At 46.8% G+C, this 72,089-nt stretch overlaps 1 long non-coding RNA gene across 3 annotated transcripts; it reads left to right on the top strand.

Annotated features, from left to right (window-relative positions):
* Nucleotides 1–31,451: 31,451 nt before the first annotated feature.
* On the top strand, nt 31,452–62,138 carry LOC146891416 (uncharacterized). Of its 3 annotated transcripts, XR_015735094.1 has the most exons (6): nt 31,452–31,659; nt 37,204–37,352; nt 37,932–38,121; nt 48,434–48,467; nt 60,588–60,638; nt 60,913–62,138. It is a non-coding gene; the product is annotated as an uncharacterized LOC146891416 (long non-coding RNA). The 3 variants fall into 3 exon arrangements; XR_014997280.2 differs by lacking the exon at nt 37,204–37,352; XR_014997277.2 differs by lacking the exons at nt 37,204–37,352; nt 60,588–60,638; nt 60,913–62,138 and adding an exon at nt 57,581–58,601.
* The last annotated feature ends 9,951 nt before the right edge of the window (nt 62,139–72,089 follow it).

The following is a 72,089-nucleotide window of genomic DNA, read 5'->3' as shown; positions in this document are numbered from 1 at the left end:
GGTTAGAGGTCTCCTTGGGCAAGTGTTCTTTCATGCCAATTGCTGAGACAGATGTATACTGCATTTATTTTTTATTTGGGGATTTTCTGTTCGAGGTTCCATGTGCCAGTAAAGTGGTTACGAGAAAGGCTCACTTTTCTTCCCTTCCTTCCTTCCTTCCTTCCTTCCTTCCTTCCTTCCTTCCTTCCTTCCTTCCTTCCTTCCTTCCTTCCTTCTTCCCTCCCTCCCTCCCTCTTCCTGGTCATTGTCCTCCTCCTTGCCTCTCTCTTTCAAATAACAGGCCATCAGCAATTTTCTCCCCAGTTAGAATTTAACTTCTCTCCTTTAGTGCTAGCCTCGGCCAGTGTTGCCCCTCCCCGAACACTATAAAACAATCAAGGTGTTTTCCCGTTGAAGACAGCTGACCACAAAGGGCTTTTCTTTCTCAGGGATTTCTGATCACTCCTGCTGAGGGTTACTGGGGCACCAGGTGTCTATGCAAAACGAAGATGGGCAAGCCAGAGAGGTTCATGGAAAGTGGAGGCATGAAGCTGGGCGTTAGCTCAGTTTACCGAGTATGTGGGAATCCCTGGGTTCAATCCCCAGCGATGAGTAAACTGGATGTGGTAGCAAGTGCCTGGATCAAAAGTTCCAGGTCATATGGGATCTGTAGCCCAGGCTTGCCCCAATTTTGAGGCAATCCTCCTGCCCCTGCCTCTAAGTGTTAGGATTTCAGGTGTGAGTCACCACATACTCAGCTCCTTACGGTACCTTTATGGGCACTGACAGATACACAAAAATTTCAAGTTACCTTGGAGTGTTCCTACCTGAGGGTTTGCAAGGCAGGAAATGGGGGTGTTTCAGAGGAGAACATAATTTACAGCATACCCCAGATCACTTTTAGTCCTCTGAAGTGACTGTCCTGCATCATTGACGTGAGTTACCGAAGACCCACGCACACAGCTGCAGAGGATCTTCAGTCAGCCCTCTGAATTTCCCCGACAACCCCCCATCAATCTACAGCTGACTGCGTTCTGTGAGGGTTGCTGTTTTTCTTTCATTGGCTTTTCCTTTTTGTTGAGATAGAGGCTTGTCGGGCGCCCCTGTCTGGCCTTGAACTTGTGGCTGTCCTCCTGCTTTCCGCTCCCAGTGCTGAGAGGGTAGGAGCAGAGAGAAGTGCCTCAGCTGGGAACGTGGCTCGCGACGTGAAGTCTCACCTACCTGTGAATGCCCACAAAAGCGCCGTGAGCAACCGGCTGTGGTGGCTCACAGCCGTAATGCTTGCGCCAAGTGGCTGGGGGTGGAGGGCAGCCTAAGCCGTGTAGTGAGTTTGGGGTCAGCCCGGGCTAGAGTGAGACTCGGTATCGAGAAAACAAAGGCAGGGTTTATGAGGCGGCTAAGTGAGTGAAAGCATTCGGTGCTAAGTCTGACAATCTCTGAGCGCAATGCTAGGGACCCAGGTGTTGGAAGAGAACTAATTTTTGAAAGTTGTCCTCTGACCCCCACACATATGCTGAGACACGTATGCCTTCCCCTTCCACAAAACAAATGACTAAAATATAAACAAACAAAAAACGAGAGAATAAGACAGGCATTGGAGGTATTGACGTGGGAGTTGGAAATGAACTTCGGTGAGAAATAGAGTTTGTGAGTCCAGAACATTTGAATTCTGGGGATCGACAGTGTGATGGATTGATAGAATCAACTTGAAAAAAATCTAGAATATCAAAGAAACAAGCCTGAGGGTGTGCCTGTGAGGTTTGGTTTTTTTATTTTTTTATTTTATTTATTTTATTTTATCTTATTTTTAAGTAGCTTAATTGCGGTAGGAAGATCCATCCTAGCTGGGTGGCATCACTCCCTGGGCTGGGGTCCTGGACTGCATCTAAGGAGAAAGCTAGCTGTCCATGGCCTCGTGAACGGCCGTCTCAGGTGCCTGTTGTCATGGCTTCTTAGCCATAGAGACTGTGCTGTCCATCCATGAGATAAACTCCTTTTCCCTTATGTTGCTTTTGGCCATCAACGTATCTTAGCATAGCGACAGGAATAGCAACTGAGATAGGTAACCATGTTGGTGAGAACGGCTCAACTAGCCATTTGGTGGCCATTTGGGGACATGTAAAGCTAGTCACAAGACAAACTTTCAACTCTAAGAGGAGAGCTGGCCTTCAATCCAATTCCTTAGACCTGGGCAAGATGCCAATTGCAGAGGAAGGGAACTAGAGCCTTCGGATGGTTTTCTGGAACCTGCTGGTCTCCTGTGTCCTCCAGGTCTCTGCAAGAAGTCTCATTTAGCTTAAAGGCGAGCAAGGGAAGCATCCGGGCATGTAAAGCCTCAGGCCTCACCCAGAACATTATAAAAGGAGTTGTAAATCCAGGGAACACAGTGTCTGCACACCCTGTAGCTGTCCAGAAAAATCTAGGCCAGACAACTGTGGTGGGGGAGTGGAGGACACAGGGTAAGCCTTCGCACTCCTCCCGCGCACAGTCTGCTGCAGTTCCTCAAAACTCAGTTCCCAGCCGGAGTCCTCGGCTCAGCCCTGGTAGCTGCTGCTGTGGTCCAGCCCAAGGTGGAGCTGGGCGGAATTGTCTGGCTACCAGGGTTCGAGCATCAGAACCGGGAAGTCTCTGTGTTCCCCCCGAGTTCGCCTTTTGAGTTGAAACAATAAAAATCTCTCTGAGAGGTTGATAACTATTTCTTGAGGGTTGAAGAACTTATTCATTGCAGGCTCCAAGGGATTGGTGAATTTTTTGACTTTTCTACATCTATTTCTTGAATACCTATTACGTGCAAGAAAGGGGGTGAGCAATGGAGTTAAGTTTTGAGGTGAGCCCTCTTCCAGCCTGGGTCTAACATGGCAGAGCTCTGACTGTCTGGAGTCCATTGTACAGCAGAAATATAAGTCTCATTATCATAATGCCTAAATTATTTGGGGTGGCAACAGAAAACTTAAACAGGTAAAATTAATATATATCCCTATTTATTATGTTTGTATAAGCCAATGAATTAAAATATTGCCATTTCAGTATACAACCCAAAATAAAGTTGTTTGTTTGTTTGAGACAAGGTCTGTCTCTGTAACTGAAGCCAGCCTAGAACTCACTCTCTTGCTGATGCTGGCTAGCCTTGAACTCCTTCTCTTCCTGCCTCTACTTCCCATGGACTGGATTACAGGAAGGTGCCACCCTGTAGCAAAGACCGTAAAGCAGTTCTTAGTGGGGCTCTGCTGGACCTGGCTTTTGGGTTGGTGGCTTTGTTGGGTGGGACATCACAGAGGGGCTGAAGGCCTGGTATAGCATGGCCAGGGACAGTGAAAGCAATGACAACCTGTGACACTCAGTCCCATGTGTCCATCCTGTCTCTGACAAAGCACAGAAGGGTCACCTTGTGGCTTCTCAGTTTCTGTATCTGCATCCTGGGGCTAGGAGCTCAGCTGACCATCCCCGCTGCTGTTAGCATCACTGTTTAAGATGCTAATCTCCTGCCAAAGAATTGTGTAACCGGCGAGGCCAACCAAAGGGCTAGGACCAAATCAGAGATGTGCAGACAATGAGCAGATGACCAAGGGGAAGTTCCTGCCTGTGTGAGGCTGGATTATAACACACACACACACACACACACACACACACACACACACACACACCATTACCAATAACAATAACAAAGGCAACATTACGACACCCGACGAGGAAGAACAAACTACCAAGTTCACATGGCTGCTAAACCCTTTAGGACCGAATTACAGTAAATCTAAAAATAAGGCCTGGTGTGCTTCCTCCTTAAATGCACAAAAGCTTTCTGGTGTCTACCTGTCTAGGGAACAATATAATCCAACCGGCACATTTGGCCCAATTTTATTACGCAGGACCCAGAAAACCTCAGGGGAGAAAGAGTTCCTGAGATTGTAGCTCATTGCTTGAAGATCAAACCCAGGGAAAGTTATTTTTATACCTAGTGGGTTTTTTTCCTCCTCTTTTTCTTTCAACTGCCTGGTGTTTACCTTTGAAATTGGGGGTTTGTGTTGTTAAACAAAGTACTTTTTTCCCCATCTTGATTATAAAAGATAGACATGTTCATTGTAGAAAATTAGAAACTACAGGAAAAAAGGGGGGGGGGAGATGACATCTTGTCATTTGAAGAGAGCCATGGCTAACACTTTAATACACCTCCAGCAGCCTTGTTTCTACATATTTATTTTCTTTATTTTTTTTTCCCATGGTACTAACAATTGAGCATAGGGCCTTGTGCATGCCAGACAAGAGCTACTACTGGGGTAGATATCATTCTCTCAGCTACACTTCAATTTTTAAAAATATTTTTGTAATAATTTGTTTTGTGGGCTTTAGTGTTTTGCCTGCAGAAGTGTCTGTGTGAGGGAGTCCCATCCCCTGGAACTGGAGTGACAGACAGTTGTGAGCTGCCAATTGGTTGCTGGGAATTGAATTGGGTCCTCTGGAAGAGCAGCCGGTGCTCTTAAACCTTGAGCCATCTCTCCAGGTCCTTCAAATTTGATGAATATTTAAATGTCTGTTTTCTTTTTCTTATAGTACTTGCAGCATTGTCCATGTGCAGAAAAGATTCTACCATTGAGCTTCTCAGTCCAGAATCATGTACCATCCCATTGCATGAAACAGGACAATGGTCTCTATGTTTCTTTTGAATAGTTAAGCCCAGCAGACACATATGACCTTGGGTCTACACTTGTGAAATGTCTCTGGTGCTTGGCAGAGTGTGCCCATCTGCCCCAAACCTGTTAAACATTTCTTTCTGGTGTGCTATTTCTTGTTGTTCCCACACTGAGATGTTGCTTATCAAAACATCGCTCGGCTTTGCATGATTTGAAGTTTTTATCATTGTCAACACCATGTATGTTGAAACTCCTGGTGTCAGGAAAGAGTAAAGGACCGCTGGTCACCTGGAAACTCTGGGGAAATCCCCAGGAGGCTGTGTTGTTGGTCCTGGTGAGCGGCAGGCAGTGAGCCAATAGCATCATTTTCTTTTTCACTCGGGGTTTTCTTCTTGAGACAGGGTCTCACGTGACACAGGTTGGCTTTGAGTTTGTTATATGGCCGAGGACAGCCTTGACTGATCGTTCAGCCTCCCCTTTGTGAGCCTTGCGATCACACCAAGTCCACCTCCGGACTTTTGCTCTTTCTCAGATGTTTCAAAGTAGGTGTTCAAGTTGCTGTGGAAAAGCTGCTGGTGTTTAGTTTTCCTCTCCCTTGGCTTCCTTCCTTCCCTTTCTCCCCTCCCCCAACACAAAACCTATGAACACCAACGGAACCCACATTTAATGAATTTCTCCATCAAGGTCCTGATCATTGCTTATTAGCTATGTTTGTAAAGCTGGACAAGATGTCACACACCTGTAGTCTCAGAACTTTGGAGGTGGAGGATCACTTCGAATTTCAGGCCAACTGGAGCCACTTATAGAGACCTATCTTTTAAAAAATATTTTATTATCCAGTAAGTTATGCTTTATTTTTAGACTTATTTCTTCTCATTTTATGTGTGTGGGTTTTTTTTGTTTTTTTTTGTTTTTTTTTGCCTTCCCCATACACAAGCAGTACCTAAGGAAACCAGAGGGCATGGGATCCCTTAGAACTGATGTTACACTTGGCCGTGAGCCTTCGTTTGGTCTGGGAATTGAACCCAGGTATTCTGATTCTGGAAGAGCCGGCGGTGCTCTTAACTACTGACTCCTCTCTCAAGCGCTTGAGTTTTTTTAAAGCAAAAATGATTAAGAATCAAGACGGGACGGGAGGCATGGTGGTATAGTTATGCACGAGATAATGGGCCAAGTCTCAGTAAGTACCACAGAAGAAAATCATACAATACCCAAGCAAAATCAAACAGATCTCAGGGAAATGATAGGTGTATGCCCCTGCACACTCAGTTTGTGTTTTTCCGTTCACATTAACTTATGATTATTGCATTCTAAAGAGGAATGCTTACTGATAAAGATCTTGCTAATTTTTTTTCTTCTCAGTGACTCCTAGTTTCTATTAGTGTTTTTATAGATGTCATTACTTATGAATTAAGAAATTATATATAAACCTCTTTCTATATATAGTTATATATATGAACTAAACTCTCCCCCCCACGCACACACACACACACACACACACACACACACACACACACACACACATATATATATATATATATATATATGTTTATGCTTTCCCAGCAATGTCAGACTAAAGTCAAGATGGTTGCTGCTTTGTTGACAGTGGAGGAAATTCTTCTAGCACTTTACTATTAAGAATGATTGTTTGCTTTGGATTTTTGTAATTTTTCAAATTAAGAAATTTCTATTTCGAGTTTTCCAAGTTTCTCGCCTCCCAATCATGTGTTACTGTTACATTCTCAAAGACATTTTTGTGCAACTGCTCACAGAGTCTTGTGGTTTATCTCCCTCAATATGGTGGTGGTGTGGGAGGGCTGGCTCAGCCATTAAGAGCCTGTCCTGCTCTTCCAGGGGACCCAGGTTCGGGTTCCAGGACCTTTGTCAGATGGCTCACAACTCCCTGTAACTCCAGCTCCAGGGAACTCACACATACACATAAATCAAAATGAGTATTATAAAAATATATTACAATGATGAGTAGCAAAAATATGCATCTATGCAAAATATATATGGTTTAAGCCAATACGACACTGCTTAGATGAGCATTGGCAGTGTGTATAATTGGTCTTTACATCTGCATCTGATTTGTGTGTGCATACAGCTGTGCATCTGTGCTCACATCATATAAACAGGAGCAATGTATTTATGTTTTTATGTTTCCATTCCTTGGGTTAATTTTGTGTCTATTTTTCAAGCCCCTACCTAGCCCTACAATTGATAACCCCACTCTGATGCTCCTTTGGCTGTCCATACCTTCTGGCGTTAGCATTGGCATTGGCAGTTCTAAGTGTGTCCCAAGTCACAGTTTAATTTCTTCTTTGATCTCGGCCTTCCTCGGACTTAGGCTCATACATTGTCAAACCCATATACTCTTTTGGTCATCTTTCTGTTTTTTAATTTCTAGATGAATTGTTCTGTGGTTGGAGAACACAGTCTAGAGATTCTGTTTCTAAATGGTTTTGGTCTTGATAGCCTGGTACACAAGTTCTTTGTAAGAAGTGAAAACCATATGGATTTTCTTTGGGCGGGGCATGTCTCATTTGGCTCAGGTTAGTCTAGAAATTCCTATGTAACTGAGAATAACTTTGAACTTCTGATCCTGCTGTTCCTATCTCCACTGTGTTGGGATCTCAGGCATGTGCCACCAGCCCAAGGTTATATGGTGTTGGGGATTCAACCCAAGGCTTTGTGGGTAACTAGGGCAGCAATCAATCAACTGAGATAGACTCTAGATGTTATTTTATATATATGCTTTTGACTCCTCCCAATAAAGATACTAAACAGAAACTAGTATTTAAGAAGCATGAGGGTCGAAGTGGTCAACTTCCCTCAAACACTATTTTTAACTTACTTAATTGCTTAGACAGTCATTTGGAAAATAAGATAGTAATTAAGTGACAATAATAATATTTGAATTTATTCGTAAATATGAGTTTAAGGACATCCTGGGGATTCCCCGTAACATCGATGTAAGACTGTCATTTCTTCCGTTCTCCACTCCTGCTATCTATTGAGGGCACCAGGCCAGGCCCTGGGCTGGGCTCTAGATCTGGCCTTGCCCTTGTGAAGTTCACATTCACTGGCAGGCCTGCCAATATTGTGAGATCATCTCCTCTTTTAATGAAATATAAAAACGAGTCTCAAAGAATGCACTTGGAGGAAGAGGTTGACTACACGCACATTGCTATTTCAGGGATGATTGCTGGGGTGACAGTTTTGCTGTTGTTGGTGGTCACTGTGTGTTTTCAGTCCCCGCCTTTCCTCATCTCTTTCCTTAGCTCCTGCTCTGAATCCCCTACGTTCCCACCTCTAGGTCATTTCCTGGGAGGAATTTTTTTTTTTATCTTATCCCATTATTATAGCTTCTCTGGAGCTGTTTCCAGGCCTCACTTGGTTTCTCCATTTGCCTTAACTGGTTTTGTTCTTTTATCTCTTCTCTTCTCCTTTACTCCTCTTCAAACCCTTCCTTCTTCCCTCTCTCCTCCCCTCTTTTGGTATTGGCAATTAAATACAGGACCTTACACACGCAGGCCAAGTGCTCTGCCACTGAGTTATCTCCACTCTCTTCTGTTTTTGTTCTTTAGACAGGGCCTCACGAGGGTGCCTAAGCTGGTCTCGAACTCATCCTGAAACTCAAGCTGGCCTTGAGCTTGACAGACTCTTTCTAACGCAGTTTCCAGATTTATTGCAATTATGGGCTTGCCCTGCTAGGGCCAGCTGAGCTGATCTGGATTCTCCAGGACCGTCTGCCTCACTGTACGGCCCAGATTGATCTGGAGTCTTGGATTCCCTGCCTCTATCTCCCAGGCTCTGGGATTACAGGCATGAGCTACCATGCCTGTTCTGATGTAGTGCTGAGGACTGAGCCCAGGGCCTCCGTACCAGTTAGGCAAGTACTCTACCAACTGCGCTGCATCCCAACTTGGGAAACTTCAGGTCGTGTCCCACTGTTACTAAGAGGTGACCACGGACAAGTCACAGCTTCTTCATCTTACACCAGGTCTGGCTCAGCTGCCTTCCCAGGTCACAGTGCTCTTGAGTGACTCAAAGAAGTTGAGAACGAAGCTTCTAAACAGTATGTGTGCTCTAAAGAGGCCAGCCTCCAATCTCACCTGTGTTCTGCAGGCTGGGTTCCTGTGACGTTACTCCACCGCTGCCTCTCACTGGACTGTCAGTGCCGTGGCGATGGATGGAGATAGAGACAGAAACCCACATTGGAGCACTGAACTGAGCTCCCAAGGTCCAAATGAGGAGCAGGAGGAGGGAGAACATGAGCAAGGAAGTCAGGACCAGGAGGAGAGCATCTACCCACTGAGACGGTGGGACTGATCTAATGGGAGTTCACCAAGGCCAGCTGGACTGGGAGTGATGGAGCATGTGGTCAAAACGGACACTCTGAATGTGGCTGGCAATGAAGGCTGACTGAGAAGCCAAGGACAATGGCACTGGGTTTTGATTCTACTGCATGGACTGACTTTGTGGGAGCCTGGTTTGTTTGGATGCTCACCTTTATGGATCTGGATGGAGGGGGGAGGAGGACCTTGGACTTCCCATGGGGCAGGGAACCCTGATTGCTCTTAGGACTAGAAAGGGAGGGGGAGGGAAAAGGGAGGCGGGGAGGAGGTGGAAATTTTTAATAAATAAATAAATAAAGAGAGAAACCAGAAGGGCTTTTTAACTAGAGTGAAGAGGGCTGGGGAAAGATGAGGAGCTTCTGAGAGACGAATGGGGCCCAGTAGTCACGAGACACGCCGAGAGGCCGCTTTGGCTTTCCTTTGAGGGCACCAGGAAGAGTGCCACACAGTGAGGAGAACAGTGTTGCTGGAGCTAACAGTGCGTGCCTACTAAACAGCAGCCGTTTCTCCAGTAACGAAAAAATGTACCCAACTGAAAGGAACACGGAGATGCTATTTCTCGCCTTATTTTATAGATGAGGAAATGAAGGTTGAGAGCTGTCAATCAACTTCTCCAAGGTCACACAGGTGATCTGCAGTTAACCTAGACCTCAGAGCCAGGTTGTCGGGCTCTCGGGGAAGCTGTCTAAATGACAACATTCTCCTCTCTAATTGGTTGCTGAGAGAGGATTGCCCCGTTTGATTTGTTGGTTTCACGGGTGGGGTGTGGGGGGGGTGGGACTGATTTTGGATGGGCTGTGGCAAATTCGAGAGACTTTATGGCACTAGCACGAACAGCTGTGTAGATGCATTCATCCAGTAACTACTTAATGAGTGTCCATGTGCCAGGCCCAGAAACAGCCAGGTTGACTTGGGAATGTGCTGGAAAGGTCTGGGTGTTGGGAGAGGGAAGACTCAAGAATGACCTCACTGCCGAAGAAGAGGTCCTTCTGTAGTTAGTGCAGCCCACGCCGCTGCTTTAGGGCAAAGTGTGTGTGTGTGGGGGGGGGGTTGCGGGAAGGTTCCATCCTGCAGGTGGGAAGCCGGCACATCTGCAGCCCAGGCTTCCTGCAGGCCCCCTCCTGGCTGCCATAGCCTCCCCTTTGGCTGAGTATGAGGTCTGCCTTGGCTTTGATTCCCCATTAATTACCCTTGGAGGTAATCTTCTTAATGCCAGTAATGACCACAGGTTAATTTCGCTCTCTCCTGCCTGTCTCCCTCACCCCCCCCCCTTTTTTATTTTCCTTTCCTTTAATAGGCCATGCAAGCTTGTTGAGATGTTTACCAAAGCAGCCGGGTTAGAGGTGTAAATAAATGAACTTCTCTTGTCTGAAGGATCTCGAGGAGGAATTAATGCAAGAGGAGTAATTTACAGGTGAATAATTACTTGGATCCCCCAGCACGGAGACCGCTCAGCTTTCCTAATTACTTGCCTTCCCCCAATTTTCTCTTCTTTGAACTGTGTAACATGGGGGTGTATGAGGGTGGCACGGGGAGCCAGAGATCTTATTTTGGATTTCCCCTCTCGGTTGTGAAATGTCTCTCGAGGAGGGGCCTCGTGAGGATGCAGGGCTGGCCATCCGAACTCTGCGCAAGTCCTGTGTGGCACTTCACGCCGACAGCTTTATCTGGATGGAGGGAGATGCTGTTGCCAGCTCTTTTTATGGACGGAGAAACTGAGGCTCGATTGGGTGATGTCATTCTCCACAGGTTCCTCAAGGAAGAAGTGCAAGCTGTAACTCAGGCTTGTTTCCTGACTCTGCTTTGCCCTATGTTGCCCACAGGGCATCCTCACCTACCCGCTTGTTTTCTGGCCTTTACAGCTGGTGAATTCTTTTAAACATACCACACAGCACAGCTCCCTTCACTGGATGAAGCCCGGGTGCGCTTTGCCAACAACCTGCTGTCTTTCCCTGTAGGCTGGTGGCCGCGCCCCTTCCTTACGCAGCTCATTTTCCATTTTAAGATTTCCTGTTTGAACTAAAGGGCAAAGATCTCGATGTATCAGCCTGGAGCCAAGCTTCTGTGTGTATAAAGGGGAGCTCTGGCCCCTGCCCTCTGTTTGTCCACTGGCCTTATCGATGGAGCCCAAGTTCCAAGTTCAGAGGCTCCAGTTCCTTCCCGATTTGCAGGGTAAAGTCCGGCCCTTCCGTGCGGGCGGCCAGGGCGGGCGGCCAGCCTGGAGCCAGTGGTCATTTACGGCTGGACAGTGCTTCCGTCCTGCCTGGAGATCCACTGGCTGTAGCTAACAAACAGATGGACAACTGGACAACTAGAGGACGGGGTACTAATGGTGCCCCCCTTTTTTCTCTTTGCTCAGCACTGAATCAGGCAGGGCGCCGGGGTTCTGGATAGCAGCGAGTCTCTGGGAGTGAGGCCAGCCAGGCAGGTGCTGCTGAAGACTCCTTGAAGCTACGGGGATTCTTTCAGGGTCCAGATGGCTTTCCTGGCCTAAAATGTACTCCCACTTACACACACACGCGCATACTCTAGCTAAAACGAGGACCTCCCCAGCCAAGTCCTTTCCCAGAGAGACACTTAACTGGTGCCATTTTTATAGGGGATAATAAGACCGATATCATTGCTGTCATGTTGGTTCCAAGGTCCTTTCATCTCCCACGTCTCATCTGATGCAGAGGACGGTCAGGAGTCGTCTCGATGGTTATCGTCTAGGTGTTCCAGAGGAACCGTCGGCATCGCAATCGATGCTTTCGTTGAGCGTTTCCTCTGTGATTCAAACGTCGTCGCAGGCTGGGGAGCAAGGGATAACGACACAGGTGTCGTCCCTTTTCGGGTGGACCAGAAAGTCAGCGATTGGAAGGAAATCCACTGGAGCTCAGGAAGAGCTCGCAAAGGGGGGTCTGTGTGCGCTGGAGGGGCATAGAGAGCAGGACAGAGCATGCTGAGGAATGGCTTTCACAAGGTTTGCTCCAAAGCCCTTGAGGATCAGGAAAGGGCTGTAGCTCTCAGTGCCGTCTCAGGGAGATAACTGTTTACCTGAGTCCACAGGCAGACTTACCTAGGATGCTTCTGCAATGTCCTCAAAAGACAGCAGGGCCCCCTAGCAGAACGGTACACACACACCCCTAATGACTTTTATCTGTTTGGCAAGTAGCCTTATCTCTTGGTCCTGAGGGACAGCGTGGCTCAAGACACTAGATGCATGTTTTCTGTGAAATGAACACACACACACACACACACACACACACACACACACATTGTGCCATTATGTATCTCAGAACTATTAATCAAGAGGTAAAAAGGAAGCTTCCAGAATACTGAAAACTGCTAGCTGGGACTGACCCAAAGCATAACTCTGGGTCTTGTATGCATGAGCCCCAGAGACCAGGGGTTAGCTGTTGGGACACTCAAATTGTGATTTGCTAATAAGTGTTTTCCAGTTTCAAATGACCTTGTCATCTTCTGTGGCCAACCGTCCAGGCCCCTGTGGCAGGCCTCAGGTAGCCCCTTTCCTGCTTAATATTTGTTGAGTCTGGAAATGGGCAATGAATCCGAGGAAATAACTTTTCCATGTGGAAGGGATTCCTCTTCCCATTGGGCAGCATTGCTTCTGCCGGGGCTGTATTGCTGACCCCTGTGATGAGGAAGATGGCCGGCCCACGTGCTAGCCATGCTCTGCCGACTGTCAGGACAGACAGTGGCTCTTGTCCCCTCTGGGCCAACTTTCCCTTTTGCTCCATCATGACGAGATATCTGGAACCTCAGGAGCCTGGGAATGACAGGGTGTTCTAGGTAGTCAAGCCTGGAGCTGGCTCTATGCTGAATCCTGGCTGCATCTGCTGCTCGCTCTTTTCGGTCCCCTCCTGCGAGTGCTGATCCAGCCTGTGACCTGCAGCAGGCAGAGGCCGGGAAAGACTTGCAGGTCTTTGCGGATGCCCCGCCTACAGCTACTGTCCCTCTTAGAAGAAGGCCTTGTAAAGTTCAAGTTGAAAACTCCTTCCCTCAGCATATCCCACTGCCGGCTCTCCTGCTCGGAGCTGTTTCCAGTGGCATCCTTTTGTCTGCCTCCACCTCCTCTCAACCTTAACCTTTTCTATCCTGACTCTCTGGGAGGAACCCTGATGCAGCACAATGTGATGTCATTAAGAAGAGGGAGCCTGCAATCCCCAGGCCATGCTGCAACCCAGCAGGGTGGGACTTGGGCCTCAGGTTTTTCATTGATGGAATGATTATTTCTTCCCAGGCTCGTGAAGACTCTATGAGATAACGCTCTACTTAAAACTCTGGGCAGTCATGAACAAAACCATAGAATTAGGTAGGAGATGGGCACTGTCCCAGGCATTCTTGGGCCCTGTGTGTCAAACACTGTTTAGTGTTCCAATTTTACAGGCAAGGAAGTCACGACCCAGGGTCAGATAGCTTGTGGCTGGCAGAACCAGGATGGTAAATCCACATCTACCCTGCAGAGATGCCCTGTTGGTTGACTGTGTTCCTTGGGGTCACTTCTTCTCAACAGAGCCCCGCGCTGGCTAGCCTCCTGACTCCGTGAAAGTCCTTGTAGGTAGCTCACCTCCTGCCTTCCACCGACACCCCACACACATCTTAGCCTGGGGACCTGGTCTTATTTTACAGCTCTGTATCTGAGGGTGGGGACAGAGCAACGTCTTGGTAAGGGACATAAACAAAAATTGTAACTGTCCTTTCGAGGACCCTTGCAAAGGAACCTGTGGCTTCTGAGACACGGAAGAGTTTTAAGGTTGAGTTGCTGTAATATCTGCAGGGGAGGCTGGAAGGGAGCTGGGAAACTGTTGGAGATGGACAGGAGTTACGTCCATAGCACACACAGAGGAAGGGTGAGGGACAGGAACTGAACCTACTACTTTTCGTTTTGAACTGATTGGCCCAGGACTGGGGAATTCCTTGACTCCTTTCTTTCTTACATTTTTTTTTTAAAAAAGCAATGTATTATGTATTCCATCCAATGAGGCTGGTCTCAGACTCAAGGCATAGCTGAGGATGCTCCAGCTTTCTGATCCTCACACCTCCACTTCCTAAGTGCTGGAATTACAGACAGCCACCACCACACCTAGTTTATGGGGTCCTGGGGATGAACGGAGGGCCTCATTCTCCTGAACTGAGGCAAGCATGCTACCAACTGAGCTACGCCCTTAGTCCTGCTTTTTATCTTTACTTATTTTTAATTGTTTCTCACTCTACAGCCCAGCTTGCTTTTGAACCAGGGATGTTTCCCCTGCCTCAGCCTCTCAAATGTTTAAGCCAACCCCTGTGGCCTCCTTTCACCTTTTACCCCTATGTTCCCAACTGTAGGATAGACGGAGGAGTCTTGAGTCCATGATGGCCATAAGGCCCACATCTAGAATAGGAGCCTCTAAAACAGTTGGTGTTTGTCCTGAGAATTGTGGGTGGCATGTCGTGAAGCAGAGGATTTTGGGGGGCAAGAGAAAGGGGATGTGACCCGCATAGTACATACAGCCTTGTTGCCTCCAAGAAGGCAGCATCTTATGTCATTGGACAAGTCAAGGACCTCTGGACAGAGATCTGGGAGCATGGACGCGGGCTGTCCTCATGCCTGGAGCCTAGAACTGGGCTCCAGTGGAACTGCAGCATGTCCCAGCTCCCTAGATCCAGGCTCAGTTAACCATAGCATTCTTCACATTAGGGATCGGGGTTTGGGATGGTCTTGGGCTGAGGAAGAGGCGTTTTTTTCCGGTGGTTCTAAATACTTCATTCTTGCTTGAATCTGCTCCTGCACAATCCAGGGCAAGGAGAAATCAAGCCAGGCATCTCCCAAGCTTCACAGGGGGACATGGCTTTCTTCCTGGCACTTGAACTAAGGAGAAGAAGGTGAGGGGGAGGGTTGATTTTCCTAGGATAGAGGTAAGAGAGGAGGGGAGACATCAAGTCTCAAGCAGCATTGGTTGAAGGGCATATTCTCAGATCAACACTCTGGCCTTTGGGAGAAGAAAGATGCACAGTCAACATACTTATCTGTGGTAAGTTGTACCCAGACTTCAGAAACAGCTAAATGTGGGAAAAAAAACCCAAAAATAACACCCTCTCCCCAAAAACCTTCTAGGTGTGTTAGGATTGAGGAAATATGATATTTGCTTAGAAATGAAAATTGATTGCCTTTAACTCATGATAAGATAATTGTGTTCCTCTGAGTCATTGTCATGCATTGCTGTTCATAAAGCTCCCTCATTAAGTAGTAAGGGTATGTGCTTTATCTTAATTCATTTTTTATAGGGCTGTGAATTCCTGCATTTATCTACCTTGGTTTTCCTGTGTGGACACAGGGCTGCCTGGCCTCCCAGAAGCAAGATAGCTTATTATCTGGCCACTATTTTTCTGGAACTCGGCCTAGGGCTGAAGTGGGCCTGGTTCTGACTCGCTGGTGGTCTAGTCTGGTAGGACCCACAGCACACAGGGAAAGCTGTGTGTTACGTGTCTACTGGAGGGATGAAGTGGGATATTGCTGGGTCACCTCTGTGAACACCATGCTGGATTCGTCTAGAGCTATGGAATGCCCTTAGTCATCCACCCCATTGTTCCTGTCATCAGGCATGGCCACCTAGACGTGAACTTGTGTTGAATTGGCATCTGATCTCCTGGGACAGGCTGAGGAAAGTTCTGGAGATCGGAACTAGTCTCACGAGGCTCTGAGCCCTCACTGCAGGCTTAGGTCCTGACGGGTAAACCAATAGCTGCCTCCCCTTGAACGTGAGACCTCACAACTCTTTTAATCTCTCTTCATTCAACTGGAAAATGAGATGAATGATGGTACTGACTCGAGAAGGTACTCAGGGAGATTCCGTGAGAATAACACAAGGTACATACAATCCACAGTGCTGGACATGGTGGTGTAGGCCAATCATCTCCGCTACTCAGGGACTTCAAGGATTGACCTCAGGTCTTGAAGTCCCATCTGGGCAAATAGTGAGACCATGTCTCAAACACAAAGGTTTCCCAAATCACAACACAATAACAGAATTGTACAGTAAATCAGAACTCTGATTACTATTGTCTTAAATAATAAAAACACGCACCAGCCCTTGTACTAGACACTAAAAGTGCATTAGCGCTGATGGCCCCTGGTAAGATACAGGTTATTTGTCACATGGTAGATGGAGAAGCAGGGGAGGTGGAGGAGGTGAGTGGGAGGCCAGCATGTCTCCAAGCCAACCCTCTAGCATTTCCATGACTCATCGGGGCAGCCTAACTCCCCTGTGACAGAGACACAGAGTGAGCCGTCACATTGCCAAGCTGGGATTCTTGGCGCTTTTGAAAATCGGTGAGAACGAATTGCCTTCTGCCTCAGAGACTGGGCATTAGATGTTCTCTGACCTCCTTGGATACCAAGCAAGCATGTGCTGAACATACATACACACAGGCAAACATTCACACTTTAAAAAAAAAAGATAATCAAATTGTTAAGAAGGACTAGGAATCTGAAGGTAGACTTCGGCAATTCCTGTCCCAGGCTCTTCTATCAACGGACTGCATAAACATGGCCACAACCAATGGTGTGAGGGCTCTAATATCCACATATGATGCTCTGTAAACGGTAGCAGAAGCCTGATGCTGTCAGAGAAAAAAGACCAGAGGGCACAGTCCCGTACTTCTGGCAATCAGGCAGAAAGGAGCAAATCTGCATCCAGATGGACTTTAGGCCCACGCAGCTACCCTTATGACACATCTGGAGCCAGGCATCTGGGAGGTGGCACCAGGAGAACTTCAAGGTCATTTTCAAGTACACAGTTTAAGGCTAGCCTGGGCTTGACAAGACTCTGTCTCAAACACACACACACACACACACACACACACACACACATGCATGCACACAATGCTTGAATACACGCACACACACACACGCATATACACACACTCACATACATACCACACATTCATGCACACATATTCATGTACATACCACACATATGCACATACTCATACATACACACACACACACACTCATACATACACATACTCACACACACACACACAATCATGTACTCTCTCTCTCTTTCTCTCTCTTCCTCTCTCTCTCTCTCTCACACACACACACACACCAAATACAAACAAAACCTCAAATTATGACAAAATACACAGCAGTATCGCCTTTTTTTCAACAGAGCTGTCTGACTCAGAGCAGTTGGCAGATAAGCCTGGTGCCTGCTGAGACACAGTCTTTGGAGACTGGCCACCACAATGGACACACTGGTCAACAAAGTTCTGACGAAGACTGGGCAAGTCCCATTTGTTCAAGGGAGACAGGTCCCAAGTCATCACAGATTAATTCTGTGGCCAGTGCCATGCAGCACCTAGGGCCATGCAGCTTCCTGGCTCACACTATTGATAGGAGGGCAAAGTGTTGTCTGCCTTGTTCAAGACTGTAGACCCGCCAACTAGAACCATGATTGGAGCTCTGTTTTGTTTTTTTTTTTTTTTTGTTTTTTTTTTTTTGTTTTTTTTTTGCCAAAGGTGGGGGAGCTGTGATGTGGACCCTGACTCTAGGTGTAAAACTGTTCAGCTTTGTTGGAGATACTGTTTCCACATCATACAGTTGACTTCAAACTGTCATGCCACCTTTTAACATATTCATAGACTTGCACATTTTTGTCACCCCAACAACTATTAGCAATCAGGTCCTCGGCCCTCTGCCCACACTCCTGGAGAGCCTCACCTCCCATCTGTTTCTGTGGATTTGCCTATCCTCGGTATTCGGCAACAATGAACCGTATCCTACATCCTTTCATAGATGAACATTTGGGGCATTTGAAGTGTTTGCACCTCTCTCTCCCTCTTCACCCCCCTCTCTTCTGGTTGTTTTAGTACTGGGCACAGAATCTAGGGTCTCACACCTAGATGCTCAAGAGGTGCTGTGCATCAACCACTGAGCTGCACCCCTAGCCCTTCAGCTATAATGTTAATACACAGTCTCACTAAGATGTGCATGCTGGCCTTGAACTCACTTGGCGGCCTAGTCCGGCTTTGGAATTGTGATTCTTATGCTTCATCCCTGGACATAGCTAGAATTATAATTCTTTCAACCTTGAAAAAATGTGTTTATTTTGTATAATTGTGCGTATGTGTGCATGTGCATATCATGGCCTGTGTGTGAAGGTCAGAAGAAATCTTTGGGAGTCTGTTCTCTTGACACTTGTTGAGGTGGGGGTTCGCTGGTGTCTGCCTCTGTACAGTGTACTCCATGGGAGCTGGAGTATTCCATAAACTTCTGGTTGATTTCTCTTGTCTTCACTTCCTAACTCACTGTGGGAGTGCTGGGATGATAATGCACACCTCTTAATCCAGCTTCTTATAATGACCTCCAGGCACCAAGCTCAGGTCAGTAGACTAGGGAGGCAAGCCTTTTCGCGTGAGACCCATCTCTTTGGTCTATTTCCTCTTTTTGGCTCTCGTGAATAATGTCTCATGAACATCTGTGTTTAAGATTTTATGGGCACACACATTTACACCTCTTGGGCATATATATATATATATATATATATATATATATATATATATATATATCTTTACCATGTCTCTTAACTCTCTTGCCAATCAGCTACACGAAACTTGCCTTTGAACGATTGGTCTGGTGTGCTGGCTAGTTTTATGTCAACTTGACACAGGCTGTTATCGGTTGGAGAGGAGGGAACCTCAAGTGATAAAATGCTTGCTTAAGACAGGGTTGTAGGCAAGCCTGTAGGGTATTTTGTTCATTAATGATTGATGGAGGCAGAACTACCCCTAAATGGTGGTCCTGGGTGCTATACGGGAGAAAGCCAAGTAAGCCATGAAGAGCAAGCCAGAAAGCAGCACCCATCCACGGCCTCTGCCTAAGTTCCTGTTTCCAGGTTCTTGCCCTGACTTTCTTCAGGGATGGACTCTGATGTGAAAGTGGAAGCTGAGTAAACCCTTTCCTCCCCAAGTGGCATTTTAGCCATGGTATTTCATCGCAGCAATAGTAACCCTGAGTAAGACAACTGGTTTCCCCGGAGGGAGGAACAAATCTGCCTTCCTAATCTTCCATTTGGAAAGACCCGGGCTTCACCCCATTTCTCAAGGACACCCAGGAAAATGTGGGGAGCTGGGAGTTGAAGTCTTTTCAGGCAGGAGGCAGGGCGGGCTTGTCATCCTCCCTGCCAGGACTCATCACTTTCAGTAGCACCTCACCTTTCATCTTTATAGAGGGGAACAAAGATCACCATGCCTTGTTCCCAGACAGAAACAGACACGGCGCTGTAATGATTAACATCATAACTTTGTTATTGGCCTTTATGGGCCTCCTGCTGCCAGTCAGCAGCACGAAGACAGCTCTGCTGCCTCAGGCTCTAGGCTCTCAGTTGGAGGACACTTGAATCAAGCCAATGTGTACCTGCCAAAGTCCCCTGATCACTGCCTTTTGCCACCAGGGTTCACCTGGAGTGGGTCCCTTGAGCTCAGAGGGCACGGACACTTTGGGCCCTGTTCCCTTTGATTTCTCCCAGGTGCTCTGCCAGGCAGGCTTCCTATGTCATCCTTGGTTGTCAGCCAGGCAGCAAAGCTACTGACACTAGCTTCATTGTACAGACATGGACGGTGACTTCAAGCTGGAATCTCTTACCCCACCTGCTATATTGTAGAATCCAAAACAAAATCAAACAAACAAAAATGCATCTAGAAGTAGAAGGCAGTGGCATGAAGCTATCCCAGGCTCATCGTGAAATTGTTCTGCAGATGATGATCTTGCTTATTATTTATTTAGTCTGTGTGTGTGCGCGCGTGTGCACGCGCACGTGTAAGAGTTTTCGAGAATCAGTTCTCTCCTTCCACTGTGTACGGGTGAGGGGTGAAACTTAGGCCATTAGGCTTGGTGGTAAGCAACTTTACACACTGAGTCATCTCACTGGTCTATGACGTCGAACTTCTGATCCTTCTGCCTCTGCTTCGAGAGTGCTGGGGATACAGGTGTGTACCACCACGTCCCGTTTTACACAGTGATGGTGACTGAACCCAGCACCTCATGCATGCTAGGCAGGCACTCTGCCAACCGAGCAACATCCCAGCACATCGAACACTTCTTTATCTCTTCCTTTGGGGTGCTTTTTTTCCTTTTAACTTTTCTTTGTAGAATCTTCTACCTTTTTTACTTTGCGAAGCAGGGTCCTGAGTAGCTGAGGCTGGTCTCAAATTTTCTAGCTAGCCAAGGCTAAACTTGAACTCCTGATCCTCCCATTTACATCTCAAAAGTGCTGTGGTTATAGGGGCATTGCCACCATGCCCTGCCAAGACCCCCACCTCTTAACTGAACCTTGGCTCCCTCCCCTCATCTTGACATTTGCTTTAATTTATCTAGTGCAGACACAACACAACTCATCATTTTATTCAGGAGATGATTCACTTGGATGTTTATTGGGCCCAGCTGGTTTTTGATCTCCTCTGTGCCTGGCACCAGGATCCCTGCTACAAGGTGACTATGATGTCCAGGTTCAGGTCCTGTCTAGTGAGGACAGCAGGCTAACATGCTGAGAGTTCCCATTGTGTGACAAGAGTACCGGATAAGGCGTCACGAGGATGGAGGACCGAGGCACGAATAGGAGCTCGTTTCTCATTAGTTCCTGGGCCACAGCATTAGCAGTGTTGGCATTAGGTGTCCAAGTCTTCTGCATCTAAGCAGACATGGCTTATACCGGTACCTGGCTTTTCTTGGCAATGGCTCTGTAGACTCGAGATTGACCTTGGACCCCAGAAGAGCTGATTCCTAGGGAAGCTAGAGACCACTGATTGCAACTATGGCTTGTAAAGATGAACTCAGCCATTGGGATTCCGTTTCCTGGAAGTTAGACTTGGGACCAGAGAAATGGACCTAGTGGGTACTTTGTTCCATGTGCTCGGGTGCCAGATGGAATTGAGGTTGGGAGGCCACAGCACCTGGGTGTGGGTGAAATTAGTAAACAATAAATACTCAGATTTAGTGTGTGTGCGCGTGCGTGTGCACGCATGATGTCTATAAGACTGGAAGAGACTTCCAAAGACAAACAGAAAGTGAGGGTGAGGGATGGGTAGGGGGGATAAGATGGAGAGGGAAAATGGTTCCAGCCAACGTTGGGAGCAAAGCACATAGCTTTTCCAGTCTCCATGTGGTCCCTGCTTACCTTCTTGGTGTGTCTGAGCGAGTCTGAGAACAGCCGCATCCCTCCCTGGAAAAATGAGCCTAACTGGGTTGGAGATATAGGGCAGCCTAGAACATACAAAGCCCTGAGAGTTTGATTCCAGGGCCACCTAGAATTGGAGTGGTCATGAGTGTCTGTAATCCCAGCACTGGGGAGATGGAAGCAGGAGGACCAGGATTTATCCTCGGAGACAGATAGTTCGCGCCCCGATGGGGTTACAAAACAAAACAACATAACCAAAAAATAAACACGATTATTAGTCCTTGATACAGCCGGGTGGTAGTGGTGCAAGCTTTAATCCTAGCACTCAGGAGGCAGAGGCAGGCAGATCTCTTAGTCGGAGGTCAGACTAGTCTACAGAGCTAGTTCCAGGACAGCTATGGCTTCTCAGAGAAACCCTGCTCTTGAAAAACCAAATAAAACAAAGTATTAGTCCTTGAAACTCAGTCTTGACTATACCAATACTCTGTTCCAAAACTTTTCAGGCAGACAGAGCCTTTCCAGTTACAGAAGATAAAGAGGTTATTTAAGAACATTCTGGAAAGGCTCGGCATCAGCTCTGAGAAGGAAGAGACTTGGTCCTACTGGATGTAATAGAAGGCTGTGCTTTAGTTTCCCAGTTGCCCAAACCCAAATAATCATACAGAAAGTATATTAATTACAACACTGTTGGAGCGATGACTCAGGCATCGTGTCTAGCTAGCTGTTATGTCTTAAAATAGCCCGTTTCTGTTAATCTGTGCATTGCCACAAGGCTGTGGCCTATCTACTGGTCAGTTTAAAATATCTTTCTCCTTTGGCAGCTACCTGGTGTCTCTCCGACTTTGCGTTCTTTCTCCCTGCATTCAGTTTAGTTTTCCCACCTAGCTCTGTTCTGCCCTGTTACAGGCCAAAGCAGTTTCTTTATTAACCAATGGCAATGAAACATATTCACAGCATGCAGAGGGGAATCCCACATCAGGATGTAGTTCCAGAGATGGGACTGTTGGACTTTAAAGAGCTCTTTATGATTAGAATTGCGGAAAGTATGTGAGAAGCGAGTCTTCCCAGAGGGTCTGGGAGTGCAGAACCCACCTTTGTCAGGAGGAGCCCATCCTCTTCAGTGTGTGTGTGTGTGTGTGTGTGTGTGTGTGTGTGTGTGTTTACAGATAGCTCTTGGCAGAGTCATAGACACTCTTTCCCTGCTCCATTCTCTTCGGTGGTTGAGATGATGTTGCGAAATGTTTTTTCTTACTTTTTTTTTCTTTTTCCCCCCCGAGACAGTGTTTCTCTATGTAACTGTCCTGGCTGTCCTGGAACTCACTCTGTAGACCAGGCTGGCCTCAGAAATCCACCTGCCTCTGCTTGCTGAGTGCTGGGATTAACGGTGAGTGCCACCACCGTCTGACAGGAAATGCTTTTTCTCTTCCATTTGAATGTGCACACACTATTTGCATCTATCTTCAGCCAGTGCTCTTTGGGCATCAGTGGCTGAGAGCTTTCCTGACTTTCTGCATCTGCGATTGAACTAGAGGATTTCCTGATTAGCCTCTTGTTAGTGGTGTTGAGCTTGGGCAAGTGACTCACTCTTTGGGTCTTATTTTCTTCACCTGGGAGATGGGGGGTGACTGTCTCCTCTCAGCTGACCTTTAGGGTGGGGCTTTACAACTTCATGTGTGTGCATGCATGTATGTAGGTCAGAGGACAACCTCCAGCCTCATCCTTAGGAACGTTATCCACTTCCTTTGAAGCAGGGTCTCTTGTGCTGAGGCTCACCCATTATGTTATATCAACTAGCTGTTGAGCCCCAAGGGTTCTCTTCTCTCTACTCCCAGTGCTGGTATTACAATGCATATGCCACCACTTCTGGCATTTTTATGTGGGTTCTGGGTCTCAATTTTAGGTCCTCACTCTTGCAAGGCACTCCCCCCAACATCCCCAGCAGCCTTCTATAAAGAAAATTTATTTGCTGAAATTCTTCTTTCTTGAGACAGGGTTCTGGCCTTGAATTCACTATGTAGCCAAAGATGGTCACAAACTGCGGATTCTCCTGCCTCTACTTCCCAAGTGTTGGGATTACAGGCACAGTTCACCACACTCAGCTTTAAACGTTTTGTGTTTGGACTTGGTTTCATTTTTACAGTGCTGGGGATCAAACCCAGGACTTTGTTGATGCCAGACAAGCTCTGAGCTGTATACCCTGGCCCTCTTTTTCCTCTTTTAATTTTGAGATAGAGTCTCCCTAAGTTACCCAGGCTACTTTGGATCTTACTCCAGGTTTCAGACAGCCATTGAACTTGTGATTCTCCTGCCTCAATCTTTCACGTACCACAGTTGCAGGCTGCATCATAAGGCTCAGCTTGCTGCTACTGTGTATTACATAATAAACACTGTATTCTTTCTCTTCTCAACATAACATGTGTCTAGGGAAGCAGACCAAATACAAGGTATTAAGGACAGGTAAACTAATCACACATGTGGTACGAGACAATTCTTTATTCTGTCAATTATGTTTTAAATAAACGCTGATTGGACAGCAACCAGACAGGAAGTAGAGGTGGGGCAATGAGAACAGGAGTGTTATGGGAAGGAGGAAGTCCATTCTCCTGAAGTCCTGTCCAGACACCGAAGAAGCAGGATGTGACCTGCCCTGCTGAAAAAGATACTGAGTCATGTGGCTAACATATACTAGAATAATGGATTAATATAAGTTATATTAGCTAATACAAAGCCTGAGGTAATGGGCCAATCAGTCTATAACTTATGGAGACCTCTGTGTGCTTTTCTTTGGGGTTAAACAGGTGTGGGACCTGGTGGGAAGACAGAAACCCCAATAGGCAGGCCCTCATGTTACACATGTGTCCCTGTGAGCAGACTGACAGATTGTCATACCCTAAAAATATTCGGTATTTAAGTGCCCCACAGTTAAACACACAGGGGTTGCAGAGCCCATAGATGGGAGTTTTAGTTCCCCCATGGGGTAAAATTTGGGGAGCAGTTGAGGCTTTAGCAGGATAAAGGCAGAACAAAGAGGCTTACGGTGGGCTGAAATGTTAAATGATCCATAGACTGTGTCTTAAAGAACAGACATCCATGGCTCACAGGTTCAGAGGCAGGAAGTCTCTGGTCAGAGGTACCAGCATGTTGGGGGCTGTCAGCCTTTCTTTCCACACTTCATGTCCTCACACTGCTGAGAGAATATGAGAGACTGCCCTTGACCATTTTTGTAGATGCAGGGCCGGTTTGTTTGGGCCACTATAACAAAACTCCACCAACTGGGAAGGTTCTAAACAAGAGAAAGTTGTTTCTCTCAGTTGTGTAGCCTGGGAAGCCCAAAATGAAAGCTCTGGCAGGATGGAGGGTCTGTTGCGGGCTTGCCTTCTGCTTACTGATGATGTCATACTGCTGGGTCCCACATAGTGGAAGAGGTGAGCTCATTTGCTGGGCACTAATTGCCCACCATAGCCCCACCCAGCTACCATCATCACCTTCCAGGTTGGGATGTCAGCGTAATACTTTGGAGGGGGCTACAAGCATTCGTTGTCCAGTTGCCCTCCACTGGTGAGAGCAGCAAGGGGGAGGCCGGGACAGACTCAGGCTGTTCCACAGAGAGCTTTGACTGAAAAATGTACACAGCCCGAATATCAGACTATGGGGTCAAATGAAAGGCATGAACCACAGCTCCCCTACAGACCTGTTTCCTTGATGGGAAGTGGGGTGGCCAGGATGTTCCCTGGGGTGAGGGGAGGGAACAAAACTGACTGACGTGAGTGCCAATGGGAGGGCTCACTCTCCCCTGTCCTGCATTTGTATTAGGTCTGCCCCGTCAGCTCCTGATTCTTCCCTGACACAAGGGGCAACTCTTTGGCAGCAAGGATGGCACCTGACCTATCATTTATCCCGAGCCCCAAGCACACGACGACCTTCAGACGAGAGCAAGACGTAGCTTCTGTGACATAGCACCCCAGAAGCAGCCAGTACGTGATTGTAAACCGTTTTGCAACTATTAAGTGCCCTTTTGATGTTGCATAGGAATAATAATTTTTTTTAAAAGTCCCCTCTCTTGAAGGACCCAGTGATTCATTCTTTCTTCCCTTCTTTGCCCATTAAAAGGCCTTTTCCCCCTGCACTCAGTTAAGAACAATAAAGGAATAGTCAGCACCAACCAGATCAAGGAGTGGAAAAATACGAGGCTTGATTGAAGCTTTTGTTCCCTTGACTCCCTCTCTTAGCACTGATGACTGTGCTGCTGATGAGGTCTTAGGAGGTCTCACTCAGGCCAGGCAGCTACCTAAGAGCTCTCCGGAAGACCCAAGCCATAGTCACAGGGAAACTAAGGCTCAGAAGAGAATATAAGCTGGGAATAGAGCTTCGGCGGGCCAGTGCTAGCCCATGATGCATGAGGCCCTTGGTGCCTAGCATGAACCACATACACTGGGCACAATGGCACTATCTGTGATTCAGCACTTGGGAGATGCAGGCAGGTAGATCAGAGGTTCAAAACTGCCCTCAGCTTCAGGGTAAGTTCAAGGTGAGTCTGGGTTATAGAAGATCCTGTTTCAAAACATTAAAAATAAGAGACTAACTATTTATAGTTATATAGGTTATATAGGCTGTCCTGGAACCGTATTCATTTCCCCTCCCTCCTCTCTCTCCAGGTTAATTGTCATTACTTTTAACTATGTGAAGATATGTACCTGCGTGTGGGTATGTGCACGTGAGAGCAGGCGCCCAAGGAAGCCAGAGGCATAGGATTCCCTGGAGCAGGAGTTACAGACACTTGTGAGCTGCCTCTTTTTGGGTGTTGGGAACAGATCTCAGGCCTTATGTGGGTGCTGGGAACATGGCTCAGGTCCTGCAGAAGAGCCGAGGATGCTCTCCACAACTGTTCCACCTGTCCAGGTCTTTGCTCTCTTCTCTTTAGACAGGGGAGCCAATTAGTTTCCATTGAAGCTGTTATGCATTGTGTGTGCTAAACCTGATCTCACGGCACTTCTCTTTCAGGGGGAAGTATTGAGACAGGATCTTTTTCCGTAGCCCAGGTAGGTCTTGAACTCATGACTTTCCCATGTCAGCCTCCTGAGTGTCGAGGTCAAAGGCACCCAGCGCCACACCCAGCTACTGAACTGGGAGCTTCTAAGTTGAGGAACCCATTTGACCTTCAAGCTGTTCTAAAAGATTGGCATGACTCCCACAGCCTCAGCAGTCTAGAGTGTTCTATTCTGAGTCAGCACGTTGCCCAATTCCATGTTACCTACTTCTGTTAATTCAACTTGTAAGGAAATAAAAAGTGCTATAAAAAAAAATCTACCGGATCTACCTGCTTTCCACATCCCTTGTTTATTTTTGCACCTCCCTTCCTGTAGTTATCCATGTGTACTTAGATTTTGATTGTAGGTCTGCATTCATTTCTAAATATTGGTACAATCTATGCAATGGTTTATTCATCTTTTTATCAACTGACGTTATTTCAGACACTTTTCCAAAACTTGATAATCATATTTTTCTTAGACTATAAATGTCCTACTAGAGACACCATTATTCACTGGCTTATGGGTCTCTATTTTGCCCAGTTCTACCTTGTAGTGACTGGTTCTATCTATATTATTATAATTATTTAAGCTTTAGTGGAAACATGCAAGTTATTCATATTTTTTTAAATAAATAACATAATTTTTCCTTTCTTCTTCCTTCCCTTCCTCCATCTTTTACTCCTTCCTCCCTTCCTAGATCACAGGTACTTCAGGTTGTCCTTGAACTTGCTGTGTAACTGAGCATGACCTTGAACTCCTGATCCTCTACCTCCCAAATGATGGCACTACAGGCAGGGACCACCAAGTTTGGCTGTTGTTTGTTTTTGAGATATGATATCTTTATGTAGTCTAAGCTAGTCTCACACTGGTGATCCTTTTGCCTCAGACTCCCATAGTGCTGGGATTATAGGCCCACCCCTGGCTCTATGGGATGTTTTAGAATACATATGCACTGTGTCATGCTCTTTGGGTGAACATATCTATTTCTCCAAATGATGGATCAGTTCTTTGCGGGGAAAGCATTTCTTTAGCATATACTTGCCAAGGACCTGTATGCACCGACCTGTGGTCAGTGGCTGATGGAGACAGACACAGCCCCTGGCTTCCTCAAGTATACATTTCTCTGGAAGAATCCAAAGGGACAAATGGTCTAAAAAATAACCATGGGTTATGATCCTGCCATACAAAGCTGAAATGGGGGTGGAAAATAAGTGGAAAACTCACTTATCTATTCCCTGGAAGCCACGTGTACACATGGATTTATGAGTCGGAGGACAGAGAGTGAGGGTAATTCAGGCCTCTAGAGGAAGCTGTGCCAATAAAGACTCCAACACAAAGCATGGGCAGCTCCTGATCCCAAGCCAGCTAGAGATGCGTAGAGACCACACAGAGAAGGCCGTGCATGCTAGGGCAAACTCTGGCTTCCTAGCTCTGGGTTCTGTTCAGTGGTGGTCTCACCCTTCTCTCCTACCCCTGATTTAGCTCCCCAGTGGGTTTCTCTGCTTTCATTTTTAACCCTCTCCTTGTCACCCAACCACCAGAATGTCTGCGTTCTAAGTCATACAAACCCTGTTTCCAGTTCAGTTGAGAAAAGGAAGAAACAGGACAGATGAACAATCCAGGTACAGCTGTACGAAGGGGTCACACAAGAGCGGGAGGGCCGTCTCAGCTCTGTGTGGCCAGGGGCTGCCTTCGATCTTGTGCGCAGTTTCCCCTTGTAGCCTATACCTGCGCTAACAGCTCTGAGTGAGGTCTTGTTTCTTGACCTGACTGAGTGTCCTGGTGGCACAGGAACAGCAGTACTTTATAATGTGAATGGTTGGGATCATGGGGATAGGTGGAAGGAGATGGGGATCAATTAACCAAGCATAGATTATAGTCTCATCTCTGTGCTGGGAAGTGGAATCAATATTAATCAAGCCTCATGTAAAATGAAAATGACATTCTGCTGCTAAAGAAGGGAGAATACTGTACCGGCAAACAATGAAATGATGTCTGTCTGTTTACAGTTTACGTATGCAGTGAGCATCTTCTCTCTCACACACGCCTTTCTCATCCCAGATATAATCCTGATATGCTTCCCACTCCGGGCGCGTCTTTCTTTTCTCTGCTTAGATGGCACTTTTCATTTCTACTCTTTAGCTCCTGAAAGACCCCTTTTCAGCAGCGTTCCTGGCTATCCAACCAAGGGGCCTTTGCCAATAATTTATATTCCACCCCCTTGTCTATTTCTTCATAGCATTCTTATAATCTATGATTGTCGTGTGCCTCTCCCTATTTACCTTCATCCTCTCTTTCTTGTTTGTGAACCCAGGGAGGGTTGAGGGCTGTGTCTATCCTGTTCTGCAGTTTTTTTCCTAGTATGTCACACACAGTCTGCAACACGACAGATGATCATGAAATATGCATGGAGTAAAGAATGAATGGGTGGATGTTAGTGTTCCCCTTCTTTGGGGGTTATAATGACTCACTACGTTACATCCAAGGCCCCACACAGCTTATTTATTCGTCAAATTTATTTGGCAACTATTCACTAAGAAACTGCTGTGTCCCAGCCCCAGTCGTGAGCAAACACGGTAGATTTAGACCATGGGTTCATAACCCGTAGACCTGGAGTCTCCAGAGCTCAAACTCAGTTTGTTTCCATCTATCTTGGTCGAGTCAGGAGAGCTCTTTCCCTGCCTGGGGATCGAAGAACCGTGAGACTCCGAAGTGAATGGGATGTGGTTTGGCTCTGTGATCTTCAGGGTATTTTGCCAATGTCGCCTTGCCTCGCTGTTGCCAGTAGATCACTTAGCTCTCTGCTGGCTGGGATTCGGAGCCACGTCTGCAGGGAACTCTTCCCTTTAACTTTGCACATCTTGTTGCCAGTCCCCGCTTACATGCTTACAGAGGTGAAGGCGTGTGTGCATGTGGACACACACACTGCAGTGCTGGGGATGGTTTTCAGAGCTTGCACGCTCTAGACAAGGGCTCTAGGTACTACCGAACAGTCTCATCAGCTCTACACCCTTGTTTAGTAGGCAAAGCTATGTGCCAATTCCCACTGAGTGTCAGGACTGTCTCAACCTCAGGGTTGGGTTCTGGGTTGTGATGTGAAGACGTCTAGTCTGAGGCTTCACTGGTGTTGGGGTGTGCATCGTCAGGGTAGCAGGGACCCACGTGAAGAAACCTCTACCTTACTGATTTTGGGTCCTCTCAAGACAGTTCTGTTTGCTTATTTACAAGGTGCTGGAGCTCCGGCCTTTGGTGATAATTGTGTGTGTGTGTGTGTGTGTGTGTGTCTGTGTGTGTGTGTGTGTGTGTGTGTATGTGTGTGTGTGGAACTGGCAGGTCATCAACTGTAATGTTTATTTATTTTTTCAATTAAAAAATTAAAATGACCTTCAAAGGCCCAGAATTGAAAACACCAGGCATGGAAATCACGAAGTTTCTCACTTGGTTTGGATACAATGGCCGGCTTCCTCTTTCTCTCTCCCCAGAGGCCCAGGGTGTTGGGCAACTGCAGGCCAGCCCATTTGACTCTTCCTCATTCGGCCAGGACAAGGGCCGAGGCAGAAGCCTTTTGCCAGGGCCTCCATGTGAAGAAACTGTGTCCTGTCCTTGATTTCATCACTGTGTGAAGGCGAGGAGCCCTCCAAGCGTGGTTCTCAGTGGGGATATATTGTTGTTGTTTCTTTTTCTTCTTTTTATAGTGGAAAGAGTTGAGCCTTAGGTGTCGAGCAGGATGGGCATGTGCTCTACCACTAAACTATATCCCTAGCCTATGTTTTCATCCTTTTGTATACCTCTGTCTGTTCCCAATTGGCATAGGCCTCTTCTTGTGGTTTTTATGAAGGGCCATGTTAACTTTCTGGTGGAGACTTGATTGCCTGCCTAGCAAAGGCCAGTACGTGGACCCTCATAGATTCTCAATAAATCTCTCTTTAAATCTTCTGAAGCTTTCTATTGCTACTGGGGTGTGTGTGTGTGTGTGTGTGTGTGTGTGTGTGTGTGTGTGTGTGCGCGCTCATGCATCTGGGCGTGGATGTGTGCATGCGCCAGGGTTTATGGAGAGGTCAGAGGACAACTTTCCTTTTCCTGTGGGTTCTGGGGATCAAACTCGGGCTGTCAGTCTCAGATGACAAGTGTTCTTACTTATTAAGCCACCTTCCTCCCTAATCCTGACGTTTTGCTTTCTGGTTTTTGGTTTTTTGGTTGTTTGTTTTTGTTTTGCGACAGGGTTTCTCTGTGTAGCTTTGGAGCCTGTTCTGGCTTCACTCTATAGACCAGGCTGGCCTTGAACTCACAGAGATCCACCTGCCTCTGCCTCCCAAGTGCTGGGATTAAAGATGTGTACCACCGTCTATTATTATTATTATTAATTATTATTATTATTACTAGGGGGGGTCACACATAGAGCTTGACAGATGTGAGGAAAGAACTCTATCCCTAGCCCCAGCTCTGTAATTATCTTTTTAGGGGTGTGTGTTCTAGCTCCACGACTCTCTGAAATCCATATATTGAGGTCCAGGTGGGAGTGATGCTGCTGATGCTGACGCTGCTGATGCTACTGATGTCTCCTCAGACTGAGTTTAACAACGAGGAGCAAAGGATGCTTTCACTGCCCTCAGCCCTGCACTGTTGCCCTGATCAATTCTTGACTGCACAGTTTGCTTCTTGAGCATATCGTAGGCATCTGTCACTTTGCCTTGGGAGGTCCTTGGGAGGACTGTGCAGTTGGGACATTTCACTCACTCCTGTTTTGATCTTTCTCTTGTTTCTGTCTGCTGTATTTCCCAGCATATTTAGATGATCCCAGCTCAGCCCTTGGAATTTTCCATATGCTTGCCTTGGACTCCAACTTGTTGGTCTCTGACAGGATTGATAAGATTCTCCTGACCCCAAACTCCCTTCCGGTCCTCAGTTCTCAGATACTATCGAGCTGGCTCACCTTAGACCTGGATGTCCAAACTTCACCGGGTGCTTGGTAGTCTGTTTGACCTGGCTGGGTCACATGAGGGGCATCTTGTGTCTCTGTGGGATTCCTCTTCCTGCAAGCACAGAGGGCTTGATCCCCCACTCCCTACCAACAGGTGTCCAGTACACGAGTTGCCTGGGCTGAAGCAGTAAAACAATATTCTGTGCTATAAACCCAAAGCTCACCTGTGAAGGTCAGTGTGCTCAGGAGTGTTTTTACAGCCAGCAAACATAGCAGCCATTTACAGTGGAGCACACTGGGTCATAAATTATTTCACAGATAGCACTAGCCCCTTATTTACAAAGGGATTGGGGGAGGAGATTACATACCTACTTTGCATGGTGAGAAAATGAAACCCTGGCTTTTACCCATGGGACTTCCTACCATTCTCCTGATGATAAATTATTGTTTGTCCCTCTTACTCACCTGTCATTTAGCATTTTTTTTTCCACTTGTCAGAATTCTGACCTTTGAGAGGAACTACTTTGGTCAAAATTATCTGTGTGGAGAGCGTCTCCTAGACTAAGACTCTGTCACCAAAGGCTGGTGAGTTTTGGAACTTACAGTTATGAATACTGTGCATTGGTTAAAAAGTGCTCGTATGCTCCTTTGTTTGTCGATTGGTTGGCCTGAGACAGAATCTAGCTTGGCACTGTCTAGTAATTCACTGGCTGGTATGTAGGCCAGAATGGCCTCAGACTCGTGATCCTCCTGCTTCAGCCGCCTGAGTGCTGGGCTTACAGATGTGTCAGCAGGACTGGCATTGTGTGCCTGCTTTGTTGTTTGGGGATTTTTGGGGGGCTGATCATTCCTGCCACAGGTGAAGACTGTCTTGTCCCATCACTGTGCAGAAGATGCACCTTTCAGCCACCTGCCAACGAGTGCATTCTGCCGCCGAGAGCCCAGTTCTTTTTCTGCATGCATGCTGCCAGTGTCTTGTTTTGCCTGTGTTTGCCCTTGAATGTTGGCCCAGGGCATTGGAAATGGAACAGAGAAGGGTTGAAAAATTATACACTGGGAGCATGGATGTCTGGTAGTGGCTGGTAATGTATGAGGAAGGGCCAGTGGAGAGGGAGGTAGCTAGACACAGGCTAGATCCTCAGGGCTCATCCAGGAGCTGTGTCCCCCCGGGTGCTTTGCTGTCTCCTTGGGCCTCAGTATATTCAGAGTCTCCCTGTGGGAGAGAGGTGGGATAAGTCTGCCCCTGAGTGGGCCGCATGAGTTCTGTGTGTCGTGTTGGGCCTTGTGGACTACATGGTGGAGGCTCAGCAGAGTCACACAGCTTCTTCTTCTCTCCTCCTCCTCAGAAGAGCTGGAAGAAAGACATCCCAAGGCTAATGGGCCTTGTTTCCACATGAGCTGGTCTGGAGCATGACCGATTTAGGACATGTGTGTTCTTGTAAACGGGTGCTGGGTTGGTCGACCCACAGAGCAGGGCCTCCCGTGGCTTAACGGAGGTGTATCGTGTCTCTCCTACTTTACTGATACAAGGAGCCTGAGTTAGTTACTTCCCTCATGGCTGTGAATAAATACCCGACCAAAGCAACTTAAGGGAATATGGCTTTATTTTGGAGAACTGTTCAGGGGTACATTCTGTGGTGGTGTGGGAAGCAGCGGGGCTGGTGTGTAAGAAAACTGGTCATACCGTGTCCACTAGCAGGAAGGAGAGCGAGACAGTTCCTGGTGATCAGTTCCTTTTCTCTGCTCGTGAGGTTGGGGACCCCAGCCCATTGGACTGTGTTGCTCACATTTAGAACAGGTTTCCCCATTCCAGTGACCTTAATCTAGAAAATCATTGCAACCATGCCAGAGGCTTATCTCTGAGCCTCAGTGAGCCGAGGTTCTGTCACATTGACACTAACCCTGGGAGAGTTCATTTCAACTGTGGTGTTCCTGTGGCCAGGAATGGTGGGAGCTGACGATTCTGGGCAAGCTTGCTACTTCCTGTTCTGCCTGTAGGCAGAAAGAATGGAGATCATCCACTGTCCTGAGAGCTGATTGCCCTCCCAGTCCACTCAGCCATATAGCCCTCATGGAAGGTGCCAGAGTCTCATAAAATACCAGGATGTTTCTGTAGACATTTGCAGTAAAGGGCTTTTCTTGACTTCAGTCTAAGACTGGTTTGGATCTGGGAGTGTCTCGTTTCTCCCAATTCCTGAGCAACAAGAACTAGATACAAGTCAGTTTCTCCTAGTTAGAACTCCTGTCCCTTTGCAGGGGAGAGAAACTAGCCCTTGCTGTCTTATCGGCTATATTTCCCTGAATCCTGCTAGCATCCCCTAGCTGTAGACTGGAATGGCTGACCCGAGGTAGGTCAAGCAAGGGGCTCCGAGGCCATGGATTTGAGGCTTATTGTGGCCTTTCATCCAGAAAGCAGATGCTGGATTCCGAACTTGGGAGTCTGGCCCCAAAGCCCAGAATAACTTTGCTGCCTGAAAGGCTAAGAGGGAGAAAGACAAAGTAAGGGTGGTGATGAGGATGTTGATTGGTGAGGAGAATGGTAGGGGTAGAAAAAGGGAAGTAGAGGAAGAAATGCACTCGGCCCTTTCTTTATTAAGGTGGATGGGCTTTGCTTATGGTGTGGACAGTAATGAAACTTGCCCTGGGAAGCTGGGTGTTTGGTAGCTCATAGAGCCTCTGTGGTGATGGTTCTCTCAGTGCAACTCTCCTTCTCCCCAGCCTCCAATGAGAGACCTGACAGCTGCATCATGATTTCCCACCCCACCTGATCAGATTGCTAGCAATACACGTTTTTCTTAATTAACCACCTCTATTGGCAGTTCTGCAAACTTACATGTTCTGCCTGGTAATGAAAGGCCATTATATAAGTGCCTCCTTCAGAGCCGAGAGAGAGGGAGAGAGAGAGAGAGAGCCATTTCCCTTATTCAAGCAAGCACAATATACCCAGGATCCAATAGCTGCTGCTAATGCCAGAAGCAGAGCCACTTCCCCGGTCCCAACATCCCTCTCTTGCCATACTCGCTTTGCTTTCTGGGAAAATGGTCCCAAAGTTAATCCCCACAATCATCGTAGAAACTCAGGGGCTGTGTTGACTGAGTGATGGGGTGGCTTTTTGAACCAAGGTCTAACTGTGTAGCCCTGGATGGCCTAGAACTTGCCCCTGCCTCTGCCTCACAGTGATGGGATTGCAGGTGTGTAGCCCGATCTCCAGTTATTTTATTATTATTTTTAAAAACTATGAATATATTTTATTGTATTCTAAGTTCCATCAATCACATGACTCTTACCCCCACGTTAGGTTGATCAGTTTTATTTACTCATTTTTTAAAAGTTAGCGTACAAAGTAATGAGCTTTATCATGACTCTTTGTAGATAAATATCGTCATACGTCGCTCTTATTTGCCGCCTCCTGCCATCGGCCTAGTAGTCTATTTTATGTAGGAGTGTTTTATAAGGAAGTTAAATGTTTTGACTAAAACCCCATAGGCTTCTAGTGTATGGCAGTACTTGATCTGAATTTTCTAGATTTGAACTTATGGTTCCATCTTCTCTTATTTCTAAAGAGAAAAATTAGCCATTTCTGTCTAACTACCAACCCATCCACCCATCTCTCCCTCCATTCATGAGTCATCTACTCAGCCATTCACCCACCCACACATCTACCCATTCATCCATCTACCCACAAACACATTCATCAATCCATTCACCCACCCATCAATCCATCCATCTACCCGCTAGCCCTCCAATCCATCCAGCCGTTCACTTTTACATTTATCTATCTACTTATCTGCCTATTTCCTACCTCTAGACCTAACTCATCCACCTCATCCATTATTCATCTATCCATCCATCCTCCACCAACTCATCAACCATTCATCTCTCCAACGTCCTTCCATCCAATGGATACCCCATGAACCCACAAATCCATTTATGTACCTACCATCTTTAGTTTCTAAATTATCTCTTCACTGCCTTCTTTGTAGCAGATTTTAAGATAGCTAGGTCTAGGAAAAGTAATACAAGGATGAAAAGAAATTATCATTTGTTTCCTGGATCCTGTGGCTTATGGATAGAGCAATTAATCGGTGGCATAATAAGATGCTGAATGAGTGTAATGGAAGAAATAGGCAGGTAGAAGTAGATTCAGTCTGTTCAGTTGCTTGGGGGAGCCGTGACCCTTGTCCCTTCCTGAGAATAATTTGTTTTGACGTGTCCTGCGTGCAATTTTCAACATCTTCTCTTAATGCGAGGAGGCACCTGCCTCGGTGGCATCCTTGTAGGTAGTGGCTAAACAGGAAGTCATCTTCCGTGCGAATTAGGCTAATTTGGTGAAAATGAAATGAGCAGTTGTGTCATCTGGGCTGACAGGAGGTCCAGTGAACAAGGAGCTGTGCTCTCCGTGGAAGCTGCTGAGTCATGCGCCTGGACTCTAGCAACTGATATAAATTATCTGCAGGCAAGAACTCCGTGGGGCTCACCCGGCTCACAGGAGCTGGACTGCCTCTTTTTATTGGGCTCTGGAGTGCATTTTTATAACTGCCCAGACATGTAGAGATCTCCTATTTTGGAGTCCACAGGTCCTAGGAGGTACCTGGGTGGATGTCAGTGACCCGTGGCAATGAAGTTTAATGTAGAATGCTTTGTGGATAGATATGCAGCACTCTGGGGGAAGGGCTCTAACTTTCTTTAATCAGTTTCTCAAAAACGATCCCCGAGAAAAGCAATGTAAAAAGAATACAAGGTAGTGATGTGGTTTCTGGCTCTTTCCAGGCAACGTTTTGCTTCATTAAGTCTGGGGTGAGAACCAGATCTCTGTGTTTTTGCTCTTTATAGATTTCCAGGTGATTTTAGCGCTCACTCAGCCCTAGGAACCACGAACTAGAATTCTACTTCCCAACTGTAATGAGCATATCAAGCCCCCGGGGATCTAGTTAGTGGGCAGATTTTGATTCACGCAGACCAGGATGGATGAGATGAATGGAAGATTCTGTACATGTACCCAGCTCCCAGGTGCTGTCACTGCTGGAGGTGATGGTGACATACCACGCTTGGAGTAGAAAAGTTTCTGGCTAAAGGCAGATGTTTGCCTGGGTCACTCGTAGGACACTGGTTGAATTCAACCACACCCAATTCCTTTGCTTGAGAGTGAGGCTAATTACTTTCAAGCCACTTCCCTTTGGGGTGGGGTTATTCGGGGGGGGCACAATTAGAGGGAAGTTAAGAGATTTGTTAGGAAGTATTGACTACTTCATAGCCCCAAATTCCATTTCTAGTGATATACTTTAAAAAAAATTGGGTGCAGAAACCTTTGTAGATAGACACACTATACTTTGTAAAAAATAAGTCTGAGGTTAGATAAACGTAGGCATAAAACCTGGTTCTCATACACATCTTCCATCCATCTACCCTCCTGCGAACAACATGATTGATTTGTTAACCAATAGGGCTTGACCTTTCATGTATAGCAAGAAGTCCTTTGTAAGGTAGGGATTCCTGATGACCTCCCCCACCCCAACCGCCAATAAACAAATAAATAGGTAGATAGATAGATAGATAGATAGATAGATAGATAGATAGATAGATAGATAGATGAGGAAGAATTCATCTTGGCTTCAAGTTGGAGGGCGCAGAGTCAATCATGGTTTGGGAACCCTGGTGGCTTCCTCCTCTTCCTTTTCATTGTCCAGACTGTATTCTTTGAGATAATGCCCACATACGGATGGCTCTGCCCTCTTCAGTTAGACCTCTGTGGAAGCACCCATGCCCAGAGATTTGTCTTCTAAGGGTTCTAAATCCAGTCACACTAACAACGAGAACGGACAGCTGTGCCTCTAACATGTTGCTGGCTGGGAGAGAGTGAACACATTTAGCATCTAGTTTGCATCTGAAGAAAAGAAAAGCAATGTTGCAAGAGGGTGATGGGTGTTTCTGGGTCTAAGAGAGCAGCAAAAGGAAAGAGATCTAAAAAATAAAGCTGGGTCTTCTCTCAGTAGTGCCTGCAGCATCATGCGATCTAATCTATTTATTGAATCATTCTTAGGGTCAGTTTCCCCATTTGTAAAACAGGTAACTACTTCCTTCTAGCAAGGGTTGGCCCAGTGTGGAGAGTGGTTCCCATACCCTCTGCAGGTACTCACCTGGAAGCTTGGCCCTTTGAATCAGAAGCTCAGAAGGTGGAGCCCTGCAGGCTGTCTTAACAGGCCTTCAAGGTGAAGCTGATGAGTGCTGAAGTCTGAGATAGAACCACTACCCTAGAGATCTGGGGAAGGCTCAGGAAGGTAATTACTTATGGTGTCGACTCTAAGTGTTTTTAACTGTCAGCCTGGGGGTTTACATCTTTAACTACAACAAGCTGTGGTGGTGTTTATTTTGTTTGTTTGTGCGTGTGTGTCTGTTTTGTTTGTAGAATGCCAAAAAATATACTTCTTGGAATAACAAGTTGAAAGGCAGCTGAGACAGATTCCTCAAGGATTCTTTAACTAGTGGTAGCCGCCCCTCTCTGTTGAGCCAAGGACTGAAAGGAGGCAATGGAGCCGAAGAAAGCTGGGGAGACTTCGCTGGAACCCTCGACTTTTCAAAAGCTGTAGATTTATTGATGGAGAATTAACACACCATAAGATCATCCTTCGCAAATTCACACTTGAGTGGTCTTTAACTCCTTGCCGGGGTTGCACAATCACCACTGAGATCAAGTTTCAGAACATTTGAGCAGCCCCCAAGCAAGCCTTGTACCCCCTGCCAATCACTCAGCCTTCTCCCCTCTTCCCAGGCTCTGGCAAACACCACTGCACTTGCTGTTTCTAAGGATTTCCTTTATTTATTTATTATTTAATTTTTTTTAATGACTTGTTTACCAGGAGGACTTCCAAGATTAAGATTGACATCATTGATGAAGAGATCAAAATTCCTAGACCAAAGTCTACCATGAGTTCATCCCGTGAAAACAGAGCAACAAGGATGATATTGTTTATTGTTGTGAACAAATGTGTTTGTGTTCTCCTGGACTTCGGAGCCCTCGCGTAGATGACCTCACGTCTCATCTGGAAGGTAGACATCCCTATATGGTCTCTAAGGACCTCTGGTTCTGAGAGTCTAACTTGTAATTTATGCTTGTTGGAGACAATCAGAGATTCTGCCCAGTGCTTTGGGTCCTGACCCATGAATGGGAGTGAAGGTGTAGAGGTGACAGAAATGGGAACAGATGATCAAGTTAGAAAGGACCCAGAAACCTTGGGCTCAGAAGAAACTGGAATTGCAGCTAGAGCAGTGGTTCTCAACCTGTGGGCCATGACCCCTGAATGACCCTTTCACAGGGTCACCTAAGGCCATCAGAAAATACAGATGTTTACATTATGGTTCATAACAGTGGCAAAATCACAGTTAAGAAGTGGCAATGAAAATAATTTTATGGGTGGGGTCAACTACAGCGTGAGGATCTGTATTAAAGATTTTGGAAGGATTTGGAAGGATTAGGAAGGATGAGAACCACTGTAGTAGAGGGAGAAAGGGACAGGAAGACTAGGAACCTTGCATAATTTCTACCGTGGGAGGAGAAAGCAGACGGATTCCGTGGGTCGTCCGGACCCAAGCTTGCGTAATGATCGAGGCTGTGGGTCAACGCAAGAGAAACCCTACAGCAGTCAGAAGTCAGATAAGGTATGGGTGGGTTACTTTGGTAGGGAGTGAGCACCCTATTCTGGGAGTTATACTCTTGGGCTGGTGTGGTAGTTTGAATGTAGTTGGCCCCCATAGTCTCATAGAAGGGGCACTTTTAGGATGTATGGCTTTGCTGGAGTGGGTATGGCCTCGTTGGAGGAAGTATGTCACTATGGGGGTGGGTTTTGAGGTTTCCTGTACTCGGAATACTGCCCAGTGTCTCAGTCAATTTCCTGCTGCCGGCAAGATATAAAACTCTCTGCTCCAGAATCACAGCTGCCTGTGTGTCACCATGCTCCCTGTCCTGGTGATAATGAACTGAACCCCTGAAATTGTAAGCCAGCTAGCCAAATGGTTGAGTTTCAGGCCAATGAGAGACCTTGTTTTGAAAAATAAGGTGGGTAGTACCTCAGGAATGGCACCCAAAGTTGCCATCTGGCCTCCACACTTACTCCTACACATGAACATGTGAACACACACACACACACACACACACACACACACACACAGTTTTCAGACAGCTTGTGGAATACAATGAGTGTAGTCTTGGTATCAGGCAGGTCAGAATCGGATTCCTGGCTAATCCCATGTAGCTGGGTAGTGCATAAAAATCTAGGCTTCCTTTCAGGAAGCTTGGATGTAGCCCTGGATTTCTGAGGCTAAAGTTACAGAAGGTGGAGACAGCCAGGGGTTTCAGGGACAGTAGGCTATAGCTACTCTTTGTATTATGTTCTTATTCTTAGCAGCACCATTCAAAAGGGTTCCTTGAAGGAGCCCATCCTGCCAGGGGCCCAAGGGTGTGAGTGGAGTTTATGAAGGTCTCCTGGCTATTGTCCACCCGGTGGTGTCTTCTGTAGACAAATGTTTGGACTGAACTTCACCCTCACACAATGAGGAAGCATGTTTTAAAGGCCTCACTTGTCAAAAGCAAGTCATAAAACAGACTTAACAAGGCTCCCAGACACAGTTGGCCCAGGGATTGGCTGCAGCGGGTGAGTAAGGCTGGAATTCAGGCCTTGGTCACTCCCGCTCTTTCTGCTGCCTCTGCTCCACACCTGGCCTGGTCTGGTGGGGGCTGGACTCTGTCTCACTGATAAAGTCGACGGGCAGGTCACCCGAGATCACTGGCTGCTAAATGCACTGTGTGTAAAAACAGGCTGTTGCACCCTCAGGATGGAGGTGCCGGGCACTCTCCAGTCTGGCACTGGCTGGACCTCTCTGGATGGAGACAGAACTGCTGGATCTACGTGGCTTACCCTGTACTTGCTGAATGGGGAGCCCAGGTCCAGAGTGAGTGGGGGCATGCTCTACATGTTTTCTCACAGTTTTAAAAGGATAAAAACAGGCCAGAGATGTAGGCAGCTGGTCGATGACTAGTCTAGTGTGCTCAAGGTCCTGAGTTCGATCCCAGCACCCATGAACTGGGCACAGCCTTGCATACCTGTAACCTCACACTTGGGAGGCAAAGGCAAGAGATTCAGGAGTTCAAGGTCATCTTAAGCTGCATAGTTAGAGACCAGCCTGGGCTACATGAGACCCCATCTCAAAAAAAAAAAGATAAAACCAAGAAAATATGCAAGAATAGACAATTCCTTTCAGAGGTAGTTAGGATAGAGTTCCAGGGTTTTATCTGGTTGAGAGTATCTATCTTTCTTAGTCTTTATTCTTTTCTTTCTTTATCTTTATAGGGAACACATATCTTTCCAGTACCAAATGAATATGGTAATAATTCCCATGTTGGTTTTTCTTTTTCTTTTTCTATCTTTTTTATTTTTGAGACAACGTTTTGCTATATAGTCCAGGCGGGCCTCAAATTCAAGATCCCCCTGCCTCAGCCTGAAGGCGTAAGTCACAGACAATCCCACACCAGTTTGGAATTATGATTAATAGAATGGTTATTTATTCAAAGGGGAAAAAACTTACAGATTACCGTCCCAGACAACAGCCCCTCCGCGCGAACAGGAAAGGAGTCCAGGGGCCGGAAACGGAGCCGGAAGACAAAGAGAGAGTGGAGGACAGCCGCTGCTTTTTTTTAAAGGGAGAGACCACGCCCCAATGGGCTGGTAACTCAGCGGCGATTGGCTGAAGGAGCTGAAGGAACTCCCACAGCATCTCCCCCTTTTGTTTAAGTAAGAGAGTTCTAAGCCTACTACGCAATTATATACAATAAGTACAAACCTACGAAATTATATACAATAAATACAAATATCCTATTCTAACTAGCTTAAGTCTTGTATAACAAATAACTTGGCCAAGTCATGAAAGGAAAGTAACTACATTTATATAATCTTCAATCCCATCGAAGATCTGAGAAGGGAAATAATGTTATCTGAGTAATTAGGAAGTGCAATCAAACAACTTCCAGAACATGTACCAAATCGCAGAGACAACTGGCTACCTGGACAAACACCCAAAGTCACATTTGCAGCGTTGAAGCAACCAACTTTGGCTAAGGCCTGATGTAACTGACATACCATTTTCAAAGGCAAGAAACTTCAAAACTATCTTACCCTGTCTTGGCAGGATATGACAGTCTTGTTTTATCCATTTACGGATATTCTGTAACTCTGTCAGTAGTTGAGGTATGAGCATTTTTTTACCCAAAGGCCAGTTCTGCCAAGAAGAAAGGCTCCAGGTGGAGTGTCTTTGGTGCTCAACATTCTCTCGGGCATAGATCAGTGTTGCCAGGAGTGATTGTGTCTCCCTACCATAGAACTCTGAATTAGATTAAAGGCCATTTTCTACAGCTCTTTGAAGAGGTTGAAGATTATCTATCTATACTGAATATAATCTCTATATATCTAAAGAACCTGATTAGTCTAATTATAAATGACAAACTTAGATGACTGTTGATCTATATAATTCTCAATATCTATCTAACTTAAAGACTGAGATAATAAACAAGTGTGCAATAAATGAGGACAATGAGACCTCCAAATATAAACAATGTGCAAGTATACATTGCAATATGGTAAATATATATCAATACATAAACAATATATAAGTATCTTAATCAGAGGTAGAAGTGTACAATGCAATATGGTAAATATACATATATCAATACAATATATATATACAAATACATAAAAATGTTTTAAACAGAGGTAGAAGCATGAAGCATGCATGCATAAAATAGTCAACATAATTTAACTTTGTATCAATATATAAGAATCGATACCAATATGTTTGTCTAAAAGCAATAACTCACAAGTACAAATCTATTTATCCCATAATCCAATTATCCCTCCTTTTTTTTTTTTTTTTTTTAAGATTCCTGTGCTTATAAAATTCCTCCCCCAACCCTCAACCGTATACTAATTATAACCAACCCCTAAATGATGTCCCTAAACCCAAGGACAAACTTTATTGGGAGAGGGGACGTCGTTCTCTAGAATTACTTCCAGCTGTCATGGGGGCGACGTTCTTTCTGGGGGATCCTGTGAAAGTAAAATGATGGTTAAATTTCAAGATCAATGTCTTTTAAAATTGCAAATAGTCTCTGAGTATTTTGTGGAGGTCTGGCCAGAATGTTGTACAAGATGTGCACCATTTCAGCACGTTGGAACCGTCTTGTGCAGCTGGTACCCAAAACAGGTCTTGTAGTAGCGCTATCAGTATCATGACGTCATATCAACCAGGTGGAGTTGTTGTTATGGGGCCCCATCTTCTTCCTGGAAACTTCAAATGTCACTGTAGGAAAAACTCATTGTTCATTGTGGAAAACTTAAACATTAATTATATAGACATATACATGAATACCTATATTCAATGAGAGACATGATAGATATATTTAATGAAGGTATGATAGATATGAAGAAAAGTAAAGATGTTTTCTAAACTCATATTTCTTTCTGTCCCATATCATGGCTCTTGACATGAGACAGAAACTCCAGAAACTCTGGGTTTTTCTTTAAACAACAGGCTTGGAATTAGAGAGGGACTGAGCCAGAGTTCAACTCTAAAACCAGCTCTATAAATTTAGAAATATGATTTAGTATATGGTACTTACAGAACCTATTCAGTTTTCTTGATAGTCCCTATTGGGCCGTTATTTTCCATCTGTCAGTATTCAAATATCCAGGGTCCCTTGAACTTTTCAAAGATCAGTGTTTTCCTGTGGAGATAAGAACAGAACCCTGCCCCCATTCTATATGCTTTTCTTACCACCTGTATGGTTATCATCATTGTAGATGCTGTCATTTCTCCTTTCCAAGAGGTTTCTCCTCTTCAAATCGAACCTTTATTAATTTTGATGGTATCCACAATTTTTCTTCTCCTGTGGAAACAAGAGCAAAACCCCTTCCCCAACGTAGCACATTTCCTGGCTTCCATTGAGAGGTCAGCACGTCTTTGAAATAAACAGGTTGGTTTAGTTCAGAAGTTTTTTCCATTATCCAATGCCTCTCTGCTGCTGTTGTTCCTTTCTCATTAGCATTAAGAAAATTCAAGGTTAATAAAGCATTATGCAATCTATTTCTGGGGGTATCTTTCATCCCTTTCTGTTTGTTTAGCATATCCTTTATAGTACGATTTGATCTTTCTATAACTGCCTGACCTGTAGGATTATTTGGTATACCTGTAACGTGTTTTATATTATAATAAGCAAAGAAGCGTTTCATTTTCTTAGATACATATGCTGGACCATTGTCTGTCTTTATTTGTGCAGGTATACCCATGATGGCCATAACTTCCAATAAATGTGTGATTACCGAATCAGCCTTTTCTGAGCTCAGGGCAGTTGCCCATTGAAAACCTGAATACGTGTCTATGGTGTGGTGTACATATTTTAATTTACCAAATTCCATAAAGTGGAACACATCCATCTGCCAGATTTCATTCCTTTGAGTACCCTTTGGGTTACTCCCTGCAGGCAATGGTGTTTGATTATAGAAAGAACAAGTAGGACATCTCTTTATAATGTCCTTAGCTTGTTGCCATGTAATGGAAAACTCTTTCTTTAAGCCTTTACTATTGACATGATGTTTTTTATGAAATTCTGAGGCCTGCAGAACGCTTCCAATCAATAATTGGTCAATTTCAGCGTTACCTTGTGCTAGAGGCCCAGGCAGACCGGTATGGGACCGGATGTGTGTTATGTACATTGGACAAAGCCTATTCCTAATTATGTCCTGTACCTCGATAAACAATGAAGTCAACTCTGTGTCATCTGGTATGAATTCAGCGGTTTCAATATGCAAGATAACTCTTTCTGCATATTGTGAATCTGTAACTATATTAAGAGGTTCTTTAAAATCCCTTAGCACCATAAGAATGGCATATAATTCTGCCTTCTGGACAGAACTATAAGGGCTTTGTTCCACCTTACTCAATTCTTCTGATTTATAACCTGCTTTCCCTGATTTATTTGCATCGGTATAAAATGTCCGAGCTCCAGTTATTGGAGCATCACGTACAATTCTAGGAAGAATCCAAGAAGTTCTCTTTATGAGGTTAAGTCTATCACTTTTGGGATAGTTGCTGCTAATTTCTCCCAAAAAATTAGCACAAGCTCTTTGCCATGGTTCATTATCTTCCCATAACTTTCTTATTTCCTCAGTAGTAAAAGGCACTATAATTTCTGCTGGGTCTATACCTGCTAGTTGACGAAGTCTCAGTTTACCTTTTATAATTAATTCTGAAACCTTTTCTACATAAGTTTTTAATTTTTTACTTGGTTTATGAGGTATAAATATCCACTCTAAAATAATATCTTCCCTCTGCATTAAAATCCCTGTAGGAGAAATTCTGGAAGGCAGTATGACTAGGATGGAACTAAGATTCGGGTTGACCCTATCCACATGTGCCTCCTGTAATTTTTCCTCAATCATTGTCAGTTCCTTTTCTGCTTCAACTGTCAATTTTCTGGGACTATTCAAATCCTTATCACCATCTAAGGTTTTGTTTAAATGAACTATTAGATCAGGTGTTATCCCAACAGCTGGTCGTAGACTGGAAATATCTCCTAACAATCTTTGGAAGTCATTAAGAGTCCGTAACCGGTCTCTCCTAATTTGTGCCTTTTGTGTTCGAATTTTCTCTAACCCTATTCTGTAGCCTAGGTAATTAATAGAATCTCCTCTTTGAATCTTTTCAGGGGCAATTTGTAATCCCCACCTAGGCAAAACTTTCTTTACTTCTTCAAACATACTTTCCAAAATATCTTTATTTGAATCAGATAATAAAATGTCATCCATGTAATGATAAATTATGGACTTGGGAAATTGCTTACGAATTATTTCCAGTGGCTTATTAACAAAATATTGACACAATGTGGGACTATTGAGCATCCCCTGTGGGAGGACAGTCCATTGATATCTCCTAGTAGGCTGAGAATTATTATAAGTAGGCACTGTGAAGGCAAATTTTTCTCTATCCTTTTTTTGCAAAGGTATAGTGAAAAAACAATCTTTCAAATCAATAACTATAAGAGGCCATCCTCTTGGTAATAGAGAAGGCAAAGGAATTCCAGATTGTAGCGGACCCATAGGCTGAATTACCTTGTTGACAGCTCTTAGATCTGTCACCATTCTCCATTTACCAGATTTCTTTTTTACAACAAACACAGGAGAATTCCAAGGGCTGGTTGATTCTTCAATATGGTTAGCATCTAGTTGCTCTTGTACCAGCTGTTCCAAAGCCTGTAACTTATCTTCAGCTAGAGGCCACTGCTTGATCCATATTGGCTTCTCAGTTAGCCATTTTAAAGGTAGGGCTGTTGGTACCTCTAAAGGTTTGCTATTGGCTGTGTGTTCTTGTACAGCCTGAATGGCTGGTGACCTTTTTCCATAATACCTCATTATATCCTTCCCAGAATTGTGAGTTCCTGGAACTACAGGAATGTTAATCTGGGTATTCCATTGCTGTAGCAGGTCACGGCCCCATAAATTTATTGCAATATTTGCTATATATGGCCTTAATCTTCCTATTTGCCCTTCAGGCCCTATGCATTCCACCCATCTTGTGCTTTGTTTTACACGAGATAGGGTTCCAATTCCCAGGAACTGAACATCTACCTCATGAAGAGGCCAATTCGGATGCCAGGATTCTGGAGTAATTATACTTACATCCGCACCTGTGTCTAATAAGCCTTCAATAAAAATGCCATTTATACAGACTCTTAGCTTTGGTCTTTGATCGTTAATATACGTTTGCCAAAATATACGTTTACTCTGTCCTCCTGAATTTTTTGACTCATTCTCCACATGTAATTCATCATTTAGACCAGTATTACTTTTTACGGCAGACATTGGAGTTTTTAATTTTCTTGGTGAGACACATTTTCGACTGTAACTGGGAATGACTGGGCCACTTTTGGCTTGGGGGCCTGCGAGAGGCCCCTCAAGGAGTTTCCCGATGGTATCGGGTTGCCTTGTCTGTCTGTTGTTGACCTGCATTCGTTGGACCAATGTCGGCCTTTACCGCATCTTCTGCATATACCTGAAGGCTGAGATCTCCTACTTTTGTCATTCCCAGAGGAGATATTATTCCTAGGATTTCTTTGCCTGCAATCCCTTTTCAGATGTCCTAATTTACCACAATTAAAACACCTGGTAGTTTGATGTCTCCTCATAGCTTTGGAAATCGCTTCTCCTACCCAGGATTCATCGTTATAGCTAAACATCTCAACATTCATTGTATGCTGTATCCATTCTTCCATTGGTGCTGATCTAGATCTTAAAGGCCCAATTATCTTTTTACATTCAGTATTTGCATTTTCAAAAGCTAGAGATTCAAGAAGTATTCGTCTAGCTTCTGGGTCTGTTACCCCTATGTCCAGAGCCTTAATTAATCTCTGCACAAAGTCAGTAAAGGGTTCTCTCTGTCCCTGCCTAACCCTGGTATATGATTCGACCCTTTTTGCTGGATCTTGTATTCTATTCAAAGCATTCAAGGCTGCTTTGTGACATAAGGACAGCACTTCTTCATCATAAAGAGCTTGGACCTGTGGATCAGCATATGCTCCTACACCAAGAATTTGATCTTGGGAAACCTCCACACCTTTTGCTCTTCCTTGCTGTTCCATATGTTTGGATTCTTCTCTGAAATAAATTCCAAACATCAAGGAAGGCCCATCATCTAAAACTGCAGACACTAGCTGAGAGAAATCATGGGGGGTAGCTCTGACATTAGAAGCCCAAGTCCTTATCATTTCCTTAACAAATGCAGAGTGCAAGCCAAAGTTAACGACAGCTTGCTTAATTTCTTTTAAATCATTCATTGCTATTGGTGTCCATCTAGCTTCTTTAACTCCCTTTGAGCCTTTGGAAGTTAACCCTTTGTCAGAATAAATTACAGGGTATGTTGTTAGGACCCTGGGTAAGCCAGTTCTAACAGCTGGCGGTGGCATTGTATCCTGTCCTTGTGCCTTCTTACTCTGTTCACCAGCTCCAATAGTTTCTTCAATCATTTCTAATCTTTTTATCATTGTATCCCTTAAATCCTGAATCTCCTGACCTACCCGTGTTTCTAGTAATTTCACTAAGGTATCAGTTTTTTGGTTCCCATTCTGGAGGTTCATTCTATCTGTTACCTTATCAAAACTTTGTGGTAACATCTGAACGTCAAATTCAACAGCCTGTACCCTTTCAGGTAACTTCCTAGTACCCTTGGACATGGAGTCAATTTTGTCTATCATAGTATCCACTTGTTCAGATAACCCCTGATTTTCAATAATTTTAATCCTTTCAACTAGTTGTTCAATATTAGTCCGTAAAAATCGTATCTTTCTTAATGATAAAATATTGAAAAGAAAACTGAAACCTAGCAACAAGTAAATTAATATATTCCCATAGTCATATAAACCTTGCATGACATAATCCATTGTATTAATAAAGAAAACAGTAAAATTGGCGTTGGAAACAAAAACTGCCATATTACCTCTTGTCTAGTTGGCGGCGCTGTTGCCAAGTTGCGACTAGAACCACTGCAAAGGTGACTTAAACAGGTCCTGTTTCAGTGTCTGCCTTAGTATTTGTTAAAAACTAGGAAATATAAGTTGCTCAAGAAAGAAAGTTTAATTAAATCAATTCCATACACGGAACCAGAAACCCAGAATCCAGGGGTAGAAAAGAGCAACCCGGAAGCCGCGTATGCCTCCACGTGACCGAGTCGTTCTGATTCACGCCACTAAAGCACCGCACTTACAAGGGAAATTTAAAAACAACTCAGAAAAGAGCAAACCAGGCAGGCAGAGACTGTCCCGAGCCTGTGGAGCTTGGGAGGCGTGGGGTTTAACTGAACTGCTGGCTCCACACACAGGGCACAGGCCGCAGCTGAGGGAGGTCTCGTGACTAGCCGAGCTGGTAGCAAGCAGTTGAGTGGGGGGGAAGGGGGGGTTCTACAACCAAACGTGGGGCGCCAGATGAAGGCGTAAGTCACAGACAATCCCACACCAGTTTGGAATTATGATTAATAGAATGGTTATTTATTCAAAGGGGAAAAAACTTACAGATTACCGTCCCAGACAACAGCCCCTCCGCGCGAACAGGAAAGGAGTCCAGGGGCCGGAAACGGAGCCGGAAGACAAAGAGAGAGTGGAGGACAGCCGCTGCTTTTTTTTAAAGGGAGAGACCACGCCCCAATGGGCTGGTAACTCAGCGGCGATTGGCTGAAGGAGCTGAAGGAACTCCCACAGCATCAGCCTCCTACATACTAGTGTTCGCAGCCTCCACTCAAGTTTGCATGTTTTGCGTTCTTCTTTCAGCACTGAAGATGGCTCTCAGGACCTCACACACCAGGTCAGTATTCTGCCCCTGAGCTGTATGCCCAGCCCCCAATACAAAGAACTGTGAAGATGAATGGCTTGAGTTTGAACCCCCATTCGCCTGCCATCTAAAACTCAAGGGGTTCACACTCTGTGCTTTAAACAATTGCTAGCTTGTATTGATTATATAAAGCAATAGGGTTTGGGCCAATGAAATGGTTCAGTAGGCAGAAGCACTGACCACCAAATCTGAGGACCGGGGTGTCATCCTTAGGACCCACATGTAGGAGGAGAGAACTGTAAGCTGTCTTCTGACCCCCACATGTGCACTGCAATAACCTCTAAATAACTGTAATGAAAAATAGGCTTTTATACATGCACACAAGATACTTTGATAATATTCACCCATCCTATTAACTTCCTCTTCTCTCCCTACTTCCTTCCTCTGGTCTACTTCCTGTTACCAAATAGCCCCCTTCTACCTCATGACCACTTGCCTTTGGACTGAAGTGGATTTTCCTGCCTCTTCTGGCGTGCGGGAACACGAGGCGATGACACTCATGTAATAGGTACACTCGGCCGCTGGACAATTGTGTGCACACCGAGGCTGATCATCCCTCTGCCTCTCAGCCCTCCTCTTCCTCCTCTCTCTTATTTCCTCCATTCCTATAGGGTCCACACAGAGCGAATACTCCTTACATCACGTCAGGTGAATGAACTGATATTATTCATTCAGTTCATTATCAGTTCATTTGCCTAAACCAAGACCATTTGGCACCCTGCGGCTTCTTAAGAGTCTTCTCTGTGTCCGGAGAAGACTTGTCTAGAAGACTAGACCCTGCGGCAAGCAATCCGTCCTGTGCTATCTACAGTCTCGTCTGGGCAACTTACTGGACCCTGGGGAGTCCAAGAGTGGAAGACTCTGACATATTTTTAGAGTACCTGCCCCCCTGCACATAATGATTCCTGGCCCTTATAACCTTTGAAGTGAATTTTGTGGGTGGCGGTATTCTGTTTTAGAGAGGGGAGATTGGCCTGGCTAATAAGTGATGGTACCACGCAGCCAGCCTGGGCTGCTGGGCTACAGATCTTTTATCTGGGCACCTATTTTTTCAACCCTTCCAGAGGGGACAAGCCAGCCACGGGAACAGCTGTTTAGCATTCAGGAAAAGAGTCAGGAGCTGAGTGAAGGACAGTTAGAAATCTGGTCGTCACATGTTACCCAGGCGTTTCGTCTTTGCTTCCTGACCCCCACTACCAGCGCACCCATGTTCCCACTGTCCCCCTCGGTCTTCTGCTCAGCTCCTTGCCTCCTGTTCACGTTTCCCTTGTAAACTAGGTCACCATCTACATGACGTTCTTGGTGCTTTATTCCGGGTCCTCAGGGCCTCCCATCCCCAGCCACCTTTTCTATGGACCATGTAAAGAGGAGGCTCTTGGGCCCAGAAAGGCTGAGTGATGACTCAGCCTGACTGGGAGCGAGTGCCACAATTCTCTGGCCCAAGCCACAGTGCCGCTGGCTCCCGGATCCTACAGCTCTCTAGTGCCGTGAAGCTTCTAGCTCACTTCAGTATGAGTGTCACCAGCCTCCATCTGCCCTGGGGCTGCCCTTCGGCTTGCCAAGGGCTTTTCTGTTACGTCTTTTGCTGACCGTGCTAGTCCCAGGAGGATGGCGCACAGTGACCTCAAACTTCACAGCTCAGAGGGACGAGACGCGCCAGGGAAGGGAGGGGGCTCCAGGTCTTCTCCCGGCCCACTTATCTAATCACACGTTTTCTGGAACGCCTCCAAGCCAGACTCTTTTCTGCCTATGCACCATGCTCAGGCCTGATCATGCTGGCTTCCTGTACATCTCTGGGTCGTGGTGCCACCCAGGCCCTTCGCTTCAGGTACTTTTCCATGACTGCTTCTTGTCCTTCAGACCTCAGCTTAATGTCCTTTCAAATCACTTCTCTGGTCACTTAGTGATAAAGCCACTAAGTTCTTCTCCAGCACACCATGGGTCTTTGCATATTTTTAAAAATGGTCTTTCCCCTACTGTTGAAAGCAGTGAACTTATGGAGGGAGAAAGCTTAGAATTATGGCTAAGAGCAGGTGTGAACAGTGTTTTACCTTCCTCCTGTCCCTCCCTCCCTCCGTCCTTCCCTCCCTCCCTCCCTTTCTACTTCCCTCCTTCCATCTCTTCCTCAATTCCTTCCCTTCCCACTCTTCTCTTTAAAAAGCTCTAAAGAGCACATGTGTTTACCTATTTTCTGTATATGTGTAAGTATATTCATGTGCCATGATGTCCTTTTGGAGGTCAGAGGTCAGCTTTCAAAATTTTAGGCATCTGTTCTCTCTTTCAGCAGCATGAGGCTAAGAGATTAAACTGATAGTCTCTTGGCAGGCACGTTTACCTTCTGAGCCATCTTGCCTGTCTTTTCCTTTCAGTTTTGACAGCATCCTACTCCATAACCCCAGTTGGCCTTGAACTCAGGCTGCCTCGGCCTTCTGGGTGCTATGATTGTAGGTACAACCTACCCTTCCAGGATGTGGGCACCTTCTGTGAAAGGCTAGTAATAACCATTCTGTGAGACTCCATTGTTTCTGTTGTAAGCACTCAACTATGCCACTGTGCAGTACAATGCCATTGTGTTACATACAAGGAAAATGAACAGTGGTAGCCATGTTTCAGGAAAAGTACTCATAAAATAGGTGGCAGACAGGCTCTAGCCCATAGACTACACCTTGCATACTCCTGGTTCAATCTTGGTTGTTCTAGATCCTAATACCAATGTATTTGAATCCTGCCTGCTTCCCCTTCTGAGAGTCCCCTTCTCTGGGCCTCCCTAGGTTCTCCTAGCTCACCTGTAAAACATAGACACTCACAGCATTAGTCTTGCAGATTACTACCAGCATATAAACGTGTCTGGCTTCTTCCCATCTGGGACCTGCACTGTTTATGAATTCAATATGGATAGCTATTAAAAGTAGGTTTGACTTAGCCACAGCTGGGTGTCCGGCCCTGCAGTGGGCCCTGGTGACATGGGAGTGATCACGGCTCTCAAATGTTCTCAGTTTCAAGGCCCTGGTCCTAATAGTCTTTCCAGTATGGGTAAGAAATACCACATCCCATAGGCAAGTGACATCAATAAGGAGGCAGGGAGGAAATGGAGGGATATTAGAGCATGTGGGGGACCTGGGGCCAGTCTAACTTCCATCACACTAACCCTGACTCTGACCTCAATGGCCACTGACTGAAGGGGCAGGTGGCTGCTGGACATGCATTTTGGTGACCTAGAGGTCAGCCTTCTTCAGAATATCCCCTCTAGCTTTTCTCCTAGCACTCAGGATTGGCTCGTGCCACCTACAGAGGGCTGATACCAAAAGAAAGTTCCAGAAACCCTCATCTGACAGGATGCTGCCTTTGGTCTGTTTCCAAGGCTCCACATCATATTCCTCTGCGGGACTGTCTTCTGCCCTCCCGTGCCTGTTTTCATTAGTGTCCAGCCGCTCAGCAGAGGCTCCTGGACCACAAGTTTCCTTCCATTTCTCACACCAGAGGATGGGTGGGAGGGAGCGCGAGGGGCCAAGTGGAGATGTGACCTCATTTTACAGTGAGTTCTGATGGACTGGGCATCGTTTTTGGAACCACACAGACATGGATTGGGATTCTGGCTCTGCAGCCACTCATAGCTGGGTAATTCCAGAGAAAATTCTTCTCCTCCCTGGACCTCAGTATCCTCAACTTGGCAGCAGGTGCCTGGGGCTGCTCCTAGGGCCAGGTGAAGTTGCACACGCCACTACTTGAGAGGCACAGGCAGGAGGATCAAGAATTCAACATCACTCTTCTGAATTTGAGCCAGCCCAGGGTGTAGGCGACCCTGTCACAAATAAACAACAGAAAACCTCTGTTCCTTGTGCAGCCACAAATTACACAGAGATAATACGGTATGCCCTGAGCTGACACATGGACTGCCATGCCAAGGATACTTCCCAGTGGCAGTTCCCTTCTTCCTCCTCTTCCTCCTCCTCCCTCTATTCTGTCCTCTCCTGCTCCCAGCCCTACCCTGATGCCCTGCTGTGGCTCTCTTGCCTAGGCGCTGAGAGAAGTTTGCGGAGCCTGGGTGGGACTCTGCCCTTACACCCCTCTGCTGAGTGCCAGGGCTGCTGAGGAAGGGTGTGGGCATAAATTACGCCCATCTGTTCTCTCCCTGCTGGGGGAGAAGAGAAGGTGAACACGCAGGCCTTAGTGGACGTTCTGTTTTTCTTTTGCAGCCGGTAGGAACAATGGGAAGGAAGAATGTGATCTCCATCAGGAGACCACCCCACCCTGCCTCCTGCTGCCTGCTCCCTTCCAGGGATGGCAGCCTTTGTGGGCCCTGCCGGTTGGAGAGCAGAGAGCATTATCTCAAGCCAACCCAGGAGGGACTCTGATGCTCACAGGCATTTCCAAGTTCATTGTTATTCATTAGTGAAAGCATTCATTTGTTCTTTCCATGCATGTGACCCAGAACCAGTGTGTGTGTGTGTGTGTGTGTGTGTGTGTGTGTGTGATTTGCTATAAGTTTGCTTCTTCTTGCCTCTTTTCCTGGGAGAGGTAACATGGAAATCCGTCTGTTTAGATGCCACGGTGAGATGTTCGTGTTGGGCTGTGTAAAGAAGGAGGAAAGGCTTCTCAAGGTCACTCTTGGATCACAGCCGAGAGCCATCCTCATTGTGGTCAGAGGGAAAGCACCTATGACACAGAATGCACCGAGTGTTTGGGTGGCGTGTGTGCCCACACTGCAGTGCATTGTGGGAGTGGAGAACACCTCTTCTCCTATGCCACTGGTTTCTTCCTCTCCATTGGCTCCTTCCCATTGTGATGAACTGTGCTCAGATCTGTGACATTAGAGCCTGTCCCCCTCCCCACCCCCCGCCCAGGTACCTCTGTCTGGCTCCCACACCATCAATTTCCTTCCCAACCAAATTCCTCAAAGATCTTTTCTTCCAATGCACAGACCCCATCTCGTTCCCTCCCAGTCACTGTCCCATCTATCTCCACTCTCAGGGCTTCCCAAGGCTATCCTGACGTCTACACGCCCAACTTACTAGGCGTTTCCTAGTTCTTAGGTCTGAGTCCTCAGTGTCACTGGTCATGGTGGATGTTTCTATCCTGTTAGCCACTTGGTTTCCATGTGTCAAGACCCCACATTCCTGACTACTGCTTCTCGGTTTCCTTTGCTCGTTTTTTTACCTTCGTTTTCAGATCTTTGTACACTAGGAATTTCTTCGGGTTGGGTTGTAGTCCTTCTGTAGGTTTTACATTCTCACACACACTCTCTAGGTTACTTAATTCAACCCCCATCATTCCATTACCCTCTCTGTGTTGCTGGTTCTGAAACCCAAGTCTGTCTGAAGGATCTCGAGGAAAGAGCCTAGCTAACAGCTCCACTTGGCTACTTCCCTAAAGTCCCAAATGCAACTACTGAAATCTGTTGCCCTCTCTTCAATCTTTGTACCTTCTAAAGAGTGGTACCCCGCCACAACCAATAGACCAGTTGGGTTGCATGGCTTCATCCTTCATCCTTTCCCATCACCCCGCCTCCCCCGTCAACATCTGAGCATTAGAAGTCCTACATTTTGGGAAACTTCTCATCCTGGGCACACTGGATTGCTCGGTCACTCCACTAAAGTCCAAAGATGGAACCATAGACCTTTCCCATGATCTACAAGGACTCACGTGATCTTCTTCCTGCCTTGTTTTGTCTCCCTTCCTCCTTACTCTCCTGCTCCCTGGCCAGCTTTCACTACTGATAGCATTTGGGGTTTCTCTTGTGCCTCCCCCATGTCTGGATTCTTTCTTCTTCCTTTGAAACGCCTCCACTTCCTTCAGATAACAGATCCAATGTCCCATCCCTTTCTCAGAAGGGTTCACTCTTGACATCTCCCTGAGAAGGTTACAGGAGCAGGTTACCCTACAGTCTCTTAGGACCTGGCTTCGTCTCTTTCACAGCAGTGGTTCCATGAATGCGACTTCTGCCTCTAAACCTCCAGCTTAGAGTTCCTGTCCTGGCCCAAAATGGGCTGTATGGACCCTGTGCAATGCGTAAGCGGCTTAGTGTTCTGGAGCCTGCTGGCAATGGCCTGCCTGAGAGACTTTGGCTGAGGGGACAATGTAGGAGGTGTGTATCCTAGAAAGGATGGGGTGACTCTATGGGGAAGGTTGGAGAGCCTTTGCCTATTCCGAAGATGGTTAAGAGGCACTGTTGAGGCTTTTACATTGTTACTTATTTTTGAGGCTGGCTTCCACATAGCTCAGGCTGGCCCAACACTCTGTATTCAACCAAGGCTTGCCTTGAACTAAACCTCCTGATTTACTTCCTGAGTGCTGGGACTACAGCTGTCTATGACCATCCCTGACTCCCACAGGACGAGAACAAAAACCAAGGACTAGGTGGGTTTTGATTTTTGTTTTCCCAGGATGATACTCTGTCCTTAGGAAGCAAACTGGCTTGGGCATATCACATAGGAGCAGTGATGAGGCCTGAGGAGGTGGAGAAATCTCCCAGGTTTTACCATGGGAAGAAAGGAACTTGGGAAGATGGCAAAGAGACCCCGTAGTGAGACACAGTCAATCTAACAACCATGATGGATGCTGGGAATCAGTGTGAGCGCTGCTATTTCTCACTCTCCTTGGATCCATTTTCTTTCAAGTAGGACTCAAGATGAATCAATGAAAGACAGAGAGAGACAGAAATCATTGCATACTTATGTAAAGTGTTGGAGCCCAGACAAATGCGCATTGCTATGAGCTAGGAGCAAGGACGGCAGGGTTCTATTAGAAGCACTGACTCACCGACTCTGTGACATTAGACAAGTCCCTGGTCCTTTCTGCTCTCAGCCATCTAACAGAGGGAAGAAATTATGCTGTGGTTCTTAGCTAGAGTTGTCTGGGGAGCTTTAAACGTGATAAACAGTCAGGCTCCACCCTCGGAGGTTCAGAGCTGATTGGGCTGGGTTTTGTGGAATCCAGACACGGGTACTGCATTTAGAGCGCACCAGGTAATTCTGAAACACAGCCTTCTGAGAACGGCCCCGGGAGCTGCTCTTGAATATCTCCCCTTGCACAGTCCTTGCGAAGAGTGGCCTTGCTGAGGCCCCAAGAACCTTCCATCCGCACGCCTGACTCACCTGCGTGCACCTCACGGTCCTGGCCCAGCACTCAGGCTCTGAAACAGGGGCAGAGCTGTTTTCAGCCCGGGCTGGAGGCAGCCACGCAATGTGCAGAGAGGCAGGGGGAGGGGGAGGGGCTCCTCGTGCAGGAACAGATTGAAGCTATTAACATTTGATCAGTTTGGTATTGTTCTTCTGGAGACCACAGCTCATGGGGCTGCTTAATAAATGTCTGGTCAAGGTCCAATCCAGAGCCGCCAAGTGGGTGTTGCTATGGTTTCTTAGGAGGTTGTTTCCCACACATTTACTGCTTCCCACCCAAGCTGTGAAAACCCTGAGACTTCCCTCTGCTCCTTAACTCTGTCCCTTCCCAGATGAGCCAGGGGAAGAGCGCTTCTTCCTCACTCTGACCATTGCTAGCTTTGCTGCGAAGCTAAGACCGCTCCTGAGAGAAGGTCCCAAACGTCCTCTGCCCAACTCCAGGTGACCCCACTGCCCAGTGGGTGTTATTCCAATGCCCAAGGTTTTAAGGTCCCTTTGTCTGGCTTTGTTGTTCTTGACTGAAGAAGAGATGGTGGTCAGAGGCTGGGGCTGCCAGGCAGGGTGTCTGTGTTTAAATGTGTGCCCTTCAACATAAGCGAGTGTGTGGGTTATTTGGGGGAGGGTATAGCTGAGCATGTACTTGCCAGAGATTGAATGGGCCTTTGGTTGTGTGTGTGTGTGTGTGTGTGTGTGTGTGCGTGTGTGTGTGTGGTGTCTGTGTAATGATGCAAGAGTGTACATGGAAAGAAATGGGAATACCAGGAAATGCTGCTATCTAAAAAAAAAAAAAGATTATAAAAATGAAGATTTACACCGGGTGGTGGTGGCACGCATGCCTTTAAACCCAGCACTTGGGAGGCAGAGGCAGGCAGATCTCTGAGTTCGAGGCCAGCCTGATCTACAAGAGCTAGTTCCAGGACAGGCCCCACAAAGAAACCCTGTCTCGAAAACCAAAACAAAACAAAAAGAAGAAAGAGAGAAAGAAGACTTACAAAACCCAGTAAAAAAACATCAGATGACTACAGCCAGCTTATGAGACAGAAACTTGGCCAAATGCAATTGAAAGTTTCTCTTCATTATCCTGATGGCTGCTCCTCTCCCCTCCAGAGCTGTTCCTGCTGTGAAATTAGTATATATTATTCCTAGATGATGCTCACACCCTGTTTGATTCATAGATAGACGTCTTTCAGCTTCGAATCCATAAAACACATTTCCATTCCCATAAATAGACATTAAGCTTATGTGTGTGGGGGTGAGTGCACACACACACACACACACACACACACACACTTACACAGATATTCCATGGTTGTGAGAGGGTGGGAAGGTCTGAGAACCTCTGTGCATGGAAAGCTCACTTAAAGTGAGGTGGCATCTTCCAGCTGTGTCTCCACTGGTAACTCCCAACCCTTTCTGGGCCTGTTTCTCATCTGTGAAACGGGATGTGGACCGGATGATAGAAGATGGGCAAAAGCAAGGGCTCATAGTTGGAACTCAATCATCTTGAAATTTCATAAATGTAACTATTAAAGAGGAGGCAAGAAACCCAGTCAAACTTATGACGGGAAACCCAGTAACTCAGATGTCGCTGAGCAGGAGGAAGTGGAGGTGTGCTGCCTTAGCTGGCCCCTCCCTCCCTCCCTCCCTCCCTCCCTCTTTCTTTTTATTCCTCTAATGTTTTCTTCTGTTGAAGCCTTTCTGGGTCTAAGCGGGACAAAATTGAAAAGGGGAAGCTGGGGCCCGACAAGGGACTGATTGGAGGCCCCTGCCTGCTTATTGCTAAATAGAACCACTTGGGGAGTGTGCACCCTTAACAAATCCTGGCTCTCACAAGGCCTGGGTTAAGTAAAGTTTGCTTAGAAATTCAAGGCTTGCTTCTGAAGTCAGGGTCTATAAGGAACAGATAGATCTAAATTCTTTCATTCATCCATGTATCTGATTACCCAGCTACACCCTTATGTTACACAGGTGGGAAAGAGCCCTCTGGTAGGAAACGAACCATGAACAGCTGAAGAGGGCTCACTGGCTGACATCCCTGCAAGAAGGCGGCACGAATGGACATGCACGCTCAGTATTCTTGATTCTGCAGTTTCTCAGGGGCTTCAGATCAGCTGAGTCACCTTGAGAGAATCCTAAGACAGAGAGAGACACAAGGTGCCCCAGAGACCACACAAAGACGGCATATGTGAACAAAAAAAACCAGACGGGTCGGGGAAAGGGATCTTGCTCTTTATTTAATCACTGATTTCATTACCAGGTACTGTAGCAGGCAAGGAGGGGGCCGACAATTAGCCTAAGTTAATCATCAAAGTGTCTATTGAGTCAACCTCATTATCCCCATTTCCCTGGCAAATAAACTGAGTCTTAGAGAGTTTATGGAATTTGCTGAGAATCAAACCCAGGCTTTTCTGACTCCCCGCTGCTTTCTAGAAAGAATTTTGTGGCCAGAATGCTGATGTGACCAGTTCATGGTAGTTTCCCATGAATAAGAAAGCAAGAATTTGATATCGAAGGGAATATTGAGAAAATCCAATACTAGATAAAATGCTCTGGTTAGCATTTGTCTGAGAAAACTCCCGAAAGCAAATTGTATGATTGGCCTTGAAAGACTGATCCATTTGTGCCAGGAAGCCCGGCTCTGCTCTCTTTAGAGGCGATCGTATATTCCTGGTCGAATGCTGAAGAAAGATACTTGAGACAAAAGCAAGCGGGAAATGCTATCGTACATCATGACAGAAGAGCCAAAATCTAAGTTTTATAAGCCTTCTGAACAGTTTGGAGCTGTTGTGATCTACTAAATAACGGAATGGCTACATAGCCCAAGCTGGGAGAGCAGATACCATGAGCGTGAAGGCTGTAATGGGGCTTTAAACTACATTTTAGGCTTTTTTTTTAATTATTTTTTTCTTCAGCCCCGAATAATCTCTCCTGTTTCCTTAGGTGGGTATAGATCTGAGTTCCAATTTTATAAAAGTTCAACTGAATTGGCGTTTCCTGTGGCCTAAAAATGTCTTCAATTAAAGGCGAGGGAAAAAATGTATTTTTTTATTAAAAAAAATCCTCATCAAACTGAAAAATGGCTGAAGGGATTTTATTCAAACGTTTCCCCAAAATTCACCTTTTGCCAAGACCCAGCATGGAAAATTTCAGCCCCAAAGGATCACTCGTTGGCAAGTTACCCGAGCTAATGAAAACAGAACGGCATAAAGGGAGTCTGTGTGGAGCCCGAGCGATAGTGGCCACTGGAGCCCACATTGTATGAGAAGAAGGGCTTCATTCAATAGCCCCCCCTTTCATGTCTTTTTTATCATCAATATGGATGAGTCTTGGATTTGGAGTGGTCACAAACAAAAAGCAGTTACTTTATTAATATGATGTGCGCCATGACACTATTTCGGTAGCTTTCTATACTTCACAACTGAGTTCGGAATGTACGTATCGTACACAGAGAGGTAAGACTTCTTTCCAGGAGAGTTGATCCACACGTCCATTCATCCATCCACCCGTTTACTCTCACGCTCATTCATTTGCTCGTTGGTTTCATGAGGGTTTGTTGACTGCCACAATGAGTGTGGCACTTTAATCCAAGTGAGGAGCACTAGGGTAGGCAAATAGAGGGGGGGTCCCTGCAGTCAGGAGTTATGGGAGAGAAGGAAGCAGAAAACAACTGTGGCAAGTTCTCGGGGGGAAGCTCAGACGAGGTGCTGAGGTAGAGAAAAATCTAGACTAGCGCCTATAGTGATCGATGAGGAGGGTAATGGAGGGCTAAGGCAGGATTATAATTCATTATCCAGAAAATATTTAGAGAGCTGCCACCATTTCCATACTGACCAGGCCAGTCACCATTTCTGTCTTCAGGTGTTTTCCGGGTAGAAGAAATAGCCTGATCGATGTTACAATCATTAGTGACACACAAGGGGAGTAGAGGGGATGCTGACTGTCCCGGGTGTCTTCTTTGATGGCTTACCAGTCCATTAGACGTTTGTGTCAGTGACGTGTGGTAAGCTAGAGCAGAGGATGGACCAGGACTGCCGTTAGGGCGCTCGTGGCTCGGTTGTGTTTTCAGCTCATCCCTCCGAGATCCGAGGACCCCAGAGAAGAAGCCTTCCCTCAGCAACAAACCTGGCTGGGACCGAGGAGGAGTTTCGGGAATAGTGGATACTTCTCTGACATCTCATCTTTTGGAATTTAGATGAGCAGTTAACAACCTGGGCTTCTGGAAGTCAGTTGTCTGGGTTCAAATGCCATGCTCAGACGTCCTTACTGTGGAAGTCACAGCAGGGACAGCGACACCGACCTTCCAGGAATACAATAATGTGACTGACACTAAGGCATTGACCAGCACATGTGGCTCTGATGCATCTTGATCTGCTGTACCGCTCTTCCCCAATCCCTCTATCCATTCAGTCTCACAGCCATGGGTTGAGGACAGGAATTGTCAACCAGTTGGCTGGGAGCTGCAGAATCAGTCAAACCACACTTATCCTTGGAGTCTCCCCCCTCCTTCTCAGTCTTTTTCTTTTTTTCTTTTTAAGCCAAATTTCTTTGCCTCTTCCACCCAGATAACTAGCTATTTTTCATGTTTGTAATGAAAAAGAAAGGGGAGGGGTAGAGAGGGGGTGTCCAGTCCTTTTTCATCAGCACATCTGGCCTTTTAGGTGAGAAACTCTGCCAGAACTTTTGGAATATCTTGTTGCTTTAGACAACGGAAGACAGGGAGACTTCTCATTTTTAATTGGAAGTAAAAACTTGTTTATGGCTCAGAATGAGGGCAGAGCTGAGAGTCTGCAGGTCACCATTGCTGAATTGGGTTTGGGGAGGAGGGACAGCAAAAGGGAGCTGGATTCCAAAATGAGAAATCACCATGGCACTGTTGATGCTACTGAGTTGAGGTGGTGCCTATTGGCACATTGATTCCTTCCCCCAGCCTCAGTTTCCCTTTGTGTAAAATAAGACATCTGCACCTCTTGGACAGGGTACTTGGTTTGACACGAGGGCGTGGCCATGGGAATGCCAGTGCAGACAGGTAAGTATGGTGCATAATGAGGCTTGCTGGTGGGAGAGAGGAGGAGCACATCTGGGCAGGAGGAATGTATCCTCTTTTTCTGTTTTCTGGGTCCCTGCACAGGAGGAGGACTGGAGGGAACTGGCTTGGGGGTGTGTGGCATCTGCTGGATGGCCAGACTGGGAAATCTACATTATCTCCAACTATTAGGTATTCAGCGGGTGCTGATGATAATGCATCTTTTCTTTTCTTTTCTTTTTTTTTTTTTTGACAAATGTTGCTTCTTTGTTTCTAGCTCTGCCACATGTTTACAAAATCTTTGCAACAGGCAGCTGGAATCTGGAACCACCGTCAAAGGAGGTAGAGAAGCCTGCGCAGGCACCCAGTGGTGTGACTGACTCCAGGGAGCGTGACTGGAGAAGGACAGCTTTTGGAATGGCAGCTTGTTGTCACCTTCCCCTGAGTCAAAGGCTGTCCTAACAACTCCCTGGGGGCGTCAGGTTTTCTTGGCTACCTTCTCAGGGACCATCCTGCCCTGCTTTCTCCTTTCCTAACTCCAAGGAGGCAGCACGCAGAACCAGAGACCTCTGAGGACGGGGAGGGGAGGGCTTTGCGAGGTGCCTGGGTCTCCAGGTCAAGGCCAAGGGCAAGATCTGCAGCGCAGGCGGTCCCGAGCTGGCTGGCGCAGCCACAGCTAGGATGCTGCGCGGAGCGCTGCTGGCGGCGTCGGGAACTGACCAGGCCGCGTGTGAGCGCCGGGATTCCTGCTCCGGCCTTAAATATGCCGGTTATTTTTATCTCCCTACGTCAGGCCAGCGAAGGCCATCCCACCAGTGGCCGCGGCGGGCTGCTACACAATGTTTCCCTTCAGTCGGGAGGGGAAATGGAGGGAGGCCAGACTTCCTGATCACATGATGCTGAAGTCAATGAAAAAAAATGAAGGGGGACCCCTCCCTTGCGCTGGGGTGCGCGGGCCAGGGCCCCCCACCCACCCCCTCGGGCCGCGCGGCCGGGGAAGCGCAAGCTCGCGGGCGGGCGCGGGGCCAGGCTCAGGACGGGGCAAACATAAACACCAGATCGGTGCAGTAATTGGCGGCTCCGAGATCGCTGAGGAAATGAGAGGCTTGTACGAAACATCAGCCGACAAGAAACGGGGTGATGTCAGACAGCCTTCCAGGATTAGAAACCCTTAAAAGCTCCAAGCCCGCGGCGGCTGCGGAAAAGCGCGCTCTGGCTCTGGCTCTCCGGGTAGGAAACCCGCGGGTAGCATACTCCGGGCTCCTCTCTTCATCTCTCTTTTCTCGTCTCTTTCTCTCTCCTCCTCTAGTCTCTTTTCCTTGAATTCCCTTTTTGTTTTTAAACTAAAAAGAAGGGAAAAGACGTCAATTTCCACATCTAAAGCATCTTGTTCCCCGCCCCACCTTGTGTATCCTGTTACTTTTGGATCAACAAATCCTACTCAAGTCAAGGAGTGTAAGTGGGATAAATAAAAGTTTAGCGTCTGTTGTTTGAGTTTCTTCAGTCTCTTTGAACATTTTTATCTTGCCACCCCACCACCCACTCCGGTTTGCTTAGACCTGCAGGTTGCAATGCTTAGCACACACAAGAAGTCCCTGGCTGTCTCTCACTCTCCAAACCAGAGGGCAGTGTAGCGAACAGCCAGAGACAGGCACGGTGTCCTGACATGCTCCCCGGCCCAGTGAATCTCCTCTGTCTTTAAGGTAGAGATTGAGCCGCATTTGTTCATTGGCTGCACGCACCCAAAACAGTGCCTCTCTCCCAGGCTTTTCTCTGTCCGTGTTCGCCTGGATTAAAGGGAGTGGAGGCTGTTTGGAAAGGGCTCGAGCCCCTGATGAGGAGAGGCACCCAAGGCACATTTTTTAAAAAAATGATTTATGTTCACCTTTTCTCAGATAGGAGCCCAAAGAGTGCGGTGCTCGTCTTTGCCGTAGGTGAGCTGGTTCCTAGCTTTGGGACATTTTGGAAACCTCAGATTTCATCTTATTAAGTCCCCTGTGTCACCTCTTTACCTCTAAGGCAAGTTTGTTCTGTCTTCCAGGGACCCAGGAAAAGGTCACAGCCGGGCCAGGTTTGTACAACCTTAGAACAACGGGCCTTATTCCAAAGGCACAGTTCAAGGCTGCTTGTTTTGACAGATACATGGCCAACGGGAACCCTCTTCCCTGCACACTGTTGAATCTTGGGATTGTCCCCTCTCATGGCTGACACTCAGTCACTGCAGACAAGTATGCCTTCGGTTATACCACCCCCCAGGTGGGAGATAATAGCTGTTTGTCTAGCTCCCGTGGACATGTTTTGGCCTTTGATAGATATGCTTGTGTGCTCTGATTATCCCACAGGGAAGCCTGTGTCCTTTCCACCCCTGTTGCCCTAGGTTATCTGTTGGTGTCTCCATTTCTTCACACCAGAACCTCGGGGTCCTGACTGATTATTCTTGTGCACATGCCCTGTGGCTTGCGGAGAGCTTGGAAGGGGACAAAGACAGAAATAGCTCAGGTTTTATGTTGATCTACGGCGGCATGAGAAAACAGTAAGCCTTCCTCAGGCCGACTGTCCTCTGATGGTGGTCACCCCCATCTCCCAGAGACTGAGTCCCATCTTAGCCTTCTAACTTAGCTTTGTACCCTTCCTCAGGCAAGAGTCTCAGCTTCCTCAAGGGCCAAGTCAGAGCATGCTCAAAGGCTGTTGTGAGCATTAGATAGGACAAGCTATCCTAGATAGCCCAGATTCTGTCACTAATCTTAGATGGTGCTGTTTATTGTGATGGTCCCAACCAGTACTTTGCACACTTGGCCCTATTGGCAAATGGTCTGGAAAGAGTCTCCTCCCCCCCCCCCCATCCCTTCCTCTCCCTTCCCTCTCTTCCCCCTTCCATCGTGTAGATGAGGAAGTTTGAGGTTCGAGAGGTTAGGTGATTGCTCAAGATCACACAGATAAGTAGGGAAAATATCTCATTTGTCATCTCCTTAGGAGAGCCAGCAGGTCAGCCCAGCATTTGGATGTTAGAAATGAAAAGTGTTAGATTCCAACAACACACACATAATTTAGAATAATGTCACCATTTATGATTCCGGGCAAGCTTGCTGGTCCAGGGATGCTGAAGTCAGGATTTTCAGGATCCAGTGGGGTAAGGGGGAGGTGGGGAGGGAAGACTGGCCGTAACCTTTTAAACCCACTTTGCCTACAAGTGGCCCAGTTAGGGCACAGAAAGGCTGGGCACATAGCTGACACCACACAGCGTGGGAAAAAGCATCCCAGCTGGAGCCAGACAGGGCTCATTTTCTTCTCTCTTTCCGTTTGCTCCACGATGAGATTTTCTTCCACTGGCACCATTGGGGGAGGGGGAGGTGTACAGGTGCTCTAAGACAAGCCCCGGGAGATTGAATGCTTCCTGGTCTGCACTCACGTCTGGCTCACGGCAAACGGGTGACAGCTCTGATCTTTGCAGCCATAACATTTCTTGGGCAGCTATCTCCCACAGTGTTACCATTTCTAGATCAGCCTTCACTGAAAATACTATTGCTGTTGCTTTCTGTCCACATAGTAGCACCCTGGGAAAGCATTAGCTTCCCCTTGATACATCAGGGGAATACATTTCTCTCTGAGCTAAGTGGGCCTAGGGAGTGGCAGAACACTGGGGGGGGGGGCGGGTGTCTCCATGTATTCATTTGAAAAATGGGATAAAGGAAGAGTCTTTCCTCTCTCCTTCTCTGGGCTGGTATAAATCAGAGGGGTCTTTGAGTGTAAATGGTGGGGGTATGGTTATGCTGTCATAACCACATAGAATTCATTATCATGACCTTCTGGCCTTGGGCAGGCTACACACAACTAGCTCCAGGGGCCAGTTTAGGAGGAAGTAGGGCAGGGTGGGGTAGAGAATCGAGAAGAACTCTATCTGAATATTTGCTGAGTAGCCTCTCTGACAAGCCCTTGACCTGCCCCCTTTGTTCATTCTTTTGTATCAACAAAGCCATGATTCTGCAAAGGCGGTGTTTGCGTCTCAAATGGTAGCCTCCAGCGAAAGCCCTAAGCCTCGAATTGGAGCCCATGGCTTTATGTGTAAAAAGGTCTTTATAGATGCCATGAAATTAAGGATCATTAAAATGTAGGTTTATTTTATGTTTTAGTTATGTGTAGATGCGTGTCTGTGTATGAGTATGTGAAAAGGCGTGTCGGAGTCCATGGAGAACAGAAGAGGGTGTCAGATGCCCTGGGGCAGATAGTACAGACAGCTGTGAGCTTCCTAAGGGTGGGGGCTGGAAATGGAGCTTGGGTCCTTCCTCTGCCAGGGTGGTATGTGCCCTTTGACTGCAAAGCCATTTTTCTTGCTCCAAATTAAGGATTTTGAGATAAAATTATCCTGAGTTATCCAGTGGATCTGAAATCTAGTGTCATGTGTTCTTACAAGAAACCCACAGAAGAGACACAGAAGCAGAAGAGAAGGTAGTTATGTCGAGGTGGAGACAGATGGGATGGAGCACTTGGAACCCTCAGGCCAGAAAGGGCAAGGCAAGGTCTCTTCTGTGTATATGGAGTCTGATTTGTGCTCTTTCTCCTTCCTTCCTTCCTTCCTTCCTTCCTCCCTCCCTCCCTCCCTCCCTCCCTCCCTCTCTTCCTTCCCTTCCTCTCTTTCTTCCTTTCTCTTTCTCTCTCTCTTTTCTTCCTTCCCTCTCTCCCTCCCTCACTCCCTTCCTCCCTCCTTCCCTCCCTCCTCTCGTTCTCCCCCCATCTCTTCTCTTCCCTCCCCCTCTGTCTCCCCCCTTCCTTCCTTCGTTTCTTGTTTGTAACAAGATCTCTGTAGCCCAGGCTGGCCTCAACTCTTTATGCAGTCTAGGATGTCGGTGAAATCCTGGTTTCCCACATCCACACATCCACTCCCTAAGTGCTAAGCACAGCCTGCTTGCTCTACCATACTCAGCCTGGTTCCACTTAAAATTGCCATTCTGTTTTGTGCTTCCACTGAATAAAATGAGACATTCAGTTCTTTTGTACAGGCTTTGTGTTAGGCCTTTTTTTTTTTCTTGTAAAACCTTGGCCAGTGTTAGGTTCTGAGCTGCTAAAACACTAGTCAGGCTAAACTAGGACCTATACTAGGCCGATACTAGTTTAGGTTCTTTAAACAGGCACTGTAAATACAGTTAGACTTCCAATTTATAGTGAATTTATTAGCACATGGTCTTTCATATTTCAGGATATGTAACTGTATCTCTGTATACACTTTGGGGAGTGTGTACAGTTACTGATATAGAACTTTGGGCCACCAGGCCTAGGGGTGACTACACCTTTGTTTTGTTTCTCCATGACAGCATCTAGCTATAACAGCTATGATAACCTAGAACTCACTATGTAGACTAGGCTGGCCTGAAGTTTATGGTGATCCTCCTGTCTCTGCCTTCCAAGTGCTAGAATTATAGAGATGTCCCACTCTGGTCCTGGACCAAGTTTAAACCATGACATCTGTTCTTATTTGTTGTGGCCATACTAGCTAGTGACACATGGCTTAGTCTTACTTCCCCTCTCCAAGTGAGTAGCTGCACTGGTGAGGCCACCCAGCTCACAAAGAACTGTGGATGAAGTTCAGGCCCATCCGACTCCCTAGTGGTCACTCAGACTGTAGAGCGCCAGGAAGAAGTAGGAGAAACTGAAGAAATGACCAGAGGTTCTTCATGGTGAGGGAATCCAGACTTGGCATGGGAAGGAAGAAGGCACGTACACAGAGGTGCAGTTTTGATGGAGACCATTCCTTTAGGAGAAGCTCCTCTTTCTATGACCCCACAATGGTGGTGATGTGGGGCTTAATTAGGGCTTTTGTTGTCATCCACCCGGGGTCTCCTGTGACTCTGCCAGCTACATTATGCCAGTGTGAAAAACACAAATCTCTCCTCCGTTTTTTTTTTTCCTAAACTCCTTCTTCTTTCCCCCTTACCCTCATCTCCCTTGGCTTCCCTGTTCTGCTGCCATTCTATCTGCCCCCCTCTTCCCCCGCTTTTGTTGACACAGGGCAGCCTGGGAGGGGCCGCCATCAGGAAGGAAATCAATAGGAAATGCCTGTAGAAAATGAGATCTTTGAGAAAGCATGTCCTGTCATCATTCTGGATGCAAAGGTTGGGGCCTGCCATGGAAACAGGAAAGGGGAAAAACAGAGGCAGCCAATGAGAGGAGAAGGGATGGCCTCCTCCTTCCCCAGCCAGATGCGGCGCTAGCACTGAGAGCTGTGCTCCTTGGAGGCAGCAGGCCTAGGAGAAGAGCTGGAGAGTATCGTCTTGGGTGGGTTACGGGAATCTTCTCTACATGCCTGAAGGGCTATCACGGACAGTAGGAGCCCATGACAATGAGCTGAAACCACTGGGCAGGGGGCCAAGTGAATGATATAGAACACAGAGAATGATATAGAACGGTTAGAGGTCCCTGCACCTGGGATCAAACCAGAGTCACCAGTTACTGTCTTGAACACAACGGTTTGTGTTCTTTGGGCCACAGTTTCTTCATCTGTCAAATGAGGGAAACAGTTGACAAAACTGAAGTTCACAGAGGTCAGATATGCACTCAGGGCACATAATGAACTAGGAAAAGAAATGTAGGAAAAATCGTATTTGTAATGGTCTGCGCTGTCCCTTTAAGAGACAAGCCAGGCAAGTTGATCTTCAGCTTCCAGCCTGAGTCCCTCTTTTTCCATCTCCCTCTCACAAAGGCAACTTCTGTCTTTCCTTTCTCCCACTTCTCCCCTCCCCCCTTCTCTCTCTCTCTCTGCCTCTCTCTGCTCTTCTCCTCTTCTCCCCTTTCCCCTCCATAACCCACTAAATAAATATCCAACCTCACTCTGCATGGCATGCCTATCCATGTCTGTGTCTCTTGCCTGCCACGTGGCTCCCTGTCCTGAACCAGCCACCTTCCGAGACCTGTGGCGTGGTCTCATGGTGTGCCCATCTGTCTGTCTCCTGTGGGACTGGCTGCCCCATCGAGGTCTCTCACCCAGCACGCGACTCCCTGCCTGGGACTCGTGGCCCACTGCAGCCACTCAGGGAACTCCTCCTTTCCTGTCTGGGACTGGCTGCTCTCAGGACCCACTGCCCACTGCCACCATTCGGGGACCTACAGCATTTTACTTAAGCCATTATAGTATTCTCATTACTGTGTTGACAAAGCCATCTAGCAAACTCACGGGAGAGGCAAAGGAGGATTCTTCCACATATAAAACAGGACACACACACACACACACACACACACACACACACACGATCTCAGCACTCTAGAGGCAAAGGCAGGAGGAGAATTGGACTTGAGGCCAGAGAGAGCCTCTCTCAAACATCAAAACAGGTTGGAGGGAAAGGATAGAGGAGACCAAAGTCTCTTGTCAGTTTTGGTAGAGAGCTTGTGTAACACCTACAAGATCATGCATTTGATCTCTAGAAACACATACATACACACACATCCACTGAAAAGACAAGACAAACCCTGCCCTCCATAAATCCACAATAACCAGATAGCATACCACTGAAACACATCTCAGAAACCCAGATTCAGTGGGCCAAATTTGGGAAAGGAAATATGTGACATGCTCCAGGTAACACGGATACTGTCATCTGGGAACATGTCTTGAGAGTCACTACCATATGACAAGTGTCTGGATGATTGAGCAACTGAGCACAGGGGTCAAGGTAAGGTTTCCAGGGAAAATGAACTCAGTTTTGCCCCTCCTGAGGATACTGAAGCAACCCAGCCCTGAGAGGCCGGGCTGGAGAATCTTAGGAGGTGCATCTGTCTAGTTTTCTCTCAAAACAGCTGAAGACTTATGTTTGATAGGTCCTAGGGAAGAAGAATCCAAGATATTCTTAATGCCACATTTGAAAGGAGATCATCTTTATACTTTGTTTATCCTCCCTCCTTCCCTCCCTCCTTCCCTCCCTCCCTCCCTCCCTCTCTCCCATCTTCTCTTTTTTTCTTGAGTGTTTCTTGTACCCCAGGCTGACCTTGAACTTGCTATATGACCAAAGATGACCTTGAACTTCTGATTCTCCCCCTTCTACCTCCTGAATTCTAGAATTTCAGGTATGGGCCACTGGTTTATGTGTTGCTGGGTTATTCCATGGTTCTGAGGTTGTGAGGTAGTGGGATTTGAACCCAGACTCTGTGCCCGCTGGGTAAGCATTCTACCAACTGAGCTGCATCCTTAGCCCTTCTGTGTTCTTAACACCAGCAGTGGGAAGGTGGACTCTTCCTGAGCATCCCAAGGATACAGAGCTGAAGCACAGAGTGCAGGATGGCCCCACACTGTGCAGTGGCAGCGTGTGGCTCTTGGGGACAATTGTCAGGCAGCATCCCACCCCCTTCTCAAGTACTAGGGGAAGAGCAGTAGTTAGGCGGTGAAACACCCAGCCACAGCCTCATTGGGAAAGCCGGCTTTGAATAGCAGACTGCAAGAACAGATTTATGATGACAGATAAAAATATAAATCGATAAAGAACAAGCATAAATATGTAGAACTCACCCAAATGATGCCGAAGGGGCACAAAGCATAGGAAAGCCTTGCGCATGGAGATTATCAAGTATTTTGGTCCCATCTTGGGTTCCGGCTATCATCATTCCTGACAACACGCCGGCAATAGCCAAAGCCAGATGGATTTTAGATCGGGGCCACATTTTGGGTTGAGATTCCCACTTTTCTTAGGAGAGTCTCACCTCCGAAAACAGAGTGCTCTCAAGGGAAGTTTCAGCTCTATCTGCAGTGTCTTCACTGTTAGCGTTGAGGATGTACTGATGCATTGCTGTATAATTAAAAAAATGATTGAAAACATAATCAAATCCTCTCTCTGAGCTAGGAGGGCACAGCAGAGGGTCACAAGCTCCTATCTTCCATACTTCCCCCTAATTCCTCCCACCCCCTAAACTTCAGTGGTGAGCCCCAGTCTTAGCCCCCTGCTCTTGTTCTGGGCTCTCACTGATGCTGCCTGCTCTGTAATATTTTACCCAGTCTCGACCCTCTCTGTCCTTCAGGCGGACTGTGAGACTGTGGTGGCCCCTTCCCTGGAACCCGAGCACAGCTGCCTCAAGGTCTCAGTTCAGGTCCCAACTCTTCTTTCCCACCAGATCTTTCAGTTCTGCAGAAGCCCCATTCCCCCAGCCTTCCTCTCTGTCTTTCAACCTTCCTCTCTCCAGCTGGGGTAGGGAGTGGCAGGGATGTGGGGTGAGTCAGCCAGTGCTCATGACCACACAAGGTACCACCACAGGGTCTCCGTGCACCAGCAGGAGCAGCGATGGTGGCAGCAGAGGCAGCAGCAGCAGAGGCAGGAGCAGCGATGGTGGCAGCAAGGCAGCAGCAGCAGCAGAGGCAGCAGCAGCAGCAGAGGCAGCAGCAGCAGCAGAGGCAGCAGCAGCAGCAGAGGCAGCAGCAGCAGCAGAGGCAGCAGCAGCAGCAGAGGCAGCAGTGGAAGTAGAAGCAGCAGCAGTAGAGGCAGCAGAAGCAACAGCAGCAGCAGCAGAGGCTGCAGCGGAAGCAGAAGCAGTAGAAGCAGAGGCAGTAGCAGCAGTAGATGCAGCAGCAGCAGCAGCAGCAGCAGCAGCAGCAGCAGCAGCAGAGGCAGCACCAGAAGCAGAAGCAGCAGCAGCAGTAGATGCAGCAATAGCAGCAGAGGCAGCAGCGGAAGCAGAAGCAGCAGTAGAGGCAACAGCAGCAGCCGCAGCAGCAGCAGAGGCAGCAACCCCAGCAGCAGTAGAGTCAGCAGTAGTAGCAGCAGAGGCAGCAGCCCCAACAACATCTCACAATCTCTTTTCTCTCAGATGTACCCTTCCCTGCTGAACCACAGCTGAGAAAGTTGTGGGCAGTTGTTGCTTCTACCCAGGTCCCAGCCTCTGGGAGGTCTGTCCCGGTGGTGCCCACAGGTCCATGGTGGGCAAACAAGAGAGGTCTCTTCTGGGACATCTAGGGGATCATGTTTTTCCACTGCCCTTAGTCACCCAGCCAAGGAATCCGCCTGCCACAAGCGCCTGGGCTTTCCCCTTTGGAAGTCGAGAAGGTTGGTTTTCATGCTCTCAGAACTTGCTTCCAGCTTGACACACAGCAGTTCATGTATTTGTTGTACCCACTTCTCCTGTGTGGCCCCAGGACCGTCTTGCTTCCTTTCCATAAGTCTGCAGAGCAGACATGGCAACCCATATTCACCCCCCCCCCCCCCCGCTGGCAGCCTAGGAAACCAAAGCTTAGAGACAGCAAGGATGGCCCGTGGTGATCCTGCTGGCACTGGGTCCTGGGCTTCCTGGGGACATACAGGAGTGAGAACATCTTCTGTGACAGTGGCTTAGAGCTTTTATTGCTGTGAAGAGATACCATGATCATGGCAGCTCTTACAAAGAAAATGTTTAGTTGGTTGTCTTATACTTTCAGAGGTTCAGTCCATTATCATCACGATGGGGATCGTAGTGGCCTGCAGGCAGACAGGGTGCTGGAGTGGTAACTGAGAGTCCTACATCCTACAGGCAACAGGAAGTTGACTGAGCACTGCGAGGTATCCAGAGCATGGGAAACATCAAAGCTCTCTATCCTCTGCACTACAGAGCTGACTTCTATTATGAAAGTGACCATAATTGGACCCTTGCCCCGACTTCCCTTTGGAATTCTGCCTGTGGCAGGTAGTGGTTGTTTGGGGTATGAGAGGAGAAAGCTTGTAACATGGAGGGTCCTGTTTGTTGGGGTTTTCTGTCCCGCTCGGTACCCCACAGCTAGCAAGCCCCAAAGAAAATCACACAGAGATCTCTATAAGTTACAAAGCTGATTGGCTTCTTACTGGCTAACTCTCACATCTTGATTAACCCATTTTTCTGATCTATTTTAGCCATGTGGCTTAGTATCTTTCTCAGTGAGGCAGATCACATCCTGCTGCTTCGGTGATCTGGACAGGAGTGGGAGGAATCAGCTTCCTCCTTCCCAGAATTCTCCTGTTCTCATTGCATCACCTCTACTTCCTGTCTGGTTTTCCCACCTATACTTCCTGCCTGGCCAATCAGCTTTTATTTAAAACATGATTGACAGAATACAGACAATTCTCCCGCACCAAAAGCTTCCCCTTAATGTCTCCTTGTTTCAACCTGGTCAATGACTCAGTCCCTCCCTCCACAATTCTGTTCTGGCTCCCACAGGTGGGAGTAGCCAATCCCCTTCTACTCTAATCTCAGACAGGGGTAGAATCAGGGAGGAATAAGTTCCTCAGTGGTAGTTCTAGATGTTCCAAAGTCCATTGTCATTCCACTTCACCATTCCCAGGTCCTCATCTACAGACCTCTTAATTACACTTCTTCTAGGTGCCTTGGGTGAGCATGACCTTGACTTCCTATTGGTATCTACACACCATCAAGAGTGGTGTCTCATCATCTCAGAAAGACCTGAGAATGACAGTGTTATGGACCTTTATTAATGGCTTAGCTGGGCTGGGCACTGGGCCAAGGGCTTTCTCCTTT

Source organism: Myodes glareolus, chromosome 16 (assembly GCF_982192425.1).
Source record: "Myodes glareolus chromosome 16, mMyoGla1.1, whole genome shotgun sequence".
Taxonomy (NCBI): Eukaryota; Metazoa; Chordata; class Mammalia; order Rodentia; family Cricetidae; genus Myodes; species Myodes glareolus.
Note: the sequence above shows the minus strand (reverse complement) of the source record. Positions and strands in the feature narration are given on the sequence as shown.